General features: G+C 28.9%; 2 protein-coding genes across 4 annotated transcripts in view; one reads left to right on the top strand and one right to left on the bottom strand.

Annotated features, from left to right (window-relative positions):
* LOC114127472 (multidrug resistance-associated protein 1) overlaps positions 1-9,257 on the top strand; it is a 24,729-nt gene extending 15,472 nt beyond the window's left edge. Inside the window, exons 20-29 of one of the 3 annotated variants that reach the window (XM_027991715.2) lie at positions 2,849-3,069; positions 5,896-5,985; positions 6,060-6,259; positions 6,323-6,449; positions 6,511-6,609; positions 6,675-6,824; positions 6,895-7,053; positions 7,122-7,288; positions 8,316-8,510; positions 8,717-9,257. In XM_027991715.2, coding sequence (XP_027847516.1) covers positions 2,849-3,069; positions 5,896-5,985; positions 6,060-6,259; positions 6,323-6,449; positions 6,511-6,609; positions 6,675-6,824; positions 6,895-7,053; positions 7,122-7,288; positions 8,316-8,510; positions 8,717-8,831 — 1,523 coding nt within the window. In that variant the 3' untranslated portion in view covers positions 8,832-9,257. Of the gene's footprint in view, positions 1-2,848; positions 3,070-4,998; positions 5,217-5,895; positions 5,986-6,059; positions 6,260-6,322; positions 6,450-6,510; positions 6,610-6,674; positions 6,825-6,894; positions 7,054-7,121; positions 7,289-8,315; positions 8,511-8,716 lie in introns of all 3 variants that reach the window. The other 2 variants (XM_027991716.2, XM_027991714.2) reach the window with 2 other exon arrangements.
* Positions 9,258-15,815: 6,558 nt separating this feature from the next.
* On the bottom strand, positions 15,816-44,573 carry LOC114127468 (uncharacterized). The gene is made up of 2 exons (XM_027991708.2): positions 44,245-44,573; positions 15,816-16,353 (listed from the first exon to the last, which is right to left on the bottom strand). The coding sequence occupies exons 1-2, from the start codon at positions 44,311-44,313 to the stop codon at positions 16,006-16,008; spliced, it is 417 nt and encodes a 138-aa protein (XP_027847509.1). The 5' UTR covers positions 44,314-44,573; the 3' UTR covers positions 15,816-16,005.
* Positions 44,574-72,089: the final 27,516 nt, after the last annotated feature.

Below are 72,089 nucleotides of genomic sequence, written 5' to 3'. Positions count from 1 at the left end.
TCAATAACATATATTGAAATGCATTTTATGCTTATGTTCTATGAAAACCTTTATATTGACCATTTTTTATTTTTATGTTTGTTATAATTTTAATTAGTTGTATAAACATATCTCTGGTTGAAAATTAACTTTTAAATATTGTATATGTGTGAATGTAGTTTAATAATTTTATTTTTATATTTTATAATTTAGTGTAGAGAAGCTTTTTATTTTAGTATTTTAGTATAAGCTTAACCGCTTAACCAGTTTTTCATTTGTTACGCTATTGTTTAAATTATATAATGTATTATAACTTAATCATGGCATAATTTGAGTTTTTTTAAATTGGCAGCTAAATATTTTTGTATGATTTAATTAGTTTTTATTGTTAGAAACTATTATTGAAATGGTGTAAGTTTTATTTTAAAATATAAGTAGTAGATACAATTTAAATATTGAATTAATATTGGTTAATAAAATACTTAATTACAGTTATTGATAGCTAAAATATTCAATATGTCTTATCTAAAAACCAATTCTATTCTAAATTTATTTGTTTATCATAAAAATCATATTTTCTGATGTTTTTTTTATGAATTTAAGTTTTATGTTTTCATAGAACACCATTTTTTTCTAAATTTCATCCTTTAATTACTAAATTTATTTATTCTCATGTTTATTGTACAAATTAAAAATTCTCTTTCTTTAAATAAAAAATTTATTAGATAGTTATTTTATAATTTTTATTCTTATTAGAATAATTAGTGCATTTAAAGAAACACAATTTATGGCTAAAAACAAAACTCAAATTTTGTTTATATATGAGTATAATAATTAAATATGTTATTTAAACCATCAATTTCTTGTTTTTACAAAGCTTTATTTATTTTAAAAATATAAATACTTCCATATTTTTGGCAGCGCACTATTGGGTTTTAATACTTCAAGCTTTCATTTTGTAACATTATGTATAATTGGCGTATGCTATTTTGTGTTTTATTAATTTTAACAAACAGGAAATTTGTAAGTTAAGCAAAACAAATTACTGTGCTTATTATTATTTGCTTATTTTTATTAATTATTTTTAGATTCTTAGTAGAGCAAAGAATGTATTAGTTTTAAAATTTTTGTTTTTTGTTTTTTTTTTTTTTTGGAGCATAAAATTTAGTTTGAGTTCAACATGTTTTTGACAAAACTAATTTTTTTTTATACCTTTGAAAAAATAACTATTGTAGGACCTGATATTTTCATTAAATATTAGTATAGTAAAAATTTATAAAATGTTCAATTTTTATAGCTATTAATTGAAAATTACTGAAACCTCAATACCTAAAAAATATAATACACATTTTTAAATGTTAATAAAAATTTGGATAAAACTATTAAACAAAAAATAACAATTTTAGTTATTTTGTTGTTATTTAAAAATATTAGTGGGGACTAGAAATTTGTATATATATTATTATTATTATATTTACTTTACATAATGGCATTTTTAAAGTATTTAGATTAATTTTTAGCTATTAGTCATCTATTATATTGTTTTTCACCTTTCGTATCATAACTAGTAAAACAAGTTATTATAATAGCAATATAAATAAAGTGAAACCTCAATAACTCAAATCGGTAGGGAGTGAAAAAAAATCAGAGTTATTGAAAATTCGAGTTATTGAGGTACCACTGTGTATAATAAAATATATTTGGTAATAAAGATAGGTCCCACTAACAATTGATTTTTCGTATGTAATTATTTATTATTGAATTCAAATTTAACATATCCATTATAACCATGACCGATCAACTTGATTATTTCCTTCTGTACAGCAAAGTGGTTATCTATTTAAAAATCATTTTCTTTTCAGACATTTTTAACAAATTTTGATATTAAAATAAAATATATTGATTTTAGCTATTTTATTATAATTAAAATAATGTGTAGGGACTTAAATTGTTTTGCTATTTTGTGTATTATTATTATTTATTAATTAATATTTACAAGGAATTTTTAAAAATATTTAACTTATTTTAAAGTTAATTGCAATAATTCTATAATATAATATTGTAATAATGTAGTAAATGAAATTTTTTGGCAAAAGTTAATCCAAACTGGAGTATTACTAATAAGGTTATTAAATATATAACCTTAGAATAGAGGCCAATATTCTGCTTCCTCTCAAAATTGATTTTAGATCAAATGATTTAGTTATTATTTGTAATAATAAAAATTAGTATTATTTTTATTATTGAGTTAAAAATTAAAATTAAACACATATTACAGTAACTTCAACCATGATAAAGTATACTTAAATCCACTATATAGCAGAAGTTCCACCTTTATTTAACTTTCAAGCTTGAAATTGGATTTTAAGATAGGCCACAATAAATATTTTAAAAATATCCTGTACAGTGATAACCTTCATTCTAGTATATATAAAATTCTAAACCTAAAATCGCTTTTTATAAAAATGTAATTAACATTTTATTAAATATGAGGAAATTCTTTTAGGTTTCTTAATAATATTAATTTTATTTCTTTTGTTGAAATCCTTAGTTTTTAGTATTTGACTGTGTTTAAACTGAGTGACAATATTAAATATATTATAAACAATAATATAAAATTGTTTAATTTATAGGTTCTATTGCACTTACATGCTTAAAAATAAACGGCATAATATTTTTAAATTGCAGCTAATGAGTTTTTATATCTTATTATTTAGCTTTAGCTTATGCACTTGTACAATTTAGTTATTTTAACTATAATGAACATTATTAGAAGTGCTTTTAAACTTAAATTTGATTTGGCTTTTCCAATTTTATATTATTTTTTTTTTTTTGCTTTTATTAATATATTTTACCAACAATTTTGCAGTTTTAACAGTAGTACTTGGCACAACCACATTATATGTCGGTTGTTTAATAGCTTCTCGAATTTTGCATGATAGCATGCTTAAGAATATAATGCACGCTAAAATGAGCTTCTTTAATATTACGCCTAGTGGACGAATATTAAATAGAGTTGCAAAAGATGTTGACATTATTGATATAACATTGCCTCCAATATTGCTGTCATGGAATAGATGTCTTATTATGGTAAGTGCATAGGATAATATCTATCACTATTCACTGTTACTATTACAGTTGAGTTATAATTTATACTTAGTACAACTGAAATGCATTATTCTTGACCAAAATATAGAGTAAAATTAAATATATTAATTTAAGATATTTATTTTTCTGTTACCATCCATTTTGTAGATTGTATATTCAATTTATATTTCTTCTACAGTCTGCTAATTTTGATTTTCGATCGCTTTATGCATGGTTAAAGTTGTTGTTAATGTGTTTTTAAGTTTTATTCTTGGGATAAAAGTGTCACTAATTTAATTTGTCGTGTTAAAAGTGGAAGATTATTTTTCAATTAATGCTTAAAGTCTCATAATTTGCTTTATATGTTGAAAATAAAATTTTTTCAATTTCTAACAAATTTTGTAAATAATTGTAGTTTTTGATTAATATCTAATTATTTTATTGCTATTATCCTTTAAGATTGATATTTCTTAAAAATGGGTACATTTCTTTTATGTTTACTCTCAAAATGTAGTATTTGTTTTTATTATAATTGTAAAATATGTAATATACAGTGTTGTGTGCAGTTTTGAATGTACCACTTAATATCTTGGTAGGGATAGCTTAGGAAATAGTATTATAAGGGAAATGTTCTTATTTAAACTTAACACTTTCATTTTGTGCATGCACAATATAATTTATTTTGTTTTTAAATGGCTACTTATCGTTTGACTCTGAATTCTGATAAATGAAATATTTAAAATCATTTTTATTTTAAAACTGAAATTTGTTAACACTTTTAGTTCAAGAAAGTTTATGACTAAATTCAAAAATCAAAACTTATTCATTGGGATGAATTAAGATATTAATTAGTATATTCAAGACTGAAATTGCTATATTCTACCTATAATATTTATGCATGTCAGTCATTATTATTTATGATTTATGTATCCGCAAATATATAAAGTGTTAAATACATTTGTTAAGTTGACCTGTATAGTACTATTATAATTACTTTGAAACAGCTTAAAATGTATGCTGAACAATAATTGTTACTGAACTAAAATGTTTCAATTAGTTGATATAATGTTCAATAATACCCAAGTACGGCTTGAAATAATATTATGGTGTAGTAGTAATTTAAAAAATACCCAATCAATTAAAAAATTATTTTTGTGTTTTGATATTTTCTCAATAAATAATTATCTATGTTTTGTATTATATTTAATGAGTTTCTATTGTAATTTTAAATTATAGAAATTAAATAAATTGTTTTAAATCAATTTACATATTATGACAATTATCAGTTTTTAGTAGATATACAAAAATACTGTGTTAATATTATTGTGTAAATTATTCATAATAATAACTTATAAATGAAATGGTTTTATTATTTATATTTTTTAATTATATAATGTTCAGTGTTTTGCTCAAGATATATTGGAAGAAACTAAATCAGTATGTTTTATACAAAAATTACATTTTTTACTGTAATGCCTTGATTCTGAGTTGTTTTTAAATAACCATTTATGAAATTTCAAGAACTTGTTGTACAAACTAGTGTAATGGTGAACAAGACCAATGATCTTAAGCCATCCATTTATTTTTAAAGGCTGCATATTTTGATAATGTGAACATATATTTTTAAATATATACAATAAAAAACATATTGATATATGATATTTAAGTTGGTTTAAGTATAGTATAATACCTATGGCTGTTACAATTTATCTTGGTATACACTTCTCATGTATTTGAATTACGTTGTAATATGATACAAATAATTAAATCATTTGTTTGTTGATATTTCCTTAATATTCATGAGATGTAGAACTTGAATAATTTTTAACTTTAGAAATGTTGTATTCTCAAAATGATAAATACTATATTTTATGGTTTCATGGGTGGTGCTACGTCCCAATAGAAATTATAGATTTTTCTCGATATTTACAGGGTTATTTGAATTTTTTGCTGACTTATGTTTGTGTTTGGGCGCATGGAGGGCCTCTGTCATGTTGCATAATTACATGGCAGCAAATGTTTTTCGAAATCCAATGAAATTTTTTGATGCTACTCCAACTGGTCGAATTTTGTCCCGTTTTTCAGGAGATGTTGAAGTTGTTGACAAGCTTTCTCAACAGTTATCTGATACGATTTATTGTTTCATGGATGTACGTGCCTTTTTTTTTTTTTTTTTTTTTAATTTATTAATTGCTTTGTAAACATGTATATTGTGTAGCTATTATAAGTGTTGATGATATAATATTAATTTATCTTGATTAATACATCGCTCATGGATAATGCATTTCGTTGTAAACTATGTGTTATTAATTCTTATTTGCGAAGTATTGTATGGTTTATGGGTTTTCTGTCCAATTAAATGTATAATAAACACACAAAGCTTAATAATTTTTTAAAAAAATACATATAATTTTTGATAGTAATTTATTTATAAATAGTAAATACTATCTTCATTAGTATTCTAATGTTTTGTGGTTCTAATTATACACTTTTTATGACAATTTTATTTTTATTGTATGTTAAATAAATTTAATTAGGTACCTATTAAAAAATGAGATTATAATATTAAGAACTAAGTGGTGGTGTAAGTTCTTATAAAATTTAATTTATCTTGTCTTAGAGAAAATTTATTTTTATAATATAAACTTAAAAATAAAATTATAAATTTAAATATAATGTCTTCATTTTTTTTTTTGCTTTGCTATTCATATCATACTAAAATTTAAAATGCTTGTATGTGGGCTTTATATTTTAACCTTTTAAAAACACAATAGCTTAAACTATTTGAAAACTAAGAAAATTATGTTAATTATGTTATCCTTTTTTTAGGTTACTGGTACTTTGGTTGTTATCAGTTACAGTACACCCGTGTTTACAGCTGTGATAATTCCTATTGGTATTATTTATTATTTTATACAGGTGATTATATTTTTTTTTTATTATATTTTTAACTCATGATTAAAATTTTTATTTAAATTTCATTTTTATTACAGAGATTTTATGTTGCAACATCACGACAGCTGAAGAGGCTTGAGTCTGTATCTCGCTCTCCAATTTATTCACATTTTAGTGAAACAGTTACGGGCGCAACATCAATTCGTGCTTATGGTGCAGAAACCAAATTTATACTTCAGTCTGAACAAAAAGTTGATTTTAATCAAACTTGTTACTACCCAAGTACAGTGGCTAATAGGTATTAATTTTAATTGATATAATATGATTTAATAGTAAATTAATTGATTTGATTTTATCTTAGATGGTTAGCTGTAAGATTAGAAACAATTGGTAATTTTATTATTTTCTTCTCGTCTGTATTCTCAGTATTAGGAAGAGATACTTTAAGTCCAGGCATTGTTGGTTTGTCTGTTAGTTATGCTTTACAGGTATGAATTATTTTTTATTTAAAAAAAGAAAATGTTTTCAATATAATTTTTTTATATTAAGATCACACAAACACTCAATTGGTTGGTTAGAATGACTTCTGAAGTTGAAACTAATATTGTAGCTGTTGAGCGTATTAAAGAATATGGAGAAACACCTCAAGTAATATTAAATAAAATATTATTTATTTATTTGATCATTTACATTTATTTATTTTTATTTTTTAGGAAGCACCTTGGGAAGTACCAACAAATTTGCCACCCAAAGAATGGCCAACAAATGGAGAAGTTCAATTTAAAAATCTTAAAGTTCGTTATCGTGAAGGATTAGACTTAGCATTGAAGGGGCTAGATATTTTAGTGGAAGGAGGCCAAAAGGTATTTATTAAAATTTAAGATATATAGGTAAATACCAGTTAAATTTTATTATTGCTTGTAAAAAATGTAGGTGGGTATAGTTGGACGTACTGGAGCTGGAAAATCATCTTTGACTCTTAGTTTGTTCCGTATTGTTGAAGCTGCTGAAGGATCAATTCTTGTTGATGGTGTAGACATATCGAATATTGGCTTGCATACATTACGTGGCCGTCTCACTATTATTCCACAGGTAACCATATAAACTTTTTCTATTGATGCAATTTTAAATAATCTAAGCTATGTATTTATTATTGATAGGATCCAGTATTGTTTTCTGGTACATTAAGAATGAATTTAGATCCAACTAATAGTAATACAGATGAGGAGCTATGGAACTCCTTAAAGTTAGCCCATTTAAAAGATTATGTCAAAGGGCTAGTAGGTGGTTTGGATTATGAAGTGTCTGAAGGAGGAGATAATCTTAGGTATGTATAATTAATATGATGATGCTTAAAGGAAGTTATCCAATTGATTTTAAGTGACTATATTTATATTTTTGATGCAACTTTTATAAATAAAATGTTTTTCCAAGTACCACAGTTATTTTGTTGCATAATTTCAAAAATATAAATATAAATAGTAGAGGCATGCACACGAGTCAAGCTGGGGTTCGGCCAAAATCTTTTTATGGGCATAATAAAATTTTAGATTTGTGTATATATTTAATTATAATATTATGTTCGAGGAGATAATGAAAATGATTTACTTTAAATGTATATGGCGTTTAGAAATTACCACATTGTTGTTGAGTGCATATACAACTTAATTCTATTTACACAGTTTTTAATTTACAATTAGAATGTACATTAATGTGTTAAAAAAAAAAAATTACGGGCACTGCCCATTATCTAAGTATTAGAGCATTAATTGTTTCATGCTTGACCGGAAATTAAAGTCTGCGCAAGCCCATGACAAATAGTTACATTTAAACTAAGACTACTTATTAATTAATAATATGACAAAATTTTTGTTGAATATTTATTATTACTGTATAAGTTTCAGCTCAGCATAACAATTAAAACAATAGATGCATATATTAATGATAATAATTTAACTTATTTATCCAATAGTTTGAAAAAAAAAGCATTACATTTCACAAATAAATTTTTCTATTATATTTTCTGGTAAATGTTTGGTGTTTTTATTTATTATTAATACTTACCAAGTAATAAATATGCTATTAATAAAATATAATAAATTCATAATCCTATCTAGTTCCTATGATATTGGTTCATGAACATGTATTTTGGAAATTTATAAAAGAATTGTGTCTTGTGTTATATTATTCACACACATAATAGTAATGAATTAATCCTTCATAATAACTGCTAAGAAGTTTAATAAAAGTTTTGCAAATTTCAGATAGCTCCTTAGTCAAAAGACATAATCATTAAAACATTAAGTATTAACTATTATAGATGTACTATTTTAACATTAATTATTGTATTTCAGTGTGGGCCAAAGACAATTAGTGTGTTTAGCTAGAGCATTGTTAAGAAAAACAAAATTATTAGTGTTAGATGAAGCAACAGCAGCAATTGATTTGGAAACAGATGATCTTATACAAACAACCATACGATCAGAATTCAAGGATTGCACAGTATTGACAATAGCTCATCGTCTAAACACAATCATGGATTCTGACAAGTAAGCTATGTATAATAATCAAGAGAGAGAGAATAGATAATAGAATAAAGAGAGTCCAAGATTGGAAAGAACTAGCCTAGGACATAGACAAATGGAGGGATCTAGTGATGGCGGTGAAAACTCTTAAGAGTATTAGGGCCATATAAAGAAGAAGAAAAAGATGATGATTTATTAGTTAAATTATTAATGTTAATTTTTTTCTATAGGGTAATAGTTTTGGATAATGGTTTCATGGTCGAATACGACTCGCCAGCCAATTTATTGCAAGAAAAATCATCAGTTTTCTACTTGATGGCAAAAGACGCTGGTCTAGTACAATAAAAGTGTTCAATCCATATCATCAATCTCATGTGCCTAAGTTAGCCTGAATAAGTTTGTTCATTTTGCGATTAAACAATCATGATTTTGTTTTCTCATTTTTTGGCATTTTTTGTCATAGATGAGTAAATTAAACTATTAAATAGTATACTTATAAGTTATAACAGTAATATTATGTTTTATGAATGATTTTTTTTTTTATTTTTATTTTTTGTTTTAATATTAAGCCGTCCGTGTGAAATCAAATACTTGCCATTTGATTAGGGTTTTTAAATGTTAATTTTTTTATTTATATAAAAAAAAAAAATGGCATATATAATGTTACTGTTAATTGTTCAGTGTATATTTTATTCAGAATAACAGTGATTTTTTTTGCTATAAACAAACAAATTATTATAAAGTCAATATATGTAAATGTATATTTTTAAACACTGTGTTCATTTATTTTATTTTTATTTTAAGGAGTCCAGTGATATCAGGAATATTTATGATCTATGAGCACTGTAAGCATATTGTCTTACATTTGTAATTATTTATTCATGAAGATGTTTGCTTAACTTAACTTAGAATTGAAATTGAAATAGATTTTTAAAATTTACAACCACTAGCATCTAGCAAAATATTATATAAAAGTTAAATACCCATCATTTTTGGATGACAGAAATAAAAATTTCTCTAAAATATTGATGACAAACGTATTTAATGACAATAAATATACGAGCAATATAAATATATATAATTATTTCATTACTATGCCATAATTAAGAACCTTACTACCATGATATTTCATTCAAGATTTCTATACCTCGATACAGCGTTTAAGTAGTTATAAATCAATAGTTTTTTTGGGTTATTTTATTATTTCTGGATGATTTTAGAACTTGTGGCTCTAGAAATTGATTTTAATCACTTTCTTGTAAATACTTGTAAAATGAGATCCAATATTGGATTTTTTTTATAAATAATTATAATAATAAAAAAAATAATCTCTAATATCAGTTTAATTATATTATAAAATATAGTTATAGTAATATAGGTTGGATAATCTGTATTTTTTGTTTTTAGATTCAATATAAAAACAAAATAACAACAGTCTTGATTTAGTTTATTTTTATTTACCCAGTGAATCATCAGTTTGTTATGGACATAGCCTTATTAACAAGTAACTAGTTACTGTTAGTACTACATGCGGCTTATAATAGAATATCATCAATGATGTTACATTATCCACGGTCTACACGTAAGTATTGCTGTCACATAATTTCGAATTTCGATGGAAAACGCATTATAGTGTGTCTTAAGAGGACTTCATACCCGCATGCGTTGTCTCCGTCTTACACACTTAAACATAAACAAAATACGTTAACGCAGTCTGAGTAGAACTCGCTCAATTTTGGTTTTAAAATAAGTATACCTATAATAAAATTGAATTATGACAAAATTTCTGAGGGCAAACGCAGCGTTTTTTCCATTATTCCCAATATAACGTTAATTTTATCGTTTAAAAATAGCAAAAGTGTCAACATTTGTAAATAATCTTTAACTTTAAAAAATTAAAATAAATTTTTTTTAAAAATACAGCGTCGTCTTGTTCTTAGAAATATTGTCACAATTCCATTTTATAATAGGTATACTTACTCTAGAGACAAAATCGAGCGAGTTCTACTTAGTCTGCGTAAACGCGTTTTGTCTGTGTTAAAATAAAAAAATACTAAATTAACATAAAATCGGTAATAATTGATAATATTATATCCGTCCATTATTTTCTAGATAAATAGATGTATTTAGTTAGGTATACATTTTTTTAAATGGGCTATGATCATATAATCATATATTATAGATAGTTTATTCTGTTCTAGAACATTACTTAGAATCAAATACAAATCCTTATGTGTAATAGTTCAAAAGTAATGTCCTAATACATTTCATAGTGCTGACTGCTGACATAACTATTACAATATTTAACACGTATTTTGTTGATCACATTATACGATTGCTATTATAATTATTATTATAAACAACGAATAAAAATAGTTCAGTATAAGTTGTAATTTTTTTTATAATTATTTTTTATTTAATAATAAATATAATTATATTGATTTGTACCAATATTGTAATTTATTTGTAACCAAATATATTTTTGGCACATATCCGTTCTTGCAATTCGAGTTGTTATACAACGGATACACGTCGAAAGCTTATTTACGTTGTTCGATATCATTATGCGTCGAAACACATTTTCTGACCTCTCTCTTCCCAGGAGGCTTCAACTTGAGGAGTTCGGTCGTACCTAACTAGAATCCGAAAATATGCTTTTTTCGATATCGTATTCTACTCAGTACCTACTTGCAGAAGGGGAGCTTAACGAATTATCGGCTGTCACGTTGGTTGAAGGGAGATGGCGGTTCTTTAACGGTTGGTTAGGTGAGTGTCGAAGGATGGTTTTTGCACAAGGGATGCCACTGTCGGCGTTTGACCAGGAACAAATGTAACTCCAACGACGGGTTGTCTTTGATCGCATTTAATGGGCTTTTGTCGTAACATTTTCCCATACATGCTGTAGGGCATCCGCGTCGAAGTACGATCTGGTCAACATCGATGTTCTATGTTTTCTATGTGAAAGATCCATCCCGACGATTTTCGCATGGTTTTTTATTAGGTACTTCTCCTACATTTAAACGTGTCAATGAAAATATAATTAATAATTTTGTAGATTGTTTTAAACAATATGTTTAAACGAGTAACTTATTAGTTTTGTGAATTTTTATCTGAGTTTTTAGTGTATTTTATTTTTTTGATTTATTTTTCAAGGTTCCTTAAACTAAAAAATAATTTGTAGCATACCTACGTGTTTCTAGATGCATAAACAATGTTTATAATTCTATGTATTTTTCTAAGGACGTGATTTGAGTTTTAATATCGTTCTTCTATCGTATATATTGAATTTATATTATAATATATTATATTCACACCATATTCTAGTATCGTATCTAACACTCGACGTATTGTAGTCATTTTTAACTGTTGTAGTTTCTGATGTTGATGTCTTGAGTTCTTTGTCTAAATAACCTTTTATTTTAACCGTGGACTGCTTGTCAGTTCATTAACTTTATTCTGTAAATTCTAGACACTCTGATAATGCACCTGTATCATTATTGAGCCGTGCCAAATTCGCTAGAAAGTATTCTTCAATACTGCGTAACTGGGAAATATGGTCGAAATAATTTATTACATTAATTTTATTATTGATCTTCATTCGAATGTTAAAAAATTTTTGCTTCATACATGCTAATCTATGGATAACTGTTTTTGTTCTTTGGACTTCCTCATTCCTTTACATATATTGTATAATATTAATTTTTGAATAATTAAGGTAATACTTTATAAAGTAGGTAGATATAGGTATCTATCACAAAAATGTTACCACCCAATGTTATCAATTTTTCTTTCATAAGCCTGAATATTTTATAGTTTGATTAAATTCTGGCAAATACCGATAAGTTGTAAAATATCATTTGTATTATCCACTAGCTCAACAACAATTGAATTGAATTTTATTTTTATTTGATCATATTTGTTGATACTGTTCTGCGTGTTAACATTTGTTAAAAAAAAAAAAAATCACTTTTGACTATGCTTGGCAATGTTGTTTGAATTAATATATAATTCGCTCAAAAATATAATTTTATAAATATATATTTGTTTATTCATAGTATATAGTGATTTGTATCTGTTATCATATTATTATGTTATTTATGTTATCAAAAAGTTAATGAATTTAAAGTTGTTTTTTTCTAGTTAAATGTATGAGAGATTGGTAATTGTACGTATTTCAGTATTTGTATGATAGAAACGTGAAATGCGTGAGAAATAGTTTACGTTCAAAGAGAAAAATATATTATTATAATATTATAATATACAAAGGAACTTTACTCCTGCTTGTTTTGTTCACCAATCTAACGAAATTCAAGACCACTCATTGGTCCACGCCAGCCCTCTTACATTTTTAAATTTAAAATATGTTAAGATAAAATTTTTTCACTCATAAAAATCCACACCGTTCAACGTATATCATCACCAATTTTTTTTTTGCTGTTATACCTGACAGTTTGCTGGAGGTTTTAGTACCACTTTTGTTAGGGAACATGTCCAATACTTTGATATTTTCAGATTTTTACAGAAATACGTTATTTGCATCTAAACACACTATTTGTTGTGAAAACGAAACATATCTACGTGTTCCTATATAGTTACAGTATATGTATATTAAAATTTGAATAATAAATACATAATATATAATACATATACGTTGAAATTAAAATTTTACAGGAGAGACACAAAACTTATTTTGTGTACCTGATTTATAAAAAATGAAACAAAGATACACATACTCAGAGCCCCCACATACAATTTCGGGCCCCTGTAATAAATGTTTGTCCAGGCCCTTTATAAAACTTCCAAAAATACAATTTTCATGTGTATTTTAATACACGGCTTGTGTGTCGTGTATAATATCTGTAGTTATTATGCGCTTTATATGTATTAACTATGTATAATTGACTTATAGTATGGATTCATTAAAACTGACGTTGACTTTGCAAATGAGTGTGTAATTCATATCCATCGGAGGTTTAACGGTGGACAGGGCATACGCCATTCTGAAGATGGTGAATAAAGATACACAGTACGGACGGCCGATAATCTGCACACTCAAAGCTGACGAGGGGGTTCACCTGAAAACGTACCTCCCCCAAATCCGTGCAACTCGAGGATGACGAGATATTCGAATTCAACGCCAGAACAAATAAAAATTTAAATCTTTAAGTATATTGACAATTGATTGATCTTATTAATCTTATTGGCTTACATTCAAAAATAATTTTTATGTGGTATATTAATATGAGTAGTATAACATGCACGCTATGAAGCAAAGTAACAAATTTTAGGTGTTTCATAATATCGTTGTAATAATATTATGTATATTATATTTTTGTACATTTCAATCATAAGGTTAAATTAACACGGCGTCTTGGATATGCAATTTAGCTACAACTTTACTGTACATTTTTCAAGAATCTTAGTTGGTTTTTTTTTAATTACTTAAATTATTTAAATTATTTAATTTTTCAATTATTATTAAAATGAATAAAAATATGATCTAATACTTAACAATGTTGTAGTTGGGTAAATTTGTTTTTAGTGGTTGCATTCTAAACGATTGACTATAGATACTTTTATACTCTAAATGGTCTAAATAAAATGTGTATATCGATTAAATTATAAAATGTCGATAGGTGTAAATTTAAAATTTTTTAGCTTAATTATAAAAATTATGTTAATTTAAGATGATATATAATTCAGCTGTAAAATCGTCTTTGTAGCCCTTCGGCTATGTCGAAGGATCAATTCTTATCGATGGCGTTGACATAGTTAATATTGAATTGCATACGTTGCGTAGTCGTCTGGCAATTATTTCACTGCTTGGTAATATCTAATAAATTAAATTACATTTTGTTGATAGGATCTAGTATTGTTTTCTGGTACACTGAGAATTTAAATCTAATTAATAGTATAGACGTACAGCTGTGAGGCACTATTTTGCAAGGCTGGCTAGCTGGTGGTTTGGATTATAAAGTGCTGAAAGGATGAGAAAATCTTAAGCAATTGTAATTAATAAAAGTTCATTTAATTAATTATTTTTAATTTTAAAATTTATCGTTTCTGTGGGTTTATTAATAAATAATAATAAAATAAAATTGTATTATAAATTCTTGTGAAGTATCATCTGTTAATTGGAAGTTTCTTTCTTAAACCATAGATTAATATACTATTAATAATCTAACCTAACCTAGTGTTATTAATCTATGCTTAAACTTATAGAGATGTTATTAAAATCGATATTATCCGCACACACGCTTATAATAATAATACTACTACTGTTAGGCATACAGATTAAATTGTTGTAAATGAATAGTAAAATAATAAACACTGTGCAGTATTATCATAATATTAATGCGCTGAGTGTTAATAATATAATATTATGCTGCTCTATTCTATCATTAATTCTTGTGATTCAGTCAAATGCAGTTGGTGTGGTTGGCAAGAGCATTGTTAAAGAAGACAAAATTATTAGTATTAGACGAAGTGATGGAGGCAATCGATTTGGATAAACGACTATACGGTCGCGGGTCGGAATTCAAAGATTGTACAGAACCTATTGATGGTCGCTCATCGTTTGAACACCATTATGGATTCTGACAAGTACTTAAATAAACAAATGTTAAACAGAGTTTTTTGGAAATAATTCATATTTTAAATTTTTTGTTTCCGTGTTGGATAATTGTTAGGATAATGGTTTTGTGATCGAATACGACTCATCCGCTAATTTATTACAAAACAAATCATAACTTTTCTATTCAAGGCAATGGATTCTTAGGTCTAGCGCAATAATGACATTTGGATAACAGTGCAGTACTCAAATTTGTACCCCCTTAATGTTATTTTGATGAAAATTTATCTCGACAGAAAAATTACTATTTAAATATTACATAATATCATTTTTGACAAATAATCCTAAAAATAATAATTTTAAATATCGTTTCAGTTTTCGTACCACGTCTGTCTGTCATTTTTCCATTTTTGTTTGTTTTACGATGATTATACAATTTTGTTTTATTATTTCTCTGGCGTTTTCTTTGTAAAACTATTACGTAGAACAAATATTATTATAATTTATTAATAGTAATAGGTACATGCGATGTTCTTTATTTTGTGTACAAGCAATTCGTTTTACTAATTTAATTTTTGTTTGTTTTAATTTCCCGTAATAAGCCGTTCGCATAGCATAGAGAACACTACTTACCGTTGTTCGTGGTATTATAGTATGTGTAAATATTATGCATTAATTGTCTGTAAATTATTTCTTATATTCACCGTAGAGTTACGTAGATAGGTAACTATATTATAATTTATAAAGGTACTACATAATAATATAGTGTTGTGCGTTTTACACATAACGACTGTTATTTTTTATTATTCAATAAAATATAAATAGTATATTATCATATATTATGTTTGAGTATATAAATTATATAATATTAAAAAAAAAAAAAACCGTGCTAAATTTTTTGTCGTTTTATTATAATTAATATTGTAATAATATCGTGCTATTGTGTGTTTACCGCATACAGTTCCGTTTGTTGTTGATCAGCTGAATAGCCTGTCGGACCTCGGTGGCTGCCGCCGGTTGCTGATCGCAGTCCATGAACGGCAACCATCTCAGCCACGAGTACGCGCAGTAACCTTCCGTGTTCTCGCGGCTTGTCGGCAGGTCCTTTACCGCATACTCGACGGCTGCCTTACGCGCCTCCTCCTGCACTTTCGGCGAGTCCAGGGCCTTGGCTAGTTGCTCCTTGCTGTTGCCCGAACGGCCCTCCAGTCCAGCTACGTTGTACAACAATCCTGCCGGAAATCCTTTGGCGTTGGCCTGCACCAGCGCGTCACCGAGGTTGCTGACTCCGGTTACCTGTGCGGGGCCGAGGCAACAAACGGAAAATACATTCAATGGTGTGTTTGAAAAAAAACTTTTTTTCAGTGATATGCGATGTGGTGGTATGAGAATATGACCGCTATGTCGGAAAGGGAGATGAAGCAGTGATCAAACAGAGCTGTAGACACCGCGGTTTATATCATAATAAAAGTTCTCGAGAGACTTCAAGAAAGTTTTAGGTAAAAATATTACAGCAAAATATTCGTTTATCGTTATGACCGGTAGAAATAATAATTACTTGATAGTAGGATTTGATGGTATCGAGCGCAAAATACTATTTTTACATCACATAAGAAGGCGTATAAATTATTATTATTCTAAAAATGAAACGAAAATCAGATTTTATTTGATGTTTATGAAAGTTATTTTAATAACCAAAACAAAGCCCTTGATGGATTATTATTTCGTATTCTTAATATTGTTCATTGTAATAATATGCATTTCGGCGTTTCCGCCTTTCCTGATGAGCTAAAACAGCAAAGACCTGTTTTTGAAGTATTCCGGAGAATTAAGATATTTTTAGTCTACCCCTAACGCCTACGGGTACTTAAATATTATTAGATTATTTGAAGAGTCTAAGCGTCCGCCCACACGCGTAAACGACGACGGTTGTAAACATATTTTAATTTATTATAATAATAACAGTTATGTATTAAACTAGAGTGATTGAATTTTAATGGTATAAAAACATTGTCATTTGTCGACTATAAACTGCAACAAAAATAATATTAATAATAATAAATTATTATTATTATAAATTATAATACTCGTGTTTTCTAATTTCTTAGCTGGTTTTTTAGGAAATGTGTTTGTTGTTTTCTTTGTGTATAGGATCGGTATTTAAGCGATAATTCAGCACATTTTGTGTGTAGGTGTTTAAAAACTTCAATAGCATATTTGCATGAGAGTAGATAAATTATATTTAATTACGACTAATATCATATTATTAATAGTAAATAAATATAAAAAAAATTTGCTGATTACTGTGATATTAGTATATTATATTATATTTATTTATTAAATAAATTGTAAAAATATGTCCTTAGAAATAAAGGTAACCTCCTTTTAGAGTTAGTTTCACATGCAATGGTTAATATTTTAATTCAGATTTAATACACCCATTCAATGACATGGTTCTTAGTTGGTTATGTAATAAAAATCTACTATACAAAAGAGTTCCCAGATTTTTCGATTTCTCTGTATGTTGTGTTGTCTATGCATAAGTTTTTTCAGGCGTCGTTTAATATGTAGTGTATGTCTAAAATATTGTCTCCTACTATGTTATAAGAAAAACATATTGGCAAATTATTAATTTAATTTTTTTTGGAAACTTGTCAGTACGTGAGAGCAATCTTGAAATTGTATGTCCTGATTGATTATAATGGTTATTTTTTATTAATGTTCTTCCGAACTTGCAGGTGCAACTTTTAATGGATATTACGGTTTCTATTTTCAAATTACTTATCGTTTTAAGAAACGATATAAAATATGATATCACTTGACAAAATTGTAGGACCAAGGTTGAATGGATTTTAATTCATTATCAAGTTTATTATGTTTTAATTACAGCAATTTTTAGTTTTTCAAAAATTGATTATCTTATAAAACAGCTATTAAAAAAAAAAAAAATAAATTACTTCTGCTGAAAATACAAATGATAAAAATCGTTTCGATTTAAACACATTAAACGTATAGTATAAATCAAAATCCATTTTTAAAATTAAAATCTGTCAAATCAAAATCTTACAGTTTTGTCAGGTGATTTATTACACCTTTTTTGTATAGGGGCTGTGGTATATATAATAAAATCGATAATCATCCCTTATTGTGGTAATTATTGTAAGATTAGATTTATAACATTATTAATAAGTAATTACAATAGATTTTTATATTACAACGTGTTGAAAAAGTGAATTATGATCAAAATCGAGAAATAAATTTAAATAAGTATGTGATAAGTACACTCGGAGATGATAATATTTTAATCGTGTTACTCGTCCACAGCGGTCAGTTGTTGTTGTGTGAAAATATGTATACATACATATTAAGAAATAATAATTTAAAAAATAAAAACGAAATCGAGAAAAGGTGTTGCTGCACAAGCACGATATAAATAAGTGGAAATCCGTAATTTTATTAATTTGTTTACTCTCTTCTTGTCACTGAAACCGGTTTCATCTTAAGAATGGTATGAGTGTTTTTTTATGTACCTTGTTTTCGAGTTTTTACATTATTTTGTGTTTTAACGGGGCTGTTTGTACAACTTTCTACAAATATTTATTGAAATCGTCAACAAGCACTTGTTAATATGAGCGTGTGTGAAAAAATAATACAATAAATTGAAAAAAGTGTACCGACTTGTTTTGTAAAAATCACGGTTACGAATAGATGGATCTTCAATAAAAACAAAAAAATAAATCTGGCTACGATACACGTGGTATGTATGCTGAGAAAACTACTTAACCGCATAATTCGTTTGATTATTATAATTACATTTAAATAATAATTCTAATGATTTTTACTATTCCTAGACTATATCGGAAAATATAGCGTGTCGCGTGAGTTAAGTCTAAAAATGCGTGACAAACCTTAACCTCTTAATCTGATAACACTTGTTCAAATATATTTAATTTTTCAGTAGTCGGCATTGAAAATATGAAAAATCGTCGAAAAAATAATTCCGTTATATTGCGAATACCTGTTGTAAGGGGGCAAGCGGTGGGAACGTCAAATAGCGGAGAAAAACTTTGGATTATAACGCGTATTACACATAATATATTTTAATTATATTCATGTTCCAATGTCCGTGTACGATACTGAAATGCGATAGTTATTTTCGAGAATATAAAACATTTTTAGAAAAGTAATTCCGTCACACAAAATTTGAAACCCCTATTGGCCCCATTGGGGCTAGGTTAGGTTAGATTTGAAAATTTTCGAAAAATAATATCGACACGCGTGATAAACGAGTGTATCGTTAATATAATATTATAATCGGATTTTCAGCGTATAAACGCACTAGTGGAAATAGTCGTGGTAGCTCATTGTTATAGTAATAATTTTGGTGGCTATACATGTATAATATAGTCCTTGAACAATATATTTATTCCAAAAATCATGATGTTTGAATCATTTTGGGCGGCTAAACATCTATTTCAAATCGAATATCGTTATAAGCTAATATTATTTAAACGATATGATGTTAAACACAAAATGGTCGAAATCTTTACAAATGTTTGGTGATAAAACTTGCCCATTTAAAACACGGGGTAGGGAGGAGGGATAGGGAAGATTCTGTATGAGGATATAGCGTCCCATAAATGTTTGGCTTCGGAAAAATCGCCTTTGAAACGATAAGTACACGTTCTCGCGGCGGGTATTTTTTAGTCAATACGTCGTACATCACCCGCTCTCTCTCCTATACAATAGGCCATAAAATATAGTACATTCCTCTATCAACGTCATATTTTATCATTCGGAATGTCCGGTCTAAACACACCACGGATGACACGAACCGAGCGTTGTACCCGAACACTATACACAGAACACCCGTACAGGTACGCCTAGGTAGGTATTATGTTATTGTTGTTATTAGTTATATAATATTACAACACGACCGTAATGAACGAAACCGGCGAACCGACGATTTCGTGTCGCGTAATAATAATCACTGTTCGACGGGATCCGACTCCCCGGGCCGGACGTATCCGACGACGAGTGTGTACCGTCTATTATTATCGTCATCGCCGACGCCACGATTTTCGGGATTTTCGGATCTGCGGGGGTATGACGACGGTACGTGAGTAGACGGTAAAACGTGATCGCGACGGGGTGTGTGTATGCAGGTATTTTCGTCCCTTATATATGTTTTCGTTCATTTGGTTTTTCAAAAACTATATTACCGTGCCGAGGCGCGCGTAGCAGGTATGTGTTATTATCATTTGTCTTCGCAATAGAGCGTTGTATTTTATCCATAACACATGCACGTGCACTGCGCAGTCTCTCCGGCTGCATATAATATCGCGTGTGTTTTATAATAATATAATACAATAATATATAATAACGTACAGTCACGTGGGAGGAACGCACGTGCGTGCATGTATGTAGGTCGATTTCGTTGCCCCGAAAGCCTCTTTTACCTTAGGGGCATCGCAGCGGGTTTGGGGGGGGGAGTATTTTTGTCATTGCGCACGCTGAACACGCGTCGATATATTTTATTTTATACGAGCGGGTTAGGTCGGGTTACGTTTTTATTTATTTGAACATTTTAAACTATACGTATGCTTAAACTAAACAACCGTGGGTAGCCTTACCTCGATGTCCTGCGTTCGGCTGCGAGAACGATACATTTTTTCTCGGAAATTAAATACCTATATTCATACATTTTTTTTTTTTTTTTTTTGTTATGACGTGTAGTCTTATTGTACATTACACTCGTATTGTCTGCAGGTCAACGTTTTCTCGGCAAAGAGAATAAGTCCTCCCGCTGGGAAGCCGTTCGGGGAGACGTAGCGCCTTTTCACGTCTCTATTATTATTATTTTTTCTTACACATGTACGTATCGACGTCGGACCGAAACAAATTCGCATTCCTGTTGGCGAATATTATTTTTTCAACGATTTAAACTGTCGCATACACGAGCACTCATCATAATAATAATAATACACGCATCATTTTATGCGGTTAGATTAATATTATTGGATAAATTTGTTAATTTTAAATTTAGAATTCAGCCACGGGACTATAATACTATTTTGGTTTTACGGTTTTCCGCACTAAGTCTCAATTGTATCCTGTTGTAGCTCATTTTAATTGATGGAAATGGGTATTGTTTATGCCGTTTGAGGAGGACATATTTAGCTCGGCTATGGATTCGAACGTTTCTAATTAAAAACTGAAACGGAACCGTGCATAAAGGAGGAATTGAACCCCGAGGTCTTTGTCTCTAATAGTAAGTACATTACCCGAATCCAAATCGCATTAATTTCCAATTTTCATTTATTAATTATTTGTATGGATATTATGTATTTACATGCAACATTTATATTTATACATATTTTTAAAGTAAGAAGTATTTCAACTATAGTAGGTATTATGCACAGATTTTGTATTTTAAATTGTTTTTCTATTAACTGTTATTTTATTACATGGTGAGGTGAATTAGTTAATACTTCCTTAAACTTCTTTTACTATTTCTATTATATCACTATAATATCATGTCGTTTAATAATAATAAAAATATTAATAGGAGGCATTTTTAAACTCTCTTAGCTTTTTAATTGTTGTGTGTTATGTTTGTTATGTTGGTGTATATATTATTATATTATTCAAAGCGGTTGCGTGAATTATTATATTTTATTATATTACACACGTAAAAAACCAACCACCCGGTCTATAGAGTCTTAAATATTTATATTTTCATACGACACACTAATATAAATTTAAAGTAACGTTGGGGAGTGGTAAGGTTGAATTCCTAATTTCAAGCATAATGTACACCACCGCCACTGCACCGACGTACACATTTTATAAATTACGCGACGGCGTGAAATTTAACAGTCCACCCGCGCCCGCCACATATTTATTATTTTGATATACATTACACTACACATAACGTGTAAAGGTTATAATATATTATATACGATGCGAGTGCGCGACACTGTTAGTGGTGTATGTTTGTTTTCAATTTGTATCCGCCGCTATATGTAATTGCGTTTAAAGTGCCGACAATCAATCCGAGTTTAACCACCGTATTAAAATATAAAATATCAATATGTGGGTAGCTATACTCGTTGTTATAGATTTGATTTGAAATACCCTTTGCAATTGTTATATGTGTATCAAATAAGCGCAGTGCGCAGATGTATTAGAATCCGAACGGTATTATTATTACTGCGTAGTGCGTACATTTGTATGCCACTTATGTGTATATGTGTGCCACTTTTACACATATTGTACATAATATGTTTTTATTATTATTAGAAGTTATCCTCAGCATCTGAGGCTGTATTGGACGAGCAAATTGGTTTTCGATAAAATTAGGTTATACCGCCGCATTAATGATGTTCACGAAAAATGTAGAATACTCGTATTATAATATTATTATGATGTTATTGTTTTATATATTTGACCGGTTAAGTTTGTTTTTGAAAAGAATTCTATTTGAGTTTGAGGATGTTGTTTGGTTCCGGCGGTTTAGACAACTATCTGACTATTCGCCTTATATTTTAATATCGGGTGTATAAGTCGGAACGTTGTTTGTAATGATCTGAATATTTTTCAGAGTTACTACAGACATATTATAATATTATGTACTAGGTACTGCAGGTCGATTTTTCGAAGGATTCACGAAGATAAAATTCTTTAATTTAATAGATTTTCGAAATTTCATTATTACGATCAGTATTTACAAACGACGCTATAGTGATGTGAGCAACGCGTTATTTAAACTGTAAAGCAATGAAGTACAACGATAATGATTATAGTAAGTCAGCATCACGACAACGTCTCATCGCACCCTAAAGCCTCGTGTGAAATTAGTTTACGACGACCTTATATACAATATATATATATGTTGTGCTACATAACGGTATGCAATTATTACGTTTACCTGTGAATTATACTTATAATAGGATGTAGGTAGGTATAATACCCGTTACTATATTTATAATATACACGTGTGCATATGAATATGTCATATCATTATGTGTGTGTTCGGTTTCGAGCGTCCTGATTATTAACATCAAGGGTTTCAGTTTGCATTTGTCACGTCACTGCAGCACAATAACATACAGCGGCGTGACACTGGAGGAATTGAAGAGGCCACTTTAACTCTTTCATAATATTCGTTCGTTTTCCCACTCGGGGGACGTTAACAAACACGAGTACGTGGACCAGATCGCGGGGCACATTTTTAGCTTTTTCGAGTGTTTGGGGTAGTCGAGTGTGCAATATAATATTGCACGTATACTCGACTATACTAACTGTATATACGCTGCCGCGGCTATCAATATACGCCGTTGTGTGCATCACACATCACACCCACAGTTTTATTTCGGAAAACACATTAGTCTAGGGCTCGGAAGTTGTAGGAGTTGCATATTTTTCTGTATGCTCTCAATTTATAGCAGACCAAGCTAGAAATCCGTTCTATACGTTGATAAGTTTAAATACAAAAATAAAAAATGCATTTTTTTGTATATTTTGTCAATTTTAGAAAAAAAGTGCATATTTTTTAATTTTCATATGTTTTTTATGCATATGGCATCACACTTTCAATACTTCACCGTTTCGGCGTACCTTTACGTGATCGTGTACAGGGTTATCACGATCGTCTGATTACGAATTTTAATGTAAAATCGTCATGGTTTCGTGACCGTACAGGGCGCGTTTTTTACTTATATGTATCACTTAGTTTCTACTTAGATGATTGAGACTATTCGAAAATCGGTTATCTCGCGATAATTTAACGCAATTCTTAACAATTTAATGTTACGTAATATTAATAATTTTGCACTCAAGTAGATATTTTCGTATCGGAAGTACTATACATCACAATCTAAATTACTGAATACTGAAAAGAACGAAACTTCATTATTTTTTGTGTTATATTTAATAGTTGTATTGATGTTAGTTTATTGTGCACGTTCTAAAAAAAAAGTTGAAGGTTTTTGAGTAGAACACTAAAACTTTGAATTGGATATTTAATATTTATAATGGATTATTATAACAAAAATGAAAGTAAATAATAAAAACAATTTAAACATTCGAAAAAACATGTGCAAATTAACAGTTCATGTTTTAATAGAATGCTATTACATGTAGATATATAAAACAAGCTTAATATAGTTGGAGGTTATTATAACAACTTTTATACATAAAAGTAACAAGGTATTAGGTATCCATTTAAAATAAATTAATATCATATATATTATAATATTATGTTATGTGTTATTAATTATTATGATTTATGACTGTTCAATTTTTAATAGGTATATGCTATGCATGTTGCACAATAATATTATATATAGCATCAAAGTAAGACAATTACAAATCAATAGTAATTAATAATTACTAGTTACTATTCAAAGATCGTAATGGTATAAACATTATGTTTAATACATCGTTCTAATACTAATTAAAAGTTAAAAAAATACTAACTCCAAGACCAAGTTTAAAATGCTACTTTAAAAGTCCTGTTTAATCACAAAACACAAACTTGAAATAGGTACCTATCGTGAGTTTATTGGACTAAATTCAAATTACTTAGTTTAATATACCAACGTAGGTACCTACTTAAGTACTTTGGTGGAGTTTGAATTGTTATGAACGTTTAATATTTATGACACTATTTCAACACCTACATTATAATACTATATTCTTCTATTATACTTAAATGGATTATTTCAATAATTAAGATAATAAAAAATGTAGTTAAGTACTTAGTTATATTGGTAAACTCAATAAGTCTTTATAAGCTTGATACGTTGAACTTACATCCAATTGTATAATAATATCAACTTTTATTAAAAAAAAAATTCAAGTGTCATAAAAACAATTATAATTACAAACCATTCAAAAATAGTTTTTTTTTTAAATTTTAATAGAGGTATAATCGAAGAAAATTTGATTTGTTTCTTAATATTACATTTATAATGTCTCAAAAGGAGTCGTTATACATTATCTTATTTATATTTTTACCTAGTACCTAGTCTTTGATCAATATTTTCAAAGTGTGCACGTTATGTGAAAATATAATGATTTTTTTTAACTTGTAAAAAGATGATTAAAAAAATACTAAGAATTATTAGACTAAAAATAATTAAAAATATTTAAATTAAGTTTAAAGTAAAATTATTAATTTACATAATTGTAAGTTATAATTTGTCCTACTAATTTAAATATACATTATTTATAATTGCATACACGTTTGACTATGTAAATAAAATATTTGTTTTGAATATTGTAAATAAACTTGAAAAGCTTAAATCAACCGAATTTAAAAGAAATTACATATTTATAAGCATATTATACTATTACCTTGAGAGTAGAATAAACATAATATAACATATTACTATATTAGTATTATACGTATACGGCATACTTCGTCGAGTAAGTTAAAACGTTATAAGTTATTAAATTGATTTCTATTTCAGGTACTCTAGACAGGCGAGGATCCAGAACTCATTTACGGGGGGGGGGGGACATTTTAAATTAAATTTCGCTAGAAACGCTATCGGCAAAACAATGCAGATATACATACAGTGTATACCAGAGCTACAGGGGGGGGGAGCATGGTCCCTTGCTCCCTCACCTCTTGGATCCGCGCTTAACTCTAGAATAGTAACTATCTAACATAGAAATGTAATTGATATTGCAATTATACTGACATAGTGACATGTAATGCAAATAATATACGATAGTATTATATATAATAATCGTTACATTTATGTTATCCCTTTACTTGAAAGATATAGTGTATGCTTAGACGAGATGCATATAGTATACTGTCTGGTACCTAGTTGAGGGATGAATAACTTCATTCCGAATATAAAATCAACTGTGAGAAATCAGGATTTACACATAAGTGCATCTATACAATAATGTTATACAGTATATAATATTATACCTACAATAGAGCGAACCATGACGCACCCAACTACTGAGTTTTTAATATTTTGGTGACGGTGAGGACTTTAACGAAATAATACGATGGTACTCATAGCATGTACAATTTTAATAATTGTTATTATTTTGTTTTTAATGCGCTTTTAAAAGTTGTCATGTTGTTATTATTTGTATGTTATCTTTATGTTAAAATTATAATATAATACAATTGCAGTAGTTTTTTGGGTTAATAGTACTATTTAGGGTAGTAAGGGTAGTATTTATACGATTACTAGTACATTTATAAATAACACCGTATATTTTATACGACTATTAAATAAAAAGAGAGGAAAACCGAAGTTGATTTATTATATTGTGCTATGCGTACGTTATATTGTAAAACTCCCATTATTTTCAAAAGACAAACAAGCATTAAAAGCCATGTACAAAGGATTTAACCGCCTTCCTCTGAATCTGTTGCCACGGAAACACTTTATACGACGTACGATGGATATATACAAAAATTAAAGGACTTGTACCGAAATAAATCTTTTGTTCAAGTTACAAGCTCTGGTGAGATTTATTGCTTTCCGAATATGAACAAAACAAATATAATATTAGAACACATATAAAACATTTTCAAATCTAGGTCTTGGTTAAGAAAATACTAAAATAAACATGTCAATATCCAATAATTTCAAACGTATCCATTATAGTTTTATACTACTGAAGTGTTTTGAATAACTATTACTATACTTTGCCGAGTGGCAAGTAAATGTGAGTTTTCCTCAACGTGATGATTTATCAAGTCATCACTTTCCGGTAAAATATACCATTTCAAATAACTAATCATTCGTTAAAAATTTGTGTAAAGTTTAAGGACCGCGGAACACCAGTAGAATACTAAGTCTGTATGACATTTTATTTACTGAATATTCATACCTGTTATTGTTATAAGAATAAATAAAAAGAGTGTATAATTTTTAATAATAAATATTTAATAGAAATGTCAGACAAAATAAAAGGAAATGTGAAGCGCCGCACGGTAAATAAGATATGTCAGAAATTTTCTTTCCATACATCCACAATCTACATTTAATATTTACAGTTCGTTCCCAGTAGACTTATATCAGAAATCAGAATCGTTTTTGTCCAATTTGTATATAAAATGTAAATACGCAAACATAAATACTATATATTATAATATAATTGCATGCATGGTATTAAAAGACGTAAGTTTGTTGAGCAAATATTAGTTGTGTTTTGTGTGTGTGTGCGCGGCGGAGAGGATTGATGATTATGTATTTAGGTCATCTGGACCAGAGACTAAATTTGTTTTATCAACGTTATTGATTTTTGTACAAATATTGTGTTGGAGTTTAGGACTTTTAAAGTATCCGCTATATGTACGAGTATCATAGAGTTTAACAGTAATAAATTATGGACAACTTCGCGCGCTATATTGGTTTTAAAAAAAAATTTAAAAAAAATATCTCTCGACAATAACGATTTTACTCCCGTAATACTAATTGCACGAGATTTAAGTATGGGTCTTAACACTCGATAACAAATATTATAACGATTAAAATAATAATTATTATTATATCAAATACGAAACAAGACGTGAGCCCGTTATCATTGTGGTGTTGTCGTGTTGACAGCACAGATACCGAATTTGGAGATAGGGTGACATTACACTATAGCACCCTCCATATACGATATAACTCAAATATAGCGCCTATGATTGACAGACTGACAGAATTATATAATATATACACAGTAGTTGAACGTCTTGTCGGTCGTATATGAATCATTCGTTAATTGATAACTTATTGATATCGTCACACGTCGATGTACGGACCGTATACGACCCGTGTTATGGTATAAAACAAACAAAACACATGTAGTCGCGTGTAATTATAATACACACGTCGAACGGATATCATATTATGAATGTGAGTTGGTGAAGAAAAGGAGTAAAAGGGTCATAATATGGCGTGACGGTGTAACGGCGGAGTCTGTTCATAATAATATTATGTCGGCACACATACTATTACATAATATTATTTACAGGTAATATTGTACAGGTATAATATATTTGTCGGTTGATATTTATTTATCATACGTCGACGCTTCTGTTTTTTTTAACTGTCAGAATTAATAACTCGTGAAAAATAGAACGTGTTCGGTGACCTCTGTAAAATATCATTAAAATATACACAGTTTTTCGGCGGCGACGGATCTTTAATTATACAATATTTATATACATAAACCCAGTAGGCAATATTATTATATATTATTATGATGAATGAATATAGCTACGCGAAAATGCGAAAAAAATATTAATATATTTTACACCGTCGTTCGTCCGAATTTATCGAGTCTGTGAGGAGCGCGAAAATATTTTTGGTGATTAAAAAAAAAAAAAAAAAAATTATTAATGATTTCAAAACGACCGGCGGCAACTGTGCCGTCAAAATCTGCTCGGAATATTTCTCCCTTGATTTGTGCACCTGTTTTAATGTGGTTTTATATTCACCAACGCCGTTGCCGCGTCGTTATACATCGTTAATTATAAATTATAATATTTTATTCTGATTGCTCAACGACAACTGAACCGGCAGGTAAATTATTAATTTTTTTTATTCTGATATAGGCGCAATGTGGACAATTGTTTGGAGAAGGAGAGGGGCTAAAATTATGAAAGCAGTTCACTTCGCATCCCCTATAATAATTTCTACAGTCATAATAAAACACGCCAAGTCGCTATAACATTTACGTAGTTTGGTACGCAATAATCAGCAAAAACCAAATACTAACTACCAGTGAAATACCAATGAATATTATCAAATATGCAATTGCATATTTGCGCTATTTGTTTATATTCTACAGATGTTAATTATTGAACCGTATTAGGTAGATATTTGATCAAACAAATAAATTATAGGTATAAAATTAGGTAAATCTACAATTGAATAGAAAACTGCAAGTTTGGTCTTGTGGTGTTAGAATAATTTATGTATACCAAGGTCAGTAGTTTCCGAGGGATTTCTGAAGAACAATTTTGGTCATTTCGAAAATGACACACAGTGGATAGATCATTATCTTCGTTATTTTCAACAATTTTTTAGATGAAATTTCAAATGGCTTAGAATTTATGAAATCAAAATTATTAGGTGTTTTATTTGTTTTAAAATAAAAAATGCTAAACATAATGATATAATCTAGGTAATGCAGAATTTTAGTGCAGACTTGAAGTAACTTTATGAAACATTTGATAAGTAATAAATAATAATATCGATTATCGAGTAAAAAAAAACACTTAACACGCAAAGAATAAAGTTGTTTTTTGGAGTTGATAATTACAAAAAATTTAGTTTCAGATTGAGTTTTTTAAATATAGTGAGTGGGGGAGATAGAAACATACTCTCGTTGCGTAGCTAATTGCGATAAATAAGAAGTTATAATGCCATAATGACATGTTCTTAAACTCTATACTCTAAAAATAGCTAATATAATATGAAAGAATATTTTTTAATGAATATATTTTTTATTTCTGTAATTATTACAGTATAATGTAACAATATTATGTTACATATATTATTATCTATATTTAAGACTACTGTTATACCGACTACGAATTACGATGTGTCATATTATTGATAATAATAGTACATTTATAATATTTATTTGACAACATTTTTGTAGACCGATTATCAAGTTGACTACAAAATCCCGCATATTAATTTTTTTTATTTAATCCGATCATTTTAGGTACTGGTTGTAGATTTAAGAATACATATACACAAAAAATAAGGCGGGCTTCAATAAAACTAGGGAGCTAACCCCCCCCCCCTGACCCCCAAAATGGCACCTATGGACTTTCTGTACATATTTATACTGGCGTATAATAATTAGTACGTAACACGAGTAACGATTAAAATCAATTCATTCTAAAATTATTCAATTGAAAATTTTAATATTGTTTTCGTAATTATTGTCGATATAAGGACTTCGCCATTGAGTGGTGAGGGGGAGAGGATTTGTACCTACACCAGCTTAAATTTCCGCAGTTCCGTGGCTAGTGGCTACCTCGCAGATTTTATTAAACGCGTTTTCCGTTTACTTTGACAAATATTATATGTTATGTCCTACAAAAAAAAAATATGTATTATACGTAAAACTCGTTACGGACTTCTTTCTCCATCAGGGTAAATCATTTTCTCGTTAAAAAAACATTATATTATTATTATTATTACTTGTACCTACGGTGATCATTCGAAACCGATCAATGTCCTCGGTCGTCTTTTTTCCCCTGTGTGTTCGAACCGACGGCGGATGGTAATAATTCGCCGTAGAAATATTAATCTATTTATTATTATTATTATTTTCACAGAACGCGCACAACGAGCCGACGAAGTTAATTGAATCGGTCATGTACCTGTGGTATTTATCTTCTAAAAAAAGACCAGTTCTGAATGTATATGAAGACACGCGGTTGTAATGTTATGATACGACGCACAGTCGAATTTAACGCGAACACAAGATGCGTGGTTTTTGGTCCGTATAAAAACGTTGTGCTGCAGTATACAAATTAGGAAAATTTATTTTCTGTTAGAAAATGTATTTACCCAAGTAAATTAAAGCTATATAATATTTTGAAAAGAAATTAGATTACTCGGTTGACTCTATAATTTGGTTTACAGGGTGTCTCGCGAGGATTCTCTGACGTAAGTAAGTGGGATGGTATAGAGATGTCATTAGGTCCTTTTCTCCCGGTTCTCGGCTTTTTGGAACAGTGACTCTCCCCAAGTCACCCTGTGCGCACTTATACAATATTTAAACACTTAGCACAGTCTTTTTCGTTCGGTATATAAATTATTATTAATATTAAAATATATTTTCCAAACGATTACCTATGTGTGCAGTGATGTGATAGACATTAGGCCTTTGGCTAAATTGTCTCACGGGAATCGTCACAGCGTATGCTCGTTATATATACTTAATATAAATATTATATATAGAGTGAAAGGATGTTAACGGTTTTTGGTTATTGTTTGTGAACTGAATTTCTAAGCGGAAAAAGAAACACTACATAAATAAACATTGGAAAATATAGCAAAAAAGTACAGCGAAAGAAATATATATATATATACGTAAAGGTAAAATAAATAATAATGTAGGTATTGTTGTTTTATTATATTTTATAATACAATGTAATGATGGCTAATAGGCCTATTGTCATAACCCATAAAAACATAATTTTACATGGAACACTTAAATCATGATATTTTCCAAAGTAATGGGTTTAATCGGTTAATCTAATTGAGTAAATATTATTGTATTATATAATAATTTATTAAACCATAATGTTAAATAATTGAGTTAGGTATTAAAACCAACAAAATTATTAATTTATTATTAACCTCTTCCAAAGTTACATAATTTAAAATCATAATTCTATAACGACATCATTTTAAATTTTAATGACTTCTTTCAGGGTAACTAAATATTATGGTATAATGATATTATTATATCATACTTAGTTTAAGGTGTTTAGGTGCGGTTAAGTAGAAGTTGATGGCAATTGGTCAAAAAGTCCGTTTTAACGTTTTTAAAAAAAGTTGGAAAAAAAACCTAAAAAAAAAAACAAAATATTCTATTAAATTTTCATTTATAATTATATAATAAAATATAATTAATGTTAATTTTTGTTACCTAACTAAATCGTATCTACTTACTTAAAAATAAGAAAATAGAAAAAACATAATAATATAATATGTATGTACAAAAACTAATATTAATTATATCTCATACCATATATAATATATATACCTATATAAGAAGTATATGGTATATTTTATACTTATATAATAAATTTATAATTATAAATGAAAAATCAATAGAATATTTTGTATTTTTGGACTTTTCGTCCTAAATTCGTAGTTGGTTTATACATAACACCACTCATTATCACTTATCATTTATCATTGGTTTATAACGCTCAAATGAAGGCATAACGTATACAAATTGTGGGTTAAGACACAAGAAAATCACATAAAATCGAATACGTCGTCGAATCCCTGTTTTCAACCAAGGTTAGAGTTACGATTGGAGGCTGGAGCCTTTAACCATCGATAATATTATATTTTATAATTTAGTATAATACGTCGACATTATTCGACGGACCGTTTGATTTTCGTCTCATTTACTTCAATACATTTTGGAAATCGGTACTCCGTACAGCATTATAGCACATAAGTTCATCATATTATAATATTATCTATACACTGGTAGTCGGTTTTTCACTATCGTTATATGCGGTCTGCTGTCGTACTCCCACACACGCCATATTATGTAATTATGCAAATGCCATAGAAACACGGGCCAACCGGAATATACGTTCGGATGGAAATAGTTAACGTTTTAACGGTACACTACGTACCTATATTATGTGCTTATTACTACACGTTCGTAATGTATGCGCGTATAAGTATGATTTTCGGCGGCCGAGGGTATATATAGTCGACGAAACCGACGGCAATAAAAGCCGCGAACATCGCGAACCGCGTGTGTATAAGTAATCACATACTACCTACATATTACTCGCGTGAAATTAACGAAAAACACGATTCGACGACGTATTGTGATTGGTACCACAATATACGTATAACGTATAGTATCGCATAGGTACCTATAATAGAGGTATACGATGCGCGGTAATAAAATAATCGACCGTTGGTGCTCCACGAGGGGTAAAAGAGTTGGGTTATGATATTTTCTCCGGCAAAATAAAACGGTAATTATAATTTATTACCTCCGCGTATAAACATTATATTATACACACACACACACACACACGCGCGCACACGAGGTCGAGTTTATTGTTGTCCGTCTGACGCTGGCGTTCGTGTAATTAATAATTATTATTACTGCGGTATTATCATATACACGTATATATACCTACGTGTGCACGCAAAAAAATAAATCGTAACTCGTGCACGGTAAATTGTGACTTGTGTATAAAATTTGCTAGCACACACGCGCGCGACGCACACGACTCATGACAATAACAATAATAATAACAGTAGTACAGCGGTGGTAGTAGTAGTGGTAATGATAATGAACGACGGCGTTTCCGGGTCAGTGAGCCGTACCGCAAACGGTCTCTTTAAACCGTCTGGCGGTTGAAGCTGTGACTCGGAACTCTAGACGACATCGCGTTAAATTACTGTCGTGCAGGCCTCATCTGTACATGATATAATAATAATAATAATAATAATAATATCATTAAAACGTTGTGACCGGAGGACGAGACGGCGGCGGCGGTACGTGTGCAAACGCGCAAAGTGTATACATACACGATATTACTATCATATGTGTGTACTCGTATACCGAGTGTCGAGTACGCGCGCGTGTGCTCTGCAGGACGTACATATAGTCGGTATAGTGTTTTATTTCGCAGGACGTCTGCGGGCTTTGGTATTACGTCGCGCGAGATTTTCCGATTTTCCGCCCGTTTCCAAGGAGTAGTTGCGAAAAGTCGTCTTATCGCTTAACACGATAACGATATTGTTATACGAGTAATGTCGTGTCCGCAAACGTTTACGAGAGCATAATATGACACAATATAGTGTTATACCGCCGTAGTCTTCGATCGTTACGTCATTAGACGCGTATACGCGTAATCGTTCAAACGTTCTCGCCTGCAAAATTATTAAGGAGACGCACTAAAATAGTGTGACTTTGGCCGTGTGCGACGAGCGAGGGATGATTTTTACCCGAATAAAAGTGTACGCGACATTGCCGAGGAACCGCGTTTACGAGTATATTATTATTATATTATATATACGTATAGTACGTATAGCGCAATACAGCTATACTATAATAATTGTGTATACTGCAGAGACGTATATCCATCATCCGCGGTGTATTATTGTCATGCATACGATAATAATATATTTGTGTAAATATAATAACACGACGACATCAAAATGTTTTTGTATACTTAAATGTGAGCATAATAATATGACGTACAGGCTGGTAGGAGTTCCTCGCAATACGATTCTATTATATTATAGTTGTAGTGGTGTATTATGCAGAATAATATTATTTTCTTCTGCGGAAGAACATACCTCTGATTTGTGCAGAAATAAATGCTGTCACGTTGACTGCTTTCGGCTCGTCACGACGTTTGCTCATCCGTATTACAGTAGTATAAAGCTCCATTATACATCATGATGTTTGCGTGTACATTATATTATATTATATTTTACAAATTATTGTTTGTGTATGTGATTGTGGTTTTTTAATTAGTTGCTTCCTCGTTACACGTACAGTATTGTAAATCCCATCGATCTTAAGTCCAATGATATGCGCGACAATAATTATAATATATTGTAATAATAACATGCACTGGATAGAGACGCGTGAAGGGAGTGACAGGACTTTCCGGCGTGATTGTTTGTCATCATAACTCATAATCGATAACTTTTCTTTTCATTCAATATTTTCTTAGCTACATTTTTTCTTTTAAAATCATTTTTTTTTTTTTTATCTTAAATATACCATGTTATTCTATCAATCATTTAAAAACGCGGCCCATATGTAAGCGTTTTAGAAATACGATTTTGATTCGAGCACCACACAACAATATGTATGTATGTAGTATGCTATATGAAACGAGCGTTTGATTTTTAAAATTATTCGTTCGATTTAGACGATGTTTAAGAAATCAAATATTTTATCGATAACTATGTATACATGCATTAAATTTTTTTTACATAACGTCATATTTAGTTATTCTATGCCAATGGGCTATCTAGCAAAACGTGTTGATCGGTGTTAAAAGTAATTTTACGTAGTACGATACGTATGACGTGACATATGCGACAGAAGAATTTGCGGACTTTTTAAAATTTGTATTATTTGACCTTAAACGAGGAACAAATGGAACAAACTATATAGTAATTCCACAGAAATCAGCGCCGGGGAATGCTGAGAAAAATCTCATACCATGTATAATATGAGGGCGTCTGGAGAGTTGAAAAAAGTATTTTTATCGGCTTTTATCGTAAAACAGTAATCAAGTTTTATAAAATATATATATCATTCACTCATTCTCATGACATTTCTGCATTGTACATTAAAGCGGGTATTATATTTTGTATTGTATTTTCAATGATCTACTCATACGATATGATGTCTGTTTCAAATAACTTCTTTTTACTGATTACTGTTTATTTATTTTGATTTGTGCTGCGAATAAAGAATTAACACATAATTATTATCATGTATAATATAATATATGTATGTATATATAAATTTGTTTTTGGAATAAATATATAACATGCAATTTTCCCAAGAATAATGTTACAGATTTCTATCGTTTTGTAACAATTTTTTGATGTTTTTATTGATTTTTGAAAACTCTTGGGAAATCGACAAAAAAATATTCGATTGTATATGATTCCCAATTCACAAAGGCGTTGCATACATTTTTTAACGCATTTTTGCTACCTCAAAAAGTCATGACATCATGTAAATAAAACAAGTAATAGCTTCTTTATCGCTTCACCAAGAATCTAAAATTTACTGGCAAAAATTTAAAAAATGAATAATAATGGGATTAGAATGTTATATTTCCTTCACCATAACCACCGCATTTCACGTTTAATTTAAATAATATACTTAATAGTTGTATATTATCTATCTATATTCTTTATACAGTTAAGAAGGCTGGATTTGTTATGTTATACACAATACACATTAACGCAAATTAAACATACACAAAATTGTAAATAGGATGAACGTTTAGAATTTGATAAATATAATCGTATAAATATCTCGTTTGCTCAAAATCTACTTTTTATGGCTCTTCAACTATATAGTATTTTATTACTATAATATATTATATATACCAATTTAATAGCATTCCTCGAGCTCGTCAAGGTACCAACTATCTGTTTGTTGATTTTTTAAGTAATGAATTGCGATTTATCTTTTAACGTTTTATAGGTTTTTCGTTCTCATTGTGTATAGGTATTATTTATGTATTACGTGACATAAAATTATTTGAAAGCGTTTGTTTACATATTATTAAATTTCGTTTATTTCAACTCCAATTTCGATTGACATCTTGTGTTTATGTAAAAAAGGTATGTATACTTCGGTAAAGTATGTTGCATTTTGTTTTGCCTTGAAAACCCAAATATATTTATCTTTATTGAATATATTTGAGTACATCTCCAATTCTATTGAGGATTTCATAAACATATTTACCTTAAAACTTTATTTGCATTATTTGATATGGTGTCTTACAATAATATTATTATTTTTATTTTTTTTATATATACCTATTTTTTTATATAAAATGTTAAAACGGTTATTATAGTTGTTATTATATTTTCTGTTATGTTAATATAATATAATTTATGCTTTAGTTGTATAATTGTGATTAGTTACACTCTATTTTTCTGCAATTGAAACTCATTTAGTTATTCCTAGCTTACAAAACTGGTGTAGTCGATAAACTAATGATTTATAAATGATAAAGACATAAAATAGTATTATTTACTTGTGTTATTTATTGATTTTGATTTGAATGATATTTTTATTAGTCGTCAGATGAGAATAATTGATGCCAATCAATTTAGTAGTTTCCTAGTCTATAAGCCCATACAAACGTATATTAATTTATTTATACTTAAACACAGGTAGACGATATATTATAATAATATATATATTTATAGATAGATATGAGAACATTTTTAAATTGTAGTATTTTACATTCTTATAGGTTTTATGCAAATTAAAATGAAATATCGAGAAAAATTTGTTAAAATTTGTTATACCACTCTGAGGTTAGAGAGATAAAACAAATAGTGCTCCGACAGCCTGACATCCTTTATAATATTGAGTCGGTTTTCATCTATAAGAAACATAGAACAACTGCTGCAGTGCATCATCATCATTACCATCATCATTATTACCATCGTCTCATCCGCATTTGATGTGAAAATCGAATGGTATAAAATCGTTTTTATAGTGAAAAATTAAGTTCGTATGGAGTATGCGTGTTCATGAGGGAAGTTGCGTACAGTGTATACCATTATTTTTACATTTTGTGTTATATTTTACAACACATTAAAAAGTACGTATATCTACGATCGACATTAATCGATGATTTTATTTATTTAAAGTATTTAAATCATCACGATCGACATTCAATAATATTATAATTAAGCGAATCTGACGTTTATTATTATTATCAATAATAATAATAATAAATTATATTATCAAAACGGACAATTATATTATAAACTATTATAGTCGATAAGTCGATTAGAAATCATTAGCCATAATTTATGTGAAAAAACTATAGATGTTTTATAGGTTAACCGACATATAGGTGTAATATATATTACCTACCTATGCAGAATAATTATAATATGATAAATGACAATAGTCGTGTATTCTAGGCAGTATTATTAAAAAAAAAAAAAAAAAATCGTCAATCATTATTATTAATTATTAAATGAGGTTATATTGTAAAATGTGGTAAAATAGCTACACGTTTATGACATCTAGGTATTGTTATAATGTTCTCCGAAAAATCATTCGTAACGACTGGTTAATAATTATAAATGATTTCATTAATTTATGGTTAATAATAATATGTATAACTGTAGGTACGAGCAGTTACGTAAAATGTACAACTTTAATCGCAATTTTGAGTTTTCTTTTTAATTTTATTGGTTATTAATTATATATACAGTTTATTAGTTTTTTCAAAGGTTTTTGAAATTGTAAGTTATAATTTCAAGAACGTTATAATTTATAACGTTTTGGTCGAAAAGGTTTACAGCCTTTTTTTCAATAAGTTAACGTACAATAATTATTACTCCACCTATTAAGAGCCATGTTTTCATTGATTCGAATTATGTGAATATTATGAATAAGTTTTTTCCGTCATTGTCGCTCATAAAATATTTTCGAATAATTCGTAAACTTGGTAGCTGCCGTACAGTGTACTGTACTTATTACATAGTTTAAATAACATTTAATATTTTAGAAAATATTAACGTTTATGATAAATAATAACTATAGTTTTAATTGGTTACAAAATATTTTTGTAAAAAATAATACTGTAATAAATATATTCCAGACAAGTAGCTCATAAGTTATAACTAATAAGTATTTAAAGTTTTGTTGAGTGTACTGGACCAACATTTGCGGAGTACCGCTATAACATTCCACTCTACTCATCTAAACTTTAGAGTTTAAATACTTAAAAGTTATAACTTATAAACTATTCATTAAATTTAGATTTTTGTATACTGAAGTGTTCTCAAAACATATTCTCGTTTGGTGTAGACATTTTAAATGATTCTTGTCATTAAAAATAATAAAAATAAACGATAACGATAAAAATAATGAAAATCTATAATAATTTTTCCCAACGTTTATTAATGTTGTTTTATTGCGATTTAAAATTATTTAAAAAACTATTATTAATATTATACATTTACTTTAAACACTGAGTATTATACGTTAAATTTATCACTTGGTATAATATACTGTATTTAAGGGTGTCTGACGTTCATTCATATTAAGTTGTACATAATTTACGGGTGTTACATCAGTACAATACGAACATCTACGAACATTTATCCAAACAAGCGCAAAAAAATACTACATCTTAATTTTTAATTGAATTATTGGAATAATATAGTTATAGAAATAAGTTTGAATGCCGGGGAAATTTTAATCAGCTCGACAATGTTTCTCGAATCGTCAGTATAATATTGTACATTGTCACAGCTGCTGTCACATATCGGTAAAACCTACAAAGCCTCAAATCATTATTTCAAAAATATTTTAGACGCACTCATCCCATTAATATAACCCTTAGTTAGGACTTAGGTTCAAACATAGAGTTGTTTATTTGTTAGTTAAAAATTAGTCAAATTTGTTTGATAAAATAAATTCATACTATATTTTATTATTGTTATTAACTTTAGAGCGAATAACGCCTTACCATAAAACGATGAAAATAGGTTTATGGTATAAAATATTAAATAAGTAATGTCTCAAAATTAATCTACACATTTTGAAATTTTCATTATGAAATTTATTGCGTTTAGTAAAATCCATAGTATAATGATCGTCCAAATTTGAGTTTTAGATATCTTTAAAAAATAACGGTGTTTGTATATTTTATAGATTTTCAAATTCCAGTATCAACTGTTTTTGTAAAATCTTGTGTTAAATTATCAAATTGATTTTGAGATTTGAACAGTAAATTAGCAACCCCAGTTTTGAAATTATCTCCCTCATAATTGATGACATTTGTAAACTAAAAAAAGGATTTCAGCACTCCCAGTTTTTCATCGAAATTCTGCCAATAGGCGTCATAGAAATCGTTATTCATCGCCGTGTTGAGTATTATATGCCGTCCCTGATTTTTATTGAAAATCTATCATACTAACTTACAACCACGACATCGACGCGTGTCTTTCGAAATTGTTGGCGTTAGGAAATAGAAACTCTACGAGTCACATGCGCGCCGGCATGGTATAACGTGCAATAAATTACTTTTATCAATGGTTACCGAAGTGTATTATTCATTTAGTTATCGTACAATTGGCAATTACATAGGTGCTGTTAGTACCTACGACTGGATCAAAAACTTACATTAACTGAAAATATCGTTCTTACCGACAGTTGTTTGTGACGGCTCACGTCCGGTCGAAAATAGAATGCCACATTAATTATCGGGAACCACACGAATCGACCCTAAAGACGATCTAAAAAATATTAATTTCTTTAAAATTGTCGACTAAATCAATTATAAAATCCAAACCTTTATTCGAACAATGTTTCCTATTGATAGTCTAATATTTCTGTCGAGGAGGGGTGTTACATTTCCATTTCACTCCCCCGAGCTTTCTATGACCACCATAGGTTTGTCCCTGATTAATTCCTTTTACAGCAAATATTAATACAGTTAATACACTTTTACACAAAATTGTGAATTCAATTATTTGTTAGTTCATGTGATCCAAGTTTACTCACAGCTTTTACATTTTTTTAATTCACTGCACACTCCAGTACAATTTTCTATACGTTTACGATAAAATCAATGATAGAAAATTTATAAATACTTGACAATTAATACATTTTTCTCTATCAAATTTGTTTTTACTGTTTCATCGTATACACGTACTAAATTAATTTTTTATCGTAAAAATTGACATACTTTATAAAGAGAGAGATGGAATAAAATTAGTAATTGAATACTTGACTAGCTATAGTTAATGAAAGTATACCGCCGGGCCGCTGGGTTGAAAGTATAATAATATAATATAATATGTACCTATAGCACGTTTGGTGAAACACTAAAATGATTGAAGTGGTAATTCCTTTGTTATAATAATAATATTATCTAATTTAATTATCATTGTATTATAATATACGCGGATTCAATATTCGCAACTTCGATTAATAACAATAATGAACTGATAAAATTGACATATGTCGAACTACTCACTAATGCAGGTATTATATAGATGTAAATACGTCATGTTTTAGCTGAAATAAAACTAAAAAACATTGTGTAAGCATTTTGTTGTATTTGTTTTGAACAAGACATGGGGTACCTGGTAGGAAGTGGTGTACACTGTTGGGAGGAGAGTATTTGGGTGTTTACCCCCTTTCTCTCTGAGTTTTTTTTTATAGTACACTTTTTCATATTATATTATTTAGGTACACTCAAAATATTTAATAAATACTGTTACAGAAATAATTGTTTAGGAACTATTTCATTTTTAAATAAATAAAATATGATCCCGAAGCATCGTAATAAATTACCTTTTTATTATTATTATTTATATTTGAATTATTTTTTTTTTCATTTTGTTGAAAATATATACGATAAAACCCGAAAGACTAGTTCTATATATTTGATGCACACTTTGTTTTATTTTTAGTCGTCGTACCGCCCACAGCACGGTAGTTATACGTACGACATTAAGTAAAAAATATGCTGCAATCACACCATCGCACACGATGTACCATTAGTGAGATAATAAGAAATGTGTCGATATATCACCTCTTTACAGTTATACATTTTTTTCCACTATAACAACCGCCGTTTATATAATAATATTATATATATATTTATACATTGTACGTCAATAGCGGTATATATTATTGTTTTCAAACACACTCGCGTTCCAGTCTAAGATGTTTTGATAAATGTATTCGGGATACTGTAACTCAACACGTATGACCCCATCAGCTGTAATAGAATATGGTGTTTTCAGAGCACTTAGGAAATTGTATTCGTCTCGAGTTTCTAAGCACACGAGTTTCTGTAATGCATGCGAATTTATATAAAATATTATTATTAAACGAAAACTTCGACGTCGACCGAACGTCTATAATAACTGTTCCGCGTGTAGGGGTAGGTACAATTTTTATGATTATTATCGATACTGTGAAGGGTGCCCGGAGCCGCCCCGCGTGTATTTATTATATTGAAAATCGCTTTTAACGGAAATTGTTGATGATAGTATACCAATCGACTCGCACGTTTTTTGAAACTCTTCTCACATGACGCATCTATATTATTTAATTAAATTAAATTTTCGTGTCGTGGTTATTCGTAAAACAATTATCATCGAAATTGATTGACAAGCACGCGATTTGACAAGACCGCAAACGCATTTATTGTGTAAGACTCGATCTAACGGTCAGAATATCGGTGTTTGCTTACATTATCACGTGAGGCATCTAACACGCGCATAATGACATTATAATATGATATCAGATATTTATTATCATCATGATGTTATTATTTTATTACATAGCACTGTGTTTACGCCTCGTGGCCCCGTAAACAGGAGAACACCCATTAATAACATTATAATACGTAATGTCGTGTACACCATATATACAATGCGGCACGTATATTCCCAAAGTTCATTTTTACAAATCAGACTTGTCAACTGGTAATACCTAACTGTATTACTATATTCTTTCGTCTCGGCGTACACGGTTCTCTGTGCAGACTTTATTATATATAATAATGACATATATATTATTTTATTTTATGTCGTCACGCGGGAATGGCGTGTACGAGGGAGTTATTACCGGAAGAAAAACATATTTTCCACCTGGGATTAAGCACGTATTATATATACTTTTGTAAAACATTGCAAACGTATAAAATGGAAAATAAACATTAACGGATCTTCCTACACAGTGTCGTATACGTTGTTATTATTTTCTACGCAACATTTAGCTGGCAGCTGGTAAGGTTTAAAAAATATGCATACGACGGGTCGTCGTCAAAATGTTTTGAAATATTATCAGGTATTATCGTCTAATATATTATATACCACTATGTTCGGTTCGATAAAATTCGGGATACGGATGTGTTGGTAGTGTTGACGTGAGAAAAAAAGTCGTATATTACGAAAGTGCTTGCTAAAATGCTTGTAACAAATGAGCAAACGCCGTTCACGCATATATATATATATTATTTTCTCGGAGTTTGGTAGTACTATAATATATTATAATAATATTATCCGTATAACAACTGAAACCCATTAGATTGTTTTTGAACGAAATACGATTAGACATTACGAATTTCAAGTTTTGGTCGGCACAAGATTTAAATCGTAAACTCGTGTAAGCGAATGCGAGACCATTTTGATCGACTTTGGCACAGTTCCATTTTGAATTTGGTGGAACAGTGCAAAAGATTGGTTAACGCAGCATAAAAGGTATAATATTTATGTATATACCCTCCTCGACTACTTGCATATAACAACGGTTAATCTGTTTTAAATGTATAAATATGTGTATAATGAATGTTTATATTATATTAGACAGTAACGAGTAAATGTTAGTTTAGGGAAGGTTTTTTTGTAATTTAATATATTATGATGTATAAATTTAATTAATATGCGATTATTCCCCGTTTTTTTAAAAAACTTAAGTTTTATAAAAGTATAGTATTTTAAACTAAACCATTTTTATGAGCGGACGTTTTATAAGAATACAGATATTTCATATTAGAACTTTGAACGTAATTTTTGTTGAAAAATAATAATAAAACCTTTTTTTTCTATAAATTTTCAAAATATAAAATGTAAATTAAAATTTTACTCTGACGAATGATTTTTTGTTTTTTTTTTTGAAAGGTAATTTTAAGCATATCTAAATTAAATTTCACTTTCAAACTATATTTTACCATTTATACATATTGTTATAACCGCAGTAAGTGTACCACTGTACATCTGTATCGTATAACGCAGCGATGGTTTTACTGAAGGCGTGATTGGGTCAAATAATAATGGACGAGTACCTATATTTTATAATCAATAAAATATAAAATCAAATTACTTCTTTTGTACGGTGTACACATCAACGGAAAAAAGTGAGATTTGTATGTATATTGTATATACAAAATATATTCTCCGCCTTCTTCATGATACTTGTTAAAAAGTACTCTTGGTAGGGTGTATCTATACATATGTTACACTAATATATTTCGTAAAAGTAGGGGAAAAAATTTAAAATTCTAGTATTGCTACCATACTGAATTATTATGTGAAAAAAAATCACAATTCTTCAGTTACTTGGCTTATTTAAGAAGCCCGAATGATTGATAATATTTTTATTATATTGTCGTAATAATATTGTACTGTAAATTTAAATTCGCGGTAGTCGCGTCTGACTGAGAAAAAATGTATAAAAGGAAATAATAAATAACGAGTTTTTATTGTACTCTTTATGAATGTTTGAATTCCTGAAAACGAAGATGTCGGTTAGGTTAGATGCTGATTCGCTTTTACTCAGGGTTGTATAAACATATATTATGTGATGGTGTCTGTTATAACTTATAATATTATAATGATATATTATACGTTTTCCAGTATATTATGAAAATATTTAAGTGTATTGGATATTCTGTGGGGGACGATAGAATGTACGCGCACCTATGTAGTATAATAATAATGCGACGTTTATACCTGTCGATGAAACAGTCTTTTGTGGAATTTCTCCGAAGGTATATTCATTCAAAGGCACGTAACACACTATTATTATATATTATATTTCTCGCAGTTGAATGGGAATAAGTAACAATATAATGATGATAATAATAATAATAAAAAAAATATATCTAAAATATAATAATAAAATATAAGGGTAGAATAAATCGTTTTTCGGGGTTGTGAGTGCGTGTCTTACCGGCGGCGGCAGCAGTGGCGAGGCTGCGATGGATAAAATACAAACGACCAGGTAGTTCGTCCAAATCATCACGACGCTGCTGCAGGTATATTGTATTATGATGTCTTCGACACGTACTCTTTATATTATGTAGGTATGTGTATATAGAATGTGTGCAGTATTACAGTCGGTTGCCCGTCGATTCGAATGTCCGTTCACAGACTGATGACGGTAAAAGGCCAGTAGTGTACGATATAAAATTTTGGGTTAAATGAAAAAATAAAAAAAAACAACCAAGACAGAATTGAATTTGATACGAAAAAAACGTGCGCACACCAGATTAGATACAATTGTCTTCGTTTCTATATCATATCTACCGACACTATAATGTGATGTGTTACTTAACAACGTTACAATAATGTTCATCGCTGCCCTATATTACACACGCGCATTGTTCGCCGTTATCTACCCTTGCGGTTATTCCTGTGCATTGCTCGAGTTTGTTTATTTTTCAACTCCAATATTATACAACGTAGATACATAATAACATTATTATAATCGTATGTACGTGCTGTTATGTCCTATAGAATGCGACGTGTGCGGGTGAGAATTTCTGTCGATCGATGTTACGATATTATAATACTGTGCAGTACATTATACGCGTTTATAATACACTACACACAGGTGCGCTTAATAACACGCGCATCGTAGCGATAATAATGTCCGGCGGTCGTCGCGAGCGGAAACCACCTCGGAGAAATCTGCTTACGGGTGACGGCAGGCGTACGGACGTACAATAATAATAATTATTATCACCGGAAGCCTATGTATCCGCGTATAGGCCGTATCTTCGAGAGTGACCCAGAAATTATTATCTGATAAAGGCAGTGCACAGCACTGTTGTTGTTTCAATAACCCTCGTTTGTGTGTTAACTGCCGTGAATAGAGATCAGACACGACCGTACCGTATACTATGTATGTGCTTAGACTGTATATACGTATATAAAATAATATACCTACTGCCGAGTAGAAGCGGCAGCAGTCGTAGTAGTAACGGTCATTAGCAGTAGTATACTATTACATATTGCATATTATATATAAATATATAGTCATAGAGAGAGAGAGAGAGAGAGAGAGAGTTTATATATAATAAACGTGTATGACTGCGTTTCAATGACCGTAAATGCGATGGGTTTGCGATGGTGTACACATATATTATTGTGTATATGTGTGTGTGTGTGTGTGTGTGTGGTCCGAGCACAGCACCGTCCTATGCTCCCATCAAGCACATAACACGGTTTACGTATAGTGGTAATATATGTATATATAAATACGAATTACCCACACGCGTATTTTTTATACTCGTCTAAAGTTCGTGTGTTTTCTGCGTCGCAAGTTTAGAAAACCGCAATTCGAAAGATCCGCTGTAGTATAGTGTACCTATATTATATACACGCGTATGTGCAGAGCAGTAGTAGTTTCCGTAATAGCGACCAGTTTAGAAATAGTGCTGTAGTATAGAGTGTAATAGTCGTTGTGAATTTCTCTTAATTACACGCGCAGCAGCTGTTGTTTTACGATTTCGAAAACCATAAATAACCGGACGCGCACCGGAGGCGTGGTTTTTTCTACTTCCCCTCGGTTAGATTGGATTTAATTTTTGAGACGATTGTCGCACCCGAAAAGATAGCTTGTCGGGACTCGTTGTTAAGACCTCATAATAACAATAGTAAGTATTAGGAAACCGTCTTTGTGTAGACAAATTATTATTATCACCACAATATAAAATTTGTATAACACAATATAATACGAGTATTTGTGGGTCATCGCTTTCGTCGAAGAATACACATGCATTACTGTAACTTTTCCGACGAGTGGCGGTTAATCGTCTTAAGTTTACATTCCTATGACGACAAATAAAAATATTTAGCAAATAAAATTAGGCAAGTATTGATTTAGTCGTAACGCGACAGTGAATATAAATAATGCGTATTATTATTATTATAGCGTGTGCCCATTTTATATTAACATTAAATAATGAGCAAACAGCGCTGTATAATATTTACTAATACCTACCTATGTTTAAATAAAGAGCTATACAATTAAAAATATTCGAAAAGATGGAGCTTCGTACACACTATAGCGTTGTATTATATTATTAATTATAATGTATACTTAATGGTTGTATAGGATTAATAATGTATTGTTTCTAAAAACAAAAATAAAATATACATATATTTTTTAATAAGTTATCATTGTTGTACTTTGATATTTATTGATCGATGTTAAGACTTAAAATTAAATATTATTAACTGTAGAATATATATATTGCCGAGTTGAATACGATTTGTTGTTGGTGTTTAAAAAAGGAAAAGAAAAGCTTAACATTTTCTTTCACATCCACAAAAGCGTTATGTTTTCCATGATTTTTTTTTTTCATATATACTAGCAATATATATATTTTTGTATACATTATAAACATCGCGTGAACAATGAAATACTTTTATTATGGTTTTTAAGTATACTTTTATGTTTGCATAAAAATGGCAATTACCATGTTGAAAAATGAAATAATAATACAGGTAAGTGTAAGTAGTCTACAAAAACTCATTGTATTATCTTTACTTTAAATTGGTAAACTTTTGAGGAGCACGGGAAAGAAGAAAGAGACTGTTAAAGGGTACAGAAAACATAATTAACCCTCTTATTGTTCTTAAAAGTAAATTAATGTTTGCGGATCAACATGGTTACATTTCAAAACAATAAGGTCGTATTTATTTTTTGTAGCTAAAACTAATTTAGTATATTTTTCTTTCCCATTAGAAAGTAACGAAATTGAAAAATTATAAAATACACCCCGGAGAAAACTTACGAACTTGCCGGTGCGCTTACGATGTACGAAAGACGCGTAGTAGTAAGAAATAAATAATACACATATAATAATGTATTGTATTGTACTATACTGGTGCGAGAAGTGAAAAAGAAAAAGTGTGTTGAATAAAATGTTTAACGTTTTCGGACAGTCGTGCAAGAAAAGCGTAGCGCTATTGACGTGCGGGCAAGTAAAAGAAAGATATTATAAGACAATCATGAGATCATTTACACATAATAAAAAGAAACAGACATAAATTCATTTTGACTATAATATAAGCGTGGTCTAAATTTACAACAACGATAATCTTTCACGTCGTTTCATTCAGGTTTATGGTTGTCGAAAAATTAAAATCTTTTTCCATAATACGATAGTTGAACGATTTTATTATTCTTGATACAAATGACACGATTTATACCTGTTTAAAAATAACCGACTCCCGTCTCTTAGGAGTGGAAACATTGATCTGGGCTTCCGACTACTTAAATATCTCGATATAGCTTAACCTACCGCAATCCAGAAGTTGGCGCGAACTAAAATAATGCGATGAAAGAATCAGCCTGTTAATCTGTATACGGTTGTTTGAAGTGTGCGTGTTTGTTTGGCGTATTGTGTCGGTATAATAACTTTCGCGTGCGGCCATCGTAATCACTATTTATGATAATATTATATATATACCTATGATATATAAATTAACATCATAACATACAATTTTCTAATTTTCAGTGTTACACAATCAGTACACACGTAAAATCAACAGAAGTGCGTGTAACAAAACGATGTTGGCTTTCCGAAAAAGAATCCATTGATGGAATTTTGTTGGTTCATTATACGATATATACTTACCTGTATACAGGTACGGTTTGTTATTAAGACGTTTATCATCAGCGCTGTTACATGCCTCCTCGCGTTATAATTCATATATTATTATTATACGCCAGATGCAGCATGATATACATTATGGTACGAGTGATGCGTACAAAAGTTGATGTATTTGTGTATATTACACACCGCATTACGATATCTGTCAAACACGTATGCGTGGGCAGACATAAAAAACTACCGTTGTACGCGCGCGCGACAAGTCTAAGTTTCTTATTTATCTATGTATACATGTATAATATATTGTAATACAGTACGTATAATCTCTAATATAATATCACTAATACACACGCTCAATGTATATAATATAATATATATATTATACAATATAGTTCCGTGTAAACGGTCGTACGCGTATAACAATTCAATTATTAGAGAATGTTATAAGAACGTTGTATAATAATATAATACATAATATGGGTTTAGATGTTTAATACTCTATTATGACGTGTTTTGACGAGATGACGGCCCGTCTTTGCCTTCACCGACGGCATCGCGCCATCGCATCCGTTTTACACTTTTACGGCTCTCTACTGCTACAAACGCGAAAATATTATATACTTAACATTACTGAACCAATAGACCGCGACAACTCAAAGACATTGTTTTGAGAAAATTCATTATAGTCAGTTTTAAATCTATATAGTTGTTCTAATACTTGAATTATGAACGTTATGGCAGACGAAAGTCTTGCACCTACCAATAAGGTGCGATTTTCCTTTGGCGGCCGTAAAACTTTTATAAGTACTAAATATAACAATTATTATCGATTTCGACGCACTTGCTATTTTTTTTTAAATATTTTATGAATTTTAAGACCTTGTGAAAGTGGATGGAATAATTTAGATATACGTATCACAGTATCGCGCGGTATATACCAGCGTTTTCTCGCCAAGTGCGTGCTGCTTATTGAGTACGGACGTACGGTAGTAATAACAGTATATTAACTACTAATAACATAAAAATTTTATTTTAAAGCTATATAAGAAGTGTACGGTGGATTGTATGATTTTTTTTTGTTTTCCGTATGAAATATAAATACGCGAAAACGTTGCACCGAGAAGTGTTTGTTTGACGACTTTTTACGCCTTTGAAAAGTTTTCATATTATAAAACAGGTAATATTGATATATATATATATATTTCAAAAGTGACGTAAATACTACTAAACACAATCTAAACTTGTACTAATCTTTCACTGTCTGTTGTTTTCTATATATCTCATTCGGCGTTAATATTGCATTATTATAATAATATAATATATTATATTGCGCTGATCTCTTTCGCCAATTTTAACGCATCGCAACACTAGGACGAAAATACAACTATAAATAACATAATATAATATATCGTAATAATTCGGAACGGACGCACCCGCGCTCGCTCACCCAGTGGGAGATACAAGCAAAGTACCTATAGATACAGAAACGATTTTGGCTTTTTCACTGATCTCAGAGCGTTAGCCATTCTCCAAAAGTAGAGTACATATACGGCGAGGAAGGGGGGTCACGGGTTATGGATAAACTGCAGAAAAATAATAAGTATATCTAATATCGCGTGCGCTTTCTCAAAACACATACGCGGCGTATACATCGCATCAGTAATACCCAATGAAGCCGTATGAAACGAACGTCATTGTGGTCATGAATTAAATTGGATTTTTTATTTTTGCTTATAGACATGTTTAATACGAACGCATAACGTGCGTTGTACTATACTCAAATATCTTCATAACTCACCCGTGAAGTAATCTAAGAGGCACACCATAATGTCATATAATATAATATATATAATACCGATCTCAACACTCGTTCGAGTCGTATCGGTATACGATAATAATATTATATCGATTCAAATATATACGTATAACAATAACGTATCGTTGCGAATCGTGGCGGGAAGAGGATTCGACGGTGTGCCGCGGTTCGGATAACAGAGGTTTGGGGAGGAAACGGGTTGTCGCGCGAATCCCAGCTATATCTGGCGCGGGCAAAACACGGACGGGGGTGCAACGGAGAAACGGCGGCGTGACAGGACTCGTGCAGGAGGAGACTTTGACGGATAGTGATGGAGTGCGAGAGAGACGGTGTCGGCGGCGAGAGGTGTGTGTGTATGCGAAGACAGAGTACATAATAATATAAACACCCGTGGAGAGGCGTGTGCGAGGGGGTTTATTGAACCGACGCAAAACTATATGGCGTGTGACGCCATTTGTCAACGCCCCGAGTAAACGGTATCGTCTTCCACCGCGAGTCGTCGTCGTCTTGGTCGGCCGCCGCAAAGACTGTGCAGCTATATCGCCGTTATACGCGTAGCCGTCGGATCACACGGTTATTGTATTTTTCCCATGGCTTTACGACAATCGCCGCCGTCGCGGGTCTATGCGACGTGTACACAAAAAACCATATAATATATAATTACATATATTATAATATTATTATTTACACGTACGATACGACGTAACGTCCGGATTACCGAAACACGACCGTGTTATGATTTAGTATAGGTTACGTGCGTGCATATAGTGTTATTATCATGTGTAATTGATATATATAATAATGTTGTGTGCATGATTACGCGCATTAGATATTATACTATCAAAGGGGATGAAACGAAAAAAAAAACGAATAGCCAGTGAAAACAAAACGTCGTAAAATAAAATATTTTATTTTTAAATTAATATAGCTGTATAGGTACATCAGTTCGCTTATAAATGCATAATACAATTATTTAATTATAAACAGGGCGGAGCTCTGCTTAGTTCGCACGCCAATCCACTAAATGTATGAATAGTATATTCATAAAGAAATGAAAAACAAATAATAATTTCAAGACATAGAACTATTTAACTATTATACCTTGTATTAATTTTTAGTTTTTGAGCAGGACGATGCGATTGATGTGTGTGTCATACGTCATCTTTAGGAATAGTAAAACTATCAGTGACTGAATAAGATACGTTTTTACCGTGGAAAATATGTCTTCAACTCTTGTGACGATTTTTTTTAGAAAATACAATCTATTTTAAGAAATCCTAAGTAAAAAATTTCAAGCGTTTTTCAAAATATTCATTAAAAACAAAAGAAAAAGTAGGAAAAAAATTGTGGGTTTTAAGCAAAACTTACAGTTTTCCGATAGAATTAGTTTTGAATATTTATGAATAAAAAATATTCAAATTTTCATCAAATACTTGAATACTTGCATTTTCATTGATGGTAAGATTTTTAAAATATTTTTCCTTTTTTTTGTACTACTTATTGACATTTGTTTTTTTGCTTGAGTTCATTTTGTTTGAACTCTTTCAAAAGATATTTATTTTATCATATAAATATTTTTATACGATATATTTATTTTTTATTTCGTTTATTTATTTGTGCATAATTTTAATATTTTTTATTGGTATTTACTATACTTTTTAAGCCTTATACAGTTATATACATAATTATTGTAAATTAATTTTATTAATAGGTAGTTTATTTACCATAATTTTACATATGAGTATTTTTCAATTTTTAGTTTATAAAAGTAATACGTATCATTGCCGGTGGAAGGAATGTCCGACCATGCAACTGCACAGAACGGCAAATTTTTTTGGAATTTTAGGGGCGGCATTGTTTAAAAATAAAAGTATATAAATTATATAAGGGCGGCATATTATAGGTAATTGGCAGTTTGGCACAGTACAGCGAAAAACCTAGCACCGGCTTTGATACGTATTTTACCTGTTTTTTAGAGCATCAAATTTTCGGCCCTGAAAATAGTGAGTATATAAAGCATCCTTCCTTTATAATTACGTCAATGGTTACATTCGGATATGCGAGATCTGAAATCAGCATTGCAAGACGGAGAGGATTGCACGAGATCTTGATGTTATGTAACGTTATCATCACATATAATATCACATACCTATTATAACATTATATTTTAGGTATAAATAACGTGAAATTCCGATGACCATCTCACGTTTAAAGAATATTATGTGAAGGTATAGACTATAGAGTTGTTTTAATGTACCTATCAGTACAATATGTTATGGAAGATTATTCGCGTAAATGATGATCAATAATAAATAATTATCATTGCTTGAATAATTATAATATATGGAACATATTACGTATTCAATGCATCAGTCTATATACTATCACCACTACCACCAGTAAGTGCTGCAGATCCGCAAAGGTATATAATAAGAGTTATTCGAGTTAATATTTATTCGATTCTCGTATGTAACATATTAAACGTTTACTTACTACCCTGGTTGTCGTCAGATTTAAAATGTCGTTTGCTGTTCACCGTGTGTAATATACGAGCTGAAACGTAATTTTTAGTGTAAAATGTGTGCATAAATTATAACTTTACGACGTACTACTGCAGTGTTTATTTCTTTTATTATTGATTTTTTGGGATCTATGTATCTTAAAAACGGTTAACTTTTTTTTTTTTTAATTGTTAAATTTATGAGTTTAGCTAGGACATTTTCCCTTTATATTAATAAATGTTCAACTCTGAAGTGAGAGAAGGAGAAGTTTGCATACAAAATGTTATGAATATAAACAAAAATAAACATTAAACATGATTATAAATTTGTATGTTTCTTAAATTTTGGTTTATTTTTTATTTCTTACATTTTACACTGGTTATCAAATTTATTTGCGTGGCCGAAACGTTAAACTGACCGAAGAATGAAAGGTTCATTATGGTTGAAATTGGTTCCACTTCGATGAGTGTTCAGCTCACACGATGTTTTAATATTGCAACTATAATGTATAACCTTCGCAGTGACTGAGCCCGATGGATATTAACTATTGTCCCTAACTTGGATAATTATACGTAAAAATCATGAACTACGAACCAAAGTTTGTAATATTAACAAGAAACTTTTAGTCATGTGTGTACCTAAATCGGCTAAATCCTAACTTTAAGAATGCTAATAATTAATTAGCTAGTATAAATCATAGACGATTTTTATTTATCTGTTATTTTTATGTTTTATTAACTAAACGTTTTAAATGATTGGTGCTCTGGCAACAAATTATATAAAAAGCGTTATAGACGGTGAAATCGTTTTTCACATTTTTTAAATATATTTCAACAATGGAAAACTTCAATTACTTTTCGAGTACGAGTTTTAGACTAAAAAAGAGCATTATATATTTAGAAATGACTATTGTTGAATTGATAATAACTTATTCCTCTATACAATTGTGTAACAATCTATGTAAGTAATACTTGTAAGTTATAAATTGGTTCGATTGAAAAAAGAAGCACAATGTACATCACAGTACCAAAATCGATTGTACGAATTCCACAAAGCTATCCTTAACTACTACAAACCTACTCACCCTTAAAAATCTGGTAGCACGCAAATGTAAAGAATGCGTTATGTGGTTTTTAAGTTTAAATTGAAATTTATAGTCACAGCGCACCATAAATTTATGGTTGTTATAAAAAACTAAACGATTGTTAATTAAAAATTTACATTTTTAAAGTAAAAAAAAACAACATAATTTTACATACGTAATATATAACAGTGAAAACAATACTCACAAAAGTAAAATAAACTCGAATTTTTCTGTATCATAAATAATATCTTGTATGAATTTTAATTCGCAGATTTACGACAATTTACCTAAGAAAATATTTTATAGCTTTAGGTTTTAAAACTTTCAACATATTTTATGATGAAATTACTATAGTATCATGGTGTCTTATTATTTCTTCTCTCACCCGCTGCCTATAAATATTAATGTTTGTCATATATCATTTACTCGGTAATGAAATAAATAAATCCTTTAAAATATTTCACGTCAAACCGTTTCTTCTGGCTTCGTTAATTGTCTTAGTAAGTCAACTATAATAGGTACGCTACAAAATAATTGTTATTATTATCCGAAATCGTATTACTCTCAATTATATAGGTAGTTACGTTGCAGTGAGGTCGGATATTTTGTACAATTTTCAATTTGATTACTCTTTTCCCATTACGGATTACAAATGATCATCGTCGAGTGGGTGGGTCCGGAAATCAGTAAATGGGTTCATTGGTCGTATTAAATTATATGCCATTTGCGGGATTTCTTTTAAATTTGTCTGGGTGGGTAACCTTATAGAACTCTATAAATTGCACCCATGGGCGGCCTTTTCACATTGACAATATATCTTTTAACCCAATGTTCAATCCCATATATATATATGTATAATATACATTGTATATGTTTCCATCGAGTATTACCCTGAAGCGATTTGGTTTACGGCAAGATATTTTATTATACGAAAACCTGATTTAAATGCTAAATTACCTGTGCACTTATAGACAACATTTATAACATGCTTTAGAAAATTATAATATAAATACCAAAATAATAAGTATCATTGGTAACTACAGTCTCATAGATACTATTTATTGTTCATTATTTTATTTTATATTGGTATCGTTTTTTTTTTCCATTAACCATTATGTGTAGGTACATATTAATGTAAGCTAATTAAATTCAATATAATAGGTAATATTATTTTGGTGTATACAAACATATAAGAGTAAACTTATTTTGTTATTACACAAATTAAAATTTTTTGTTGACGATTTAAAAACTTAATTCGTTAACTCGAACGCGAAAATAAAAAAACCAATAAGATTTTTTTTGTGTTCCTAATGGAAAGCTGAAAATTAGAAGAAAAAAACGGTAGTTACATTATTGCAATGAAAATCAAATCTATTCTCTTAGGTTAGCTGGAAATTTGTCAATGAAGCAAAACGAAATCGGTTATTCTTTAAGAAATAGTTACAGTTCAGCAAACTTGGTGCTTCGACCTCATAGCAAGATTAAACGTCGTTATAAGCTTATATATATTTTATAAAAAAAACTATGTATATAAATGTAATATAATTTTGTAGAAATTCACGTCATTTGTAATGTTTTAGTGATCGGCAAGTTTTATAAAAGATAACTTCAAAATGATTAAATTGTTTTTATTAATTAACGCTATTTGCAGGATTTTTTAATGAATTTATTTTAAACTTGAACATCGAGGGTGTAATAATTGTAAGTATTTTATATTATATATATATATAGAAAGAAATAATTTTATTAGGTTTTTTTTTTAAAAGTTAGTTACAATACTGAATACCATATTAGCGGAAATTGTAAATTTTTGCTGAAAGTATGTTAGTGAAAACAAACATGATATAATATGTGTTCGGAAAAATTCTAACTATTGAAATAGTTGCATGAGTGACAGTGTGACACGTCCGTTAATATTTCTCGAAACATAAATAATATTAATTACTACAGTTATAGCAGTATAGAATATTCTTTTAAATAGTTTATATGAACATAGGTTAGGAAGTAATAAGTAAAATATTGTTATTTAAAAAACAGTAAGATAACATTGATAAATTAATTTTTTAGTGTTATCTTAAAAATCAGATACTTACAAATGTCGATTAAAAACTTTCCTGATTATAATGAATTGTTTGCTCTCCCAGTGATTAACTCTCACGATTCTAAAAAAGGTAAATTCTATAGTCTCACCTACCTATATATAATTAAAATAGATTAATATGATAATGATGATCTAGGAAAGATAATTAGTTTTAAAAATCAAGAGAGTTTACCATCGTCTCTTGAATATATTACGTCAACGACGAAATGTCAATACCGACATACTATATTTTGTTTCTATTCTTTTATGATTCAATAAACGCACTATACTTACACGTATTCCGACTTTTTGGCGTACAAAATGAGTTTTCAAAAGTTTTATATAGATGGCTCCTCTAATAATACTGAAAATTGTAAATTGGATATAGACGGAACTTTTTAATAAAGAGACAACTTTTGAAATTTGTCAGCATAGTTTTTCAAAAAAAAAAAAATGTTGGCAAGCTACTATTATTATACAACTATAATCTTATAAATTTTATAAAAAAAACTCCGGGTTCCGAGAAATCGAGATTGCTGTATGATGATAGATTTGTTTTCCATTAGTTCTAGCTCTTATTATAATATACTATACAACTATATATTATTTGATATAAGTTTTTTATTTCAGTATTTTATTATACTCGTATATTATAACAGTGTATTGCCGATTTAAGCAAAATATCATTAATGCGACCTATTTCGCATTCGTGTGACGACTGAGTGTGCACCAATTATTACTTCATTGTGTACCTATTCTACATAGTCCGACAATAATATACAGGTTGACCGAAAAAACGCATTTGTCAATCGACAACCGCCGACTTTCTCCACATTATTTCATTTGTGACGTGCCATAAAAAATGTGTTGTACTTATACGTCTTATACACGCAGATAACTAAAATTATATGCTATATTGTGTAATAATAATATGTAGTTTATTATATATTTATATATATGTGTGTATTGTTGTATTAATTAAAATATGGCGAAATAACGAATAATTTGTTTAATCTTTTTGGTAGTATTAAATTATAATAATGACGTTATAAAAACAAAAGGTAACGATCTTTATATATTATACTTATAATACAACGCAGCACAATTATTTTTATGTATGTTTTTATCATTATACTAGTTATATTACATACCGACTTGTTTTTTTTTTTTTTTTTAACAACAATGAAGAAACACTGATTATTTCTGTATTAATTATTAGTTTTTTTGAATTTTTGAAAATTTAGTAATATATTCTTAACATAGTTTTTAATTAATATAAACCGTACATAATACATAAAATGCACAAATCTAATTACAGATATACAATATATAAAAAATAATATATGTTTAAAGCGTTTGGAGAATTTAGTCGTTGCACCCATTCGTCACTTACAATATAGATTTAAGCTAAATACACCGCTGACGTGACAATAATAACATATGATATATAACTGAAGTTAATGTAGGTATATGTAAAATCCATTTTGTTTGAATGTACAGAGAAAATTAATTTAGTTTTCCAACAGATGTATTTGAAAACAGGGTTTCGAAAGTTTTTACAAGTTGTTCGCAATACTTGGTGCTCGCGGAGCAAAGTTCAACCGGACACTCGAATTGTTATGTTCGCGTGGCCGTCGCACCATCCACCGTCACCACCACTACCATACGCGTTTCGGGCAACGTTCTCGTTCCAAAACTTCGATACGGACAATTTTCTCGGAGCACTGATGTATATAGGACTCGTTTAAAATTGCTCGGGCGAAACGGTCGAGCAACAGTCCGCAGAAATCCATCCGTTTTAATTCCCTTGCCAGTTTTAACCCTTTTCACTATTCGGCCTCGTGACGCGTGTTTGCGTTCCCTAATGTTTATCAGCTGACTGACCCATCCAAATGCGACACTAGAGCGTATTTATGATTAATTATTATTATTATTGGGATACATCACGATTATCAGTCCATCATAGTACAAGTAACGTGGTTTTTGTTTTTTTTCCAATACGCTAAAAAATATGGTACTTCAAATATAGGTACTGATTTAATTTTAAGCTACTTGTATATTTTCCCTCTAATATATTATAATATATGCATTATGTCAGTTTTGTTACGTCCAATTGACAGTCAATAAAATAGATTATATTCAAAACATCAGATCCTTCCGCGAAATATTGTAATGAACAGTTCGTTTTTAATGTGATCGAGGCCATGCATCATGATTAATGACCAACAAAACGTTTCGACCTCACTTATTTATTTATTTTTTTTTTTGTATAATATATTAAAGTTCTTGATTTCTCGAGGTGTGTTCGATTTGTAAATCGAGATATTATATTTAAAAAATTTTGTATTTGATTTTTTATTTTAATATTCACGTAGTAATACTTTGATGAATAGGCACTCGAAACCGAAATTATAAACATAATATACCTACTAAGATGTGAAGATATTTATATACAATACACAAGTATTGCAGTGTAGACCGTAGCTGTAGTCTATGAAAATATAGAACATTAATTAATTTGTGACAGTTTACAACGCGGCCATTAGATAAGTAGATAGAAAGCATAAAAAAATTGTGATCAATACAATATAGAATGTTATTCAGTATTATTCCTTATTGTGTACATTGATTTTCAGTTGAATTACTTTAAAGATTTGATTAACTGAAGAAAAATGTACGTTGAATAGTGGCAAATTTGTTAATGGAGGTATTATTTCCGCAGTCACAAATTGGATAGTTGCATTTAATGTGCGGCAAAAAGATCAACTTAATTAAGCCATTAAATTAATATTAATATTTATTTTATATTTTTATAACGTGCAAAATCAAGTAAATGTTCTATAAAATAGACTACATCGACGTCAAGGAGTGTAAAAATTCGATAGTGCAGGAAAAGCGTGGGCTATAAAAAACGAGTAAATTTAAACGCGTCTTATTAGTTAAAATGCAGATGAATTCGTAAGGCGAGTATACTTAAATTTACACCCAAGTATGTAAATATATAGTATTTTCCTAGTCACGTGTATGCATATCAACTAGTTGTACTTTATACTTACATACATAGTAATTTAATTCGTCCAAAAACGTGTGTAAGTTTGTTTAAAATAGTTGACACTACGTTGAAAGTAGATCTGTTGAATTTTATAAAAATTTCAGGTGAATTAAAATCTCTTTTTCAATACGATTAATGAACTCTTCAATTATTGCATTTTCAAATTCATTTCTCGGGGCATAATATATATGCATTATATAACATAATATATTGTATTTATCTCCTATAGATTTATTTCTTTTGTGTTCAATGAGACGTCATTCTTTTACATACTACCGCTCGTCGTAGATTTTCGACGCCTAGAAAGCGTACAAAATAGGATATCATTATATTATATTGTGTTTACGAGTTTTACGTAACACGATATTATGCCAATCTATTATCGATTAACTCTGAGATAGGTTTTCTCGTAATAATAAGCATATAAGTACATACATATATTATAATAGATACGCCGAGTACGGCTGATGAGAGCTTATGGCATTTATTTATTAGAAGACTAATTTTCGTTTGTCTATTTAGTATTTCGATATTCAAAAGTATAAATTACGAAGGATAATTGATTTTCTGCAATAAATAGAGAAAGCAATGGTATTTTTCTGCGATGTTGGATTCTACGTGAGCCAAAAAGTTTGATTTTGTAAAAAGAGTAAAATCCAATCACGAACGATAATCGGGCACACAAGTATAAATTCGTCTAGTTTCCGCTTATTGTATAAATGATGTATAATAATAATGATGAAAATAATAGATCTCTCTGAACGAAGGGCGAAGATTCTATTGTATAGGTACGTGCATCTCAAAACCGAAATATTAGTTAGTCCTAAATATTTTACCCACACGACTGGAATGTATACCAAACAGCATGAAGCGTCGGAAAAATTAGTCAAGCAAATGTAAAATCCATACTTTTCGGGGATAACGTTTGGTATCTTACACCGTACCTATAAATATTAATATAATAATATGTAGGTACACAAAGTCTATGATATTTTTAAAATAATAAAAAAAAAATCATATTTTTTATTATTATCAATTTTTAGATTTTATTAATATTGTCATAATTTTAAGATTTTAAAATTTTAATTTCTGAAAATGAAAATTTTCTGAACATTGTTTTCTCACAAGGTGTGTTAGGTTAAGTTACTGTGACAAATTATAATGTAAATTTAATAGGCTTATTATAGTTTACACATCGATGATTTTGGAAAAAAATATTTTGTATCAAATTTAAAATCAAAAACATAGGTTGTCTGAAAAAAAACACCACTTATAATAGTAAATATGTATATATGTATGTATATTTATATAATATTAATATTAGTCAATGCTTTTATGTAATCTTAAGTATAGGTGTTTAGATCATTATATTATATTATAACTTATTGGAAATTATATAGAAACACATGAAATTGACCAAGTTAATTTAATAGGGGTTGTGTGTCGAAAAAACACCCTGTATGTATTATGTGTTATATCATACCGTTATATGTTGTACATAATATGCATACATACTCACAGATAATAATTTAATATACTATAATATATACTATTTTCCTACTAGCCATACACAAATGATAATAATAACGACACGCTGTTATAGACATATTATCATAATCACAATATTATATATCATTATACGTGTAATACCAGCTATGTACCTATCGTATGCTATTCGTACTTATGTCACACTGAAATTAATGTTCATGTACTATGTACGTCATAATACATAGGTCGTTGTCTGTTGATATTTGAGTTATATCTGCATAATTATGTATTGTATACGTAACGCATTTGAACCTAACCGCACGAAGCGAAACAAATACGGATTTACATCAACGAAAATAGAAAATTCTGGAAACTCTCCTCGCGCATTCGGTTTCGGACCATTGCAGTACACACATTATTATAATATTATATATTTGTACGCCGTCGTATTATGACACACAACACGCACAATACCCTCGGTGCAATACACGCGCCTGTTTCGAGGTGACCGTTTTGCAACAAGACTGACTGACTGCACGCTTATACGAAATAATAATAATGTATAATAATGACAATATAATAACACGGTCGTCTCGAACAATAGGCGGCCGAACGACGAACCATATAGCGTGCATTAAAATGCAATATGTGTTTACACACATATCACAATATGTATTATATTATTATTAAACATAAGACACGAGTGTATTGGCCAACAACGATTTGTATTATGTAGGTGTATGATAATTTAATATAATATAGTGACAAGACGACGGTGATGACTTAATCATATTATAAGAATACGATTTTGGTAAAAAAAAAAAAGTGTCTAACGCGTGATGCGTGTTCGTGGATTTTTTTTTATAAAGGCACGTTTACACTATACATTATATTTATGACGTATTATAGAAGTATTACTTAACGTTAACAACTGTGGAATTGAGTCAAACGTGTAAATTAGAAGACGTTTTAAATTCTTATAGTCACGTTTATACTACAATTGGCCGTGTACAGAGAGTGGTGGAACTTGGGAGTAGTCACTTTATGTTCTTCAATCTTCCCCCTCAAAATGGTAAAAGAGTATATATATATATATATATATAAGTTAGTTTTATTAATAATTAGATGTGTGTATTATATTAATACGAAATCAATTTTGATTATTGGTTATTAAATACTTGAATAATATTTTACTTCTAAATTTAATCTCAGAATCATATAGATAAACTAGATATTATAAAATCTATATAGATATAATGTATTGTATACTAATAAAACTAGAAATAAATCACTAGCAGACTTTAGGAGAAACCGGAGAAGCTAGTCTACTGATATTATTATCATGTAAGTACAATGAATAATTAAGCCCCCTTGAGATATCCGAGCGCATCTCCACTTGTACTATACTCTGTCATCTTCACTAATCGTCGGCTATAATTATTTATTTAAAGTCATGTATACTATGAATAAGTGACATATATGACTAGGCAAACCGTAGAGCGGGTTTATAACACGGATGTGTACTCAGTATACCTACTGTGTAGTTGTAGTAATATGATTTGGCACGACCGCGTTAGAGCTGTAAGCAAACGAGTAGGTATATAGTATATGTATGCCACTGTGCCACTGATCAATGTCAACGCAAACCAACGATCTCGATTTTACTGCGTTTTATTATAATACACGCGCAGTGGCACTGCGGAAGGATTCGATGTCGGTCTGACGTATGGAAAATGTAGGCTGAAAAATAAAGTTCAGTCTCGTAGCGGACAAGTTCGGTGTCGTATCAGATATTTATCTCTTACTTTCGGTCCAGCCCGTCATATATATATTACGCATCATTAACACACGCGTATACAGACGTGTTGACCTATATATTATATCGTACGATACTCGGCCGCATTATAAGATTAAAACCGCAGAGCGCGTTTTACTACTCACATTATTGAGTGTGTGTATGGTACCTACCCGACGTGAACAATAGTCCCGTCGAACATGTTTAGCAACACATATTACCTGTATAAAACAAATAGTGCACACGCGGCATTATTATTATCGTTACGAGGCAAACGGCCGTTCCTGAATGTAACGATGATATATCCACGGGGTTAAATACAATAACTGTGTACTATATATATCCACCAGCTATTATACGAACGCTCAATCATCCGTGTTTTAACGAACGTACGTACGCATAGTGTGTGTTATACGTATATATAGAGTAATAAGGTGGTCGCAGACGTAGTAATCTCACTATACAGTGAAAGTGCCTATATCGTTATAATAATAATATGTATAATATATATAATATATAGCTGCGAAGTATAATTATTATTGTGTACGGATGTGATCGTTACGCACTCATCGGAAGTTCGTTGAAAAACGCTCGAGATTAGTTCGTTTAGCGATACAACAGAGAGAAGTGGTGCAAATATATTAGATATATATAACAATATGTATATAGGTAGTGAAAGTCCCGTGTGGTGAAAGATTATGTTTAAATAAAACATTTTCAGAAACCGTGTGATTTTCGCCGTTATATTATGAAATACACGTAACGGATAATAATAATATAATGATTCCCTAAACACTTTGACGCACTCGCATTATCACGCGGTACAAATATGGTAAGACAGTACAATTTACTTATTTTGGTTCAAATACCATTAAAAAACATAAATACAACGCGTTATGATATCAATAATATCCCGTACCAAGTACAACCGAAAGTCCTCCATTATTTTAAAGATCCACTCTTTATTTTTAATTCTCTGATGTGCTATAACCGTAATAACCGAGAAAGTTGTGTTGGTTCATTGTTTCCCGCGTGAATTTGAGTTATGCAGCTATTATAATTATACCTACGACTATTATTTAAAATTTCATCGAATAAACCAATTTATTTTTAATTTTATACAGCACTAATTGGTTGCCGGTCGGTATACTTTTGAATGCGCTTCAAACCACTCTTTAAACTTTTTTGATATCTCTAAAAAAAATACCTGACATTTTTATTAAAATTGGTCAATTTATTTTTGAGTCTATAATCTACAAACATATGATCAATATATTTTAAGCTTCACGCAGAGGTACATTAATTTACATCTATTTTGATTTATAAAATAAAAAATAAATAGACCTGTTCAATTAAATTGAATGATTTGTGAATACGAATTCGACAAAACGCTTATAATGACTTATAATGGAATATTGGAATGAATACTTAACCCAGGCTAGGACGATCTTGTACATTATTACTACCTACTTATTAATATCAATATCATAGTGTATTATTAATTCGGCAATAAAAACAAAATAATATTTAAATTGATTGATAACTTTTATTTTTATTAGCGACGTAAAATTTTTTGTTTTTATATAGACAACGATATTGATATTAATAAGTAGGTAGTAATAATGTGAAATATCATCCTAGTCTGGGTTGAACTTTCCAATATTCCAGTCATTATAAGCTTTGTGGTCGTATTACTCGTATTCGTATTTACAAATTATAATAAAAAACAACCCACTGAGACACAAAATAAGAAACGCATGTATTATAATTATTGCCGTAATCCATCTTATTATAAAGCCTAACAGAATAGTAGAATAGACAATCTTGTAAATACTTACTTATATTAATATGGAGGTCGTGTTTATGAATATGGAAGGTCGAATGTAAGGTTTATTATTATTATTAGGACAAACCGAGTGGTCTGGTTTGGAGTTTGAAGGTGAAGGATCTCTGTCGACTTCAATAAAAGTTGTAAAACTGCTGTTCGAGGAAATCATATCGCACGAAGTTAAACAGTATAAATATTTTTATTACTGTGATTTTTTATGAATTAAACAAGTTATATATATATAAAAAAGCATTAAGCTTTTAATAACATTCATTGTTTTCAAATTTAACACGTTTATTATGAGCGCATTATAATATAAATACACTTGTTTATAAATATCTGTTGCAGTTTACACACGGTTTAGTTTTTAACAGAATAAATTATTTTAATACTAACATGTGAATGACACCAGTATAATATGTGTAATATAACAATAGATAAACCTATAAAATTCTATAATTTGCACATTATGGACTATAATTTATACTACGAATTTCATAAAAACAAAAATAGATTGTACTAATTGTATACGTAAGTACCAAAAACAATATTTTTAACCTTTTTTAGCTTCATATCTGTCGTATCAACTATTATTTAAAAGGTTTATTAAAATATTTAGGCATGTAGTATGTAATTAGAAAAAATAATTAAATAATTCTCGTACCTGATATAATCTAATACGTTAATATTCGATTAATAGGTATGGGTGGTACATATTTCTTAGATGTATTATAACCACTTTTGGTATTGGGAGTTCTGTTGATATAATATGTTATAAATTATGTAAGTCGAAACAACGTAAACTTTGTATTAAAATTCCTCGTTCAACGCTTCGACATTAAAATATGATTCCGCATTAATACGAGTAAATAACGCTGTAGAATGATGTAGTTTACCTTAAATCTTAACTGTATTATACTATTATAATATAGTAATGAACCTTGACCAATTGTTAATAGTATAAATATGGTATACTATTTTATGTTAAATTTAAAACGACTTTAAATACACAACTAGATACTGTGCAAGTATACATATATTTTATGTTTTTGCAATGTATAATTTACCGTCGATTGACAAGAACCATATTATAATATTATACGGACATAGTTACGTATAGGGACGTTATCAATTTGAATAATACAAAGATACATTTATTATTTGTTTTATTTATTCAATAATATAAATGTATGACCTGGATTATATTTTTCCTAGTATTATACATAAATACATATATATATATTCGTATAATCATATTTTTATAAAATGGTTGTGGGGACTGAGGCCTCTGGCTCTTGGATAGTATTTCAAAGATGTTTTTCTTATGACGTGCAGGTTGAATCTTTAATTCGATTTTTATTTATTGAATTCTTAAAAAAATATTCTACATCGGAATATGAAACAAAAATATACGTTGTCATTTAAAAAAGTAAAAATATTATTTTATAGTAAATTAAAATACTGTAAAAAATGTTTTTCAAAGACGTTAATACTATTCGTTGAAATTCCAAAAAATCAATTATCCCGTATTAAATTAGTAAATTTTTTATGATGGTGAACAACTCAGTCTCTTACAAGTAACAGTGTCTATAGGTACCTCTTTACTTACAATACATACTTTAAAAGTTTAGGTTTATCAATGTTTTAAACTGTATTACTAAACATGGAAAATTCTTAGATCCTTCCCTGATCATAGATACAGTGTATACTATGCATTTATAATATAATATATTGTAATAAAATAATACCTTAGAAAAGTACATACATATTGTGATGGAGTCATCTGTCTGACCGTTTTGGGCATTTCGTGATACGTCTAGGAAATACAATGTTAGGTATATACTATATATCATGACTAATTATTAATGGTGTATATAATATTATATATATTATATACTGTTTCCGGTAACATTTGCGATGTATATGTGCATAGTACAAATCGATCCGATGGTCGTATTTTACTACGTGTGTCAGTATGGGTATATAATATTGCGTGCGTCATACGCATCCTGCACTGCCACTCGCGTGCCCTTTAATAGTCTATAAATGTACATATGTCATATATAGACAAAATAGTCAATATATTTATCTATTAATATTATTAGACGGTCAAATGACGCATGACTCAGCACTACAAACACACACACATGATATAGTATGGTATTTTTATTTTTATTTATTTACTTATTTTTTCGTTAATACTATCATCAGTTAGCCAATTCAACATTTTTAACATTTACCAATTGACGATTCATTTAATATTTTATTTAGTTGAAAATTTTAACACTTGCGAGTTGGTAGTATTACGAAGATACTATTTTTTTTATTTTAGATTCTGAATTTGATTTTACTATATAGTGTGGTTTTTTTTATACATACCTATAATATTCCACTTTTATAGTAGACAAAAAATGCTTTAATGATTATCTTTGAAGGAGGTTTCTAGTCATAAAGAAGATCTAGTTTGCATGTTTATTGATCAAAAGAAAAAAAAATCTCAGCACTTTTTAAAATAACCCTCGGAGAAAAAAATACAACAATTTGTTAAGATTTTAATATTATATTAAAATAATTGTTTGGTAACCTTGGTTACTCAAAAGTAAGACCGTCTCTGCTCAGAATCGTTTTTCTTCGTATACAATGATTTATTATTGAATTAAAATTAACACATCCATTATAGTAGTGACCTTCTCTGCAATGACGTGGTACACTGTACAGCACATAAGTTACCTACTTGGTGGCTTTTTCCTATTGATATATGCGTATATTACACATTATATTACCTACATTGATATGTCAAAGTTCATCAAACGGGACGATTATATATTAGTCTATCTATTCCTCAACAATTATACCAATACTTCAAAATATTCAATTAGTAAATGTTCGAAAACTATGTAAAACAAAATAAATCGGTAATAAGAAAAAAAAATCAATTGATGCTCTGTCCAAAAATGTTAATCCTTGTATTGTGAAAATTTTTATTAACAAACTTACCAAACTTATGTTTAACATTCGGAAATGTCTTATTGCTCAAAGGTTCAGTAAACTTTATCATAGACGATATATATCTATCAAGAAGAAATCGGAATAGTTTTCGTATATTACAAATTTACAAATTGTAGTGTACATTTTATTCACGTAATTGTATTCGAATATGAAAGTGCGAAAAGTAAAAACTGATTTTATTCTTACATAACATAATATTGTTTATAATTAAATGTACACTACGTTTTCATTAAAACATGCATTTTTGAGATAGTAATATTAATGTTTCATTACAAGTTTTTTTTACTACTTTAACACTAATTAGTAAGTTAATTTGGTAAAAAGTAGATGAAATTGTAGATAAACTGTACGAATACACAGTATCTCGGCACATTTGGCAACTATTTATTAAAATTAATAAAATACACAGTGAATTAATTTAATAAACTAAATACTAACAATAAATATAATATTATATGATTTTATGCACCATACCTACGTTATGATATTGATCATTATAAATATTAAATATAACTTAAATTTTAAAGTATAGTTAAAAATTGCAATTATAATATAATATTTTAATTAAATTACAAAAAAAGTAATAAAATATTTTTTTTATTTTGATATGTATTTATAGATTTATAAAAATCATAAAAATTATAGTGGTTAATAGTTAGATTTGGCATGGTTAGAATGTACATTATCGATCGTGACCCAATGCGTTGGAGAAACGATTTACTAATTATACATGAATGTGATTTATAAAGATAAATAAATACATAAAATACATGATAAATTGATTACAATATTAATTTAATTCATTTAAACTATATATTAATTATTTATCTATTTTTTTTATACTCTTTATTTATTTTTATATTTATTATCATTACATAAGAATATTTAAGATATAAAAAGTTCAATAATTGCAATAACATGATAGCTTAAGAGTCATTCTGTAATATAAATAATACTAATAAATTCAAAACTCACATGTAACACTAAATGATAAAATCAATTTTGTCGGAAATTTTCTGATATTTGAGTTTAGGAACTTCCACGTAAGTCACAACTAGATTTTCTAGTAAGTACTTGATTGTAAATTGTGCTGCAATTTCGATTGCTATTGGACAAAATAATTAATAAACATCGGCAAGTAACACAATTTAAAAATATCTTAAACTTTAATATGTATTAATTTGTTCTATAATTATATATTTATACAACTTTCATATTTCTTTATTACATTTAAGATCGTCGAGTGACTGCTAGTTGCAAAAAGTTCGTTTAATTACATTCGTTCGAAACGTGGCATGGGTCAGTGATTTCAATTATTCTAATCGAATATTATAGTTAAAAAATATCAATAATAATGATATTTTAAGCGCTTAATAATACGAGTATACGAGGTTAAGAGAATTAAGGTAATGCACTTGCACCATAAATAATATGATAATAATTATCATACAATTTAATTAGTGTACCTACTTATAATATATAATATAATATTTTTACCATTACACTTAACCAAGATCAACTCATTATCTCGTAGAAGGAGTGTTATTCATTTATACGTTGACCTTGAATCAAAGTTGAACAATGTAAGAATGCAAAAACAAAAGTGTGTACTTCTTCGTATCCGCATAAACGCCAAACGTTTTACGGTTTTTAGCGTCGTTCATCCAACCGTATTTGTTTGACTGAAAAGAGAAAATTGATTTTTTTATTGTTTAAATTTTTAAATTTTCACATTAATTAACGCGAAACCTTATTGATGAAAAAAACCCTCCTCGCAACAGTATGTTATTATAATACATTATTATACAAGAGGATTTTTCAACTTTCGTATACTGCGTGTTGCTATTGGATTGTCACTTGTAGAAGTCGATAGTAAGGAGTAAGGATAGGTATAATAAATAATAATAGAGTTGGGCAAAATAGTTACTTACAATCTTTTTAAAATTTAAATGCAAAATTGATTTTAAGTTATAATTTTAAATAATGTACTTGTACAAAATAAAGAATTCTTTTGGAGTTTTACCTAGTATTTTTCAATATATTATTTTATTTTAAATATAAAAATAACCCGTCGTTAATTTTTATAAGAAAAAATATATATACAATATACATATATATATACAATAATATACATACATAGGTATAAAGTATATATATTAATATTAGTTGATTTTAAAATTTTAAAATATTATAATTTAAAAGTCATACTTGAAATTTATAATAAAATTTGGTTTTAATAAATAATCCATACATGACTTTACGTTTTAATTGTTATTGTTACAGAATTATATTATTTTTGACACATATATTATTTTATTTAAATCGTTTTAGTGAATATTTTAGTATAAATTATCTAAAATTATCTAAGATCTGAGTTTAAGACTTTTTTTTTTTATATAAATGTAGTATGAATAATAAATTAGATAAGTTAAAATGTTTCTGAAAGTCTGGATCAATTCCTTTTTAATTGACGAGTTGTATCGAGTAGGTTTGGAAAGAATAAATTTGATAAAGAAAGGATTTAAATGATTATGTAGTTTATTATGGAATCGTTTGTAGAATTGAAATGCTTCATTGTTAATGGCGATTATGGAGGGTTCGATTACTGACATAGTGAACATTGGTTATTTTTCTGAGGCGCTGTACACTAATCGAGTCCCAATACCTGAACGGGGAAAAAACAATATGCTAATTGAATCCAAGGCATAAACGAGAAATATAATAATATTAAGTCTACGGTTAGACAACCAAAAATATACTAATTGACTCCGAGGATTATTTTGAATAAAATATAATACCAACCATAATATATATATATATATAATATATATGAAGACGACTACGTGATATCGTTCATATCATTTTTATGTTTATCACGTGGATTTTTACTAATATAAAAAATGTGATTTTATCATCACTTATATTCATATGATTATATACAAGTAATATTATTATTTATGTTATATTATAGTCATATATTATTATATTTTAAAATATTTAAAAAAAAAAAAAACAATTTTTAATCATACCTATAGTATTTTTTGTTACAGACAGTCCTAAGTTTGAATAATTTTAAAGAAGATGTTTTTTTAAAAGTTTGACTGGAATCAGTTAGTATTAAAATATGGACTCAATTAGTATTATATTTAAAATTGCATGAGACTCAACTAGTATAATATACATTTAATCAACCCAGGACTATATCGTTCTAAAAGGTTTTATTGGGCCTTAGTTCGTTATTCATATGCAGATTTTTGAAGATATTGATTGGAAGGATTGTACAATTTATATGTTTGAATTTTTTTTCCCAAATTGGTTTTATTAGGTATTGATATAAAAATTATTTTATTAATATGTATTATAGGTGATATATTGTTTTTTAATATTTTATGGTATTTTAAACTTTTAACACTAATTATATATGACAGCTATTTATACTGTTTTTAGTAAAATAAATATTATGTTGGAAACTTGATAAGGTTAGGTAAAAAAAAACAACTATAAACTATAAACTATCTCATTTGATAGTATAATTTTGTAAAATACTATTGTATGAATACAATTTGATAGCTAGAAACTAATATAGGAATATTATTAAAAATAATATATTTTACTTAATGTACTTAAAACGTTTTACATTTCGTTATAAAAACAACGACCTATTTAAAATTAAAATCTAAAATGCACTATACAAATTAAAAATGTATAAATTATAATGTAAAATATATATTTATAGTGCATTTCTCATTTTGTAACATTAGTAAATTCTCATGTATAATATTAAAAAACAATATTGATGGTAGTAATAATAACGATTAAACCATTAGTGTGTTATATTTCATATTAATTGATCATTTGCTCTAATACCTGTATAAAAATGTATGTTTGACTCTTGTCATATGTGGTTATAACGACTATATAAATTGCATGGCATATGCTAACAATAAACTGTATTTAAATTGTGATTTTATCTATTGCAGGCGTCAGGCAAAAGTAATTATTATAAGTAATTATGTATTTTGGCGTTAAATAAAACAACAGCAACAAAAATATTTACATATTAACGCTTGATTTATAAAACAATTAAAATAACATTCGTAACACGAGTTTTGCGGTTTTATTGTATTAGGCCAATCATGGATATAACCATAGGTGTGGAAGGGAACAAGAAGAATTTCTACTCTAATTGGTTGCCTGTCTAAAAATTTAGCTGCTATAAACATTTAGAGTCAAATGTCAATACCGATGAACCTTAGGACGGTATGCACATAGATTTATAGTTTATATTTATAGCTAAAAATTAATCTTAATATTTTGAAAAATGAGATGTGTTTAGGAAATATCAATATACGTACATAATACTACATACAGTGGAAGTTTCTGCGAATAATATCGATTGAATTACAAAAACATAAATAAATAAAATGTATTTTATATTAAATATACTACCTTATTGAAATTTGAACTTGAAATATCTATATTAATAAAATATATATTTGATAGGTTCAATATGAAAAAAAACATATGAGAAATTTGCAGGTGTTAAATGTCTAGTCTTACCCATTATAACTTATAAATTATAACTGAACATTTTATACATTTTTAATTAAAAAATAATTTACAAACATTTGTGATTTTGACGAAAATCGTTAATGCTTATAAAAAAAAAATTAACTTCTACAAGAAAAATGTATGTGAGATCTAATATTATATTTTCAAGATTTTTAACTACATTTGATAATTTTAATCAATATATTAAAAAAAATTCAAATATTTTAATTATTGCTTATAAATAATTTAAGATTTAAATGAGTTTTATTATTTTTCAACAAAATAACAGAAATCTTTATCTTTATTTTATGTTTGAATAATCATTTCATCAAAGTTTAAACTTCAACTGCTTATGGGAAATAATTGTGAAATTATGATAATTTTTTTTTTTAGTTTCAGTAATAATAATTTATGAGAAATATTATGTTAAATTTTCAAGCTTTTTAATATAGCCACTAACAAAAAAAAAAATGTATCAATATTTATGAAGGTATACACTAAAAAAGTTTAAAAACACACTTAATTTGTAAATCAAAACACTGAACGCTTCACTTAGAACCTAAAAATAATAATAAATATTTTTGGTAGAATCTTCTTAAATATTATTTTGTTTTCTTATTTCTACATAAACTCACATGATTTATTTACGTACTTAAAAAGTGTTGATGCATACTGAAGTGCATATTTTATTTTTGTGAATGTATACAATAGTTCATCAATTATTAAGGATACCTACATTATAATAATATCTAAGTACACGGTCATCGCATTAAAAGAAACGACTTATTATTAAATAATAATTTTAAAAAATCTCTCAAATTAACGAGTTAAAAAAAGGGTGGTTAAGACAAGTGGTAACGCTCTTACAATAAGGATGTAATAAATTTTCAAGCTTTTTTGGGCACCCAACATTTTTTATCGACATTTCAAAAAAAAAAAAAAAATACTTGGAAAAATCGAAAATAGTC

Source organism: Aphis gossypii, chromosome 1, assembly GCF_020184175.1.
Source record: "Aphis gossypii isolate Hap1 chromosome 1, ASM2018417v2, whole genome shotgun sequence".
Taxonomy (NCBI): domain Eukaryota; kingdom Metazoa; phylum Arthropoda; class Insecta; order Hemiptera; family Aphididae; genus Aphis; species Aphis gossypii.
The sequence above is the reverse complement of the archived record's forward strand: the minus strand, read 5'-3'. Positions and strand labels throughout refer to the sequence as shown.

What these genes read in the sequence shown, in the direction of transcription:
- LOC114127468 (XM_027991708.2), bottom strand. Translation starts at nt 44,313, where the DNA reads ATGATTTGGACGAACTACCTGGTCGTTTGTATTTTATCCATCGCAGCC. An exon ending in CGCCACTGCTGCCGCCGCCG is followed by an intron (nt 16,354 to 44,244) that starts GTAAGACACGCA and finishes GGCCCCGCACAG; the next exon opens with GTAACCGGAGTCAGCAACCT.